Below are 62,979 nucleotides of genomic sequence, written 5' to 3' on the forward strand. Positions count from 1 at the left end.
GGGATAGGCCACCCACTCCAGTATTCTGGCTTGGAGAACTCCACGGACTATATAGTCCATGGGGTCACAGAGAGTCGCACACGACTGAGTGACTTTCACTCACTTACTTGCTGTCCTGCCTTTCTCCCATTTATCAAGACAAGTCTAGTCTCCACATACTTGGAGCTCTGATGCCCTAGAAGTACTGCTCAGAATGAAGTAGCCTCATCAAGATGTTGAAATGTGGTGCAGTAAACTGTTAGTATTGGCAGTTACATCTACTCAGGGGACAGACACACACACACATTTGATTTGGAGAACTTGCTTGTAGGCTAGGGTCCAGTCTCTTTCCTATGGCCGGGAAACCAGATGGGGCTAAAAATATTCATAGATGTATTCCATCAGTTGTCTTCATTCTTCCTTTGAGGGAATGAATTTCTAAGCCCAGAAATTTAACTTTGAAAACCACAGTCATCATTTATTGAAAATCCACTCTATAGGTCACTCCCTATTCTCTACTCTATGAAAATACAAAGAAATATAACCCCTACTTCAGAGCTAGCTAAACGATTTATACTTCTTTTATTGTATTTTTTTTGAAGTCTTAATTGAATCTTTTATAATGTTGCTCCTGTTTTGCGTTTTGGTTGTTTGGCTGTGAGGCATATGGGATCTTAACTCTCCAACCAGGGATCGAACCTGCTCCTCCTGCATTGGAAGGCGAAGTCTTAACCACTGGATCACCAGGGAAGTCCCTATACTCTTTTTAAAGATCTAAGCATTCTTTTTTCCATGAGGACAGGAACCTTGTCTGGCTTACTTGCCCAGTATGTTGCATCCATTCATCCAGTAAATATTTACTGAAGATCTACTATGTGCCAGAGCCCAATTCAGGCACCAGAAATACAATAGCGAATAAAAACAAGGTATGCCTTCTGGTCTGAGATTCTAGAAAGACAATAAGTGAATGAAGAAAGAAACCCATAGCGTGTAAAACAATGGTAGATGCTTAGGAAAGATAAAGAAGGGTAAGGAGACAAACATGGTGGAGGATGTTATTTTGCAGAGGTTTGTCGAGGGAGAGTTCTCTGATAAGCAGAAGTTCAAGTTGAGACTTGAATTAGGTGAGGGAATAGGCTGTGTGGAAGTCTGGAAGCAGAGGGACTTGGAAGTACAAAACCCTCAAACAAGGAGCAACCAACAGTGTTTGTTGGAGAACAATATATGAGTGGAGTGAGCAAAGTTGGGGTGCAGTCAGAAATGAGGGCAGGGGAGAGGGAGTGGCACTGTCACTGTCTCTGATGGGCCAGTGGTTAACACTCCAAACTTCCACTGCAGGAGGTGTGGGTTCAATCCCTGGTCAGTGCACTAAGATTCTGCGCGCTGCAGGGTGCAGCCAAAAAAAAAATTTTTTTTTCAAGAAATATGGCCTGGGGAGAGGGAGTGGCATTGTCATGTAGGGCCTTTTAGATAAGAACTTTGCGTAAGCTTTTCATGGAAATATGGGAAGAGAAAAGTACACAAATCATAAATGTACAACTCAATGAATTTTCACCAGCTGGACACACCCATTTAAACCACCTTCCCAAATGAGTTTCAGAACATTGCCAGCAACCCTGAAACCTCTCCTGCCTCCTTTGTCATTATCCCAAGAATAATCATGACTTCAACTTCCATTACCATAGATTAATTTTGCCCATTTTTGAGCTTCGTGCAAATGGAATTGTACAGTATTACCCTTTGGTATCTGACTTTGTTCACTCCGTGTTATGTTCATGAGACTTGTCCCCTCTTGTTATGTACAGTCAGGCTTCATTTTTTTCATTAGTGTATGGTATTGCACTGTATGAATATCCTACAATTTCTTTCTCTATTCTATTCTACTACTGATCAATATTTGGACTGTTTCCAATTTGAGGGATATTTCAAATAATACAGCTATGAGCATTCCCGCTCATGTCTTTTGGAACACATGAGCATGCCTTTCAGTTGAGTAACTATTAGGATGGGATTCGGGGGTGTGGGTTTTTCTTTGGTAGAAATTACCAAACGGTCTTCAGATTTTGCTCTTCAATGTGAGTGAAAAGGGAAATCATTTGAAGTTTCAGCGTAGAGAAATCACACAATCTGAACTACATCTTTAAAGGATCACATACCAGAAGTTCTTAAAGATTACATCTTTCAAATGTTCAGCATATGAAATAAAACCCAAGCTAACCAGAGCCAGCACTAAAAGCATGACTCCAGAGTTGTATCTCCAGCCAGGACCTCTGCTCTGAACTATGCACCCATGTCTGCATAGTCTGCTTGACAACTCAACGTGGATATCTAACAGGCATCTCAAACTTTCTATGGCCAAAACCAACTTCTTGATATTCTGCCCTGGCCTAGCTTCTCCGGCAGGAGACCCCATCTTAATTCATAACAGCTCCATTCTTCAATTTTCCTGGGCTATACACATTGGTGTTATCTTCATCTCCTTGTATTTTGTCACACCCCATCTCCTAACAGCAGATCCTGTGAGCTCTATCTTCAGAATATTCTGGAACCATTGCCCACCCCTTCCTCTTCCCTTACCTCTCTAGGCCACCATTATCTCTCCCCTAGACTTTATTTTTTGGCCACACTTACAAGCATGAGGGATCATAGTTCCTCAACCAGGGATTGAACCCCACACCCCCTGCAATGAAAGCAAGGAGTCTTAACCACTGGAACGCCAGGGAAGTTCCTCCCCTAAGCTAAGGCAATCCCCATCTAAGTGGTTTTGTCACCCCTCTATTAAAGCTCTCCCATGGGGATTTCCCTAGTGGCTCAGTGGTAAAGAATCCACCTGCCAATCCAAGGGACACAGGTTTGACTCCTGTTCTGGGAAGACCCACATACCTTGGAGCAACTAAGTTCGTGCACCACAACTATTGAGCCTGTGCTCTAGAACCCGGGAGCCGCAACTACCGAAGCCCGTGCACCCCAGAGCCTGTGCTCCGAAACAAGAGAAGCTACAGCAGCTAGACAGCAGCCCCTGCTCACCACAATGAGAGAAAAGCCTGAGCAGCAATGAAGACCCAGCACAGCCAAAAATACATAAATAAAATTATTAAACAACTCTCCTGTGGTTTCCCATATCAGTCGTTATGCTAAGTTGCTTCAGTTGTGTCCGACTCTGCAACCCTATCGACTGTAGCCCACCAGGCTCCTCTGTCCATGGGATTCTCCAAGGCAAGAAAACTGGAGTGGGTTGCCATTTCCTTCTCCAGGGGATCTTCCCGACCTAGGGATCGAACCTGCATCTCTTATGTCTCCTGCATTGGCAGGCAGTTACTTTACCCCTAGTGCCACCTGGGAAGCCCTCCCATATAAAAGTGACAACCAAAGTCCATACCACCACTCACAGGTTGGCTCCTTCTACCTCTCTGACTTCAGCTCCTGTGCTTCTCCGCTTCTCACTCCACTGCAGTCACCCTGGCCTTTCCCCCATTTGCCAAATAGTCCAGGCCCACTTCCACTTTCCAGCCCTCACACCTGCTGCTCCCTCTGCCTGGAACGCTCTCGCCCCAAACTGATGACTCCGTTGCCTCCGTCCATTCTTTACTTAAAACTTCCTTTTGCAGCAAAGACTTCGCCAGACCCCTTGATGACCATTTCACGCTTCCCATCACACTCAACATTTCGTATTTGCTTTCCCAGCTTTGTTTTCTCCGCTTAGCATTTATCGCTATCTTACATGCCATAAGTTTTTATACGTTTTATCTTGTTTATCAGCTGTCCCTGCCAGCGGATCATACGTAATTGCCATGAGGACATCGATTATTTAAAAAAAAAAAAACATTTATTTTGTATTGGAGTATACTCAATTAAGGGGTTCCTCAGGGTCTCAGACAGTAAAGGATCTGCCTGCAGTGCAGGAGACCCGGTTCAAACCCTCGGTCGAGAAGATCCCCTGGAGAAGGGAATGGCAACCCACTGCAGTATTCTTACCTGGAGAATTCTGCGGACAGAGGAATCTGGCGGGCTACAGTCCATGGGGTCGTAAAGAGTCAGAAATGACTGTGTGACTAACACACAAAAACATAGTCAACTAACAAGCAACATTGTGATAGTTTCAGGTAAACAGTGAAGGGCCTCAGCCATACATATACATGTATCCATTCTCCCCAGACCCCCTGGCATCCAGGCTGCCATGTAATATTGATCAGAGTTCCACATGCTATACAGTAGGTCCTTGTTGGTTATTTTAAATACAGCAGTGTATACAAAGACAGTGCTTTTTATGTTTTGTTTACCTCCATAGTCTGGCATCTAGAATAAGTCTTGGGTCACAGTAGGTAGGGGCTTCCCTGGTGGCTCAGTGGTTCAGAATCCACCTGCCAATGCAGGAGACGTGGGTTCAATCCCTGTGTTGGGAAAATCCCCTGGAGAAGGAAATGACACTCCACTCCAGTATTCTTGCCTGGGAAATCCTATGGACAGAGAAGCCTGGCAGGCTACAGTCCATGGAGCCTCAAAAGAATCAGACCAGACTTGGTGACTAAACAACAAGCAACCAACAGCATAGTAGGTGCTCAATAAAGATTTTTTGTTGGAGGGAATGAAAGTGAAAGTTGATTAGTCGTGTGTAATTCTTTGCCACCCCATGAACTATATAGTTCATGGAATTCTCCAGGCCCGAATACTGGAGTGGGTAGCCATTCCCTTCTCCACAGGATCTTCCCAACCCAGGAATCGAACCCAGCTCTCCTGCATTGTGGGTGGATTCTTTACCAGCTGAGCCACCAGGGAAGCCCAAGAATACTGGAGTGGATAGCCTATCCCTTCTCCAGGCGATCTTCCCAACCCAGGAATTGAACCAGGGTCCCTGCTATTGCAGGCAGATTCTTGACCAGCTGAGTTACCACGGAAACCCCAGTCGGAGGGAATGGATGGATGGAAATTATTCTTGCCACAGGTCCTTTCTTGACTACCATGTGCCTGTGAGGCTGATAACAAACCAGAGGTGGTTCTAAGCATCTCCATTGAGTTGGAGTCACCAATAGAAACACGTTCCTTCTCTATCTACTATCCCTTCCTGGCGTGCAGGGACCTGGGAAAAGCGGAGATGCTGATCGATATCTCTGACTGGGAAGGAAGATGGGATTAGGTACTAGAAATCAGAGGAAGGATGTCTCCGCCCGTCTGCTCCCAGCAGCAGAGGCTGCGATCTGCCTGGCAAGTCGCCTGCTCTCAGAAACAGGATGTGTCCAGAAAGGAAGTGACTGCAGACGTGGTTGGGGTGGGGGGAGGGAAATGCCCTGTGCCTGAGACAGAACACTTGAGGCTAGTCATTCTGGAGCCTTCCAAGGGTCCATTCCTGGGGGGTGAGTAAATTCCGCTCCATGGTCCTGCGGTGACTCACTCTGTGTCTTGGGGAATGCGCAGCCCATCCCTAAGAAGGGAGAACAGGTGTTTCCTTCTTCAGGGTTCTCAGCTTGAGTGACTGGTGGCTGAAGGTCGATCAGGACGCTGATGCCAAGCCCCCAGCCAGCTCCAGTGGGCTGTGCGATTAACCCGCTTCTGTGCCAGTGTCTTCCTGGGGATGATATGAGTGAGGAAGTGAACACTTGACGAGGCAGCAAGTCTTGGTACTGTGTTTGCCGCCTGGAGGGAGGTATAACTCAGTGGCAGAGAGAGGAGAGGATGTCTGGGTTAAGGCTCTGTAGGAACTGTCAAAAGGAGTAGCTTTTTATTTTATTTTTTTTAACACACCACATGGCATGCAGGATCTTAGTTCCCTGACCAGGGATCGAACCCATGCCCCCTGCAGTGGAAGTATGGAGTCTTAACTACTGGACTGCCAGGGAAGTCCCAAGAGTAGCTTTCTAGCAAGTGGTTTTACTAATCTTGGTTTGAGGTAGGAGATTAGACCATCTAGAAGCCCACTGCCCAAGGCTCTCTAGGAAACCTGCTTTCTGTATCTCCCCCCGGAGTGGTCGAGGAAGCTGACTTGGCCTGAATGAGTCCTGGGCCCCCATGCTCAGGCGCCCCAGCAGAGGAGTCTTCCAGCTTTACGGAGGTGTTCCAGCCTCAAGACCATGGAAGCTGTGGCCTGATGTCTTGTTTGGCAGCCAGAAGAGAGAGAAACAGTTCCTGCAGACTCCTCACCTCAGTTCTGCCCTGGTGGGCTCCAAAATTTGGACTCTGCATTTTGGCCAAAGGGCATTAATGTCATAAAACCCGTACCAGGAAACTTCTGATGAAAACCAGCTTGGCTGTTTAAGAATCACAAACAAAGTGCTCAGCATAGGAAAGGGCAAATGCATTAATTTCAGTTTCCAGAAGAACAGAAAAAGCAAGAAAACTTGGCATGACCACAGATATCTCCAGACAAGCTCTGGGACTTGTGTTTATGGTGAAATGCAGCGAGCAGCTCAAAGCTTGGAATGTTATTATGAGCATTATGATTATTATAATAAAAGCTGCGATATTTTTTTTTCTTCTACTCTGAATATCAAAGCAAGCATCTTTAAGCTTGTCTTTGATATGAGGTTAAAGACAGCAGGAGGTATCATCCTGGCAGGCTGCTTCTAATGCATTTATTTACAGGAAAGAGCTCATATGGTGCAAAGCATTCTGCAACCTGCTTTTTTACTTAAGCAGTTTGTCATGAGCATCTTTTCACGTCAATATATATACATCCACATTTTTCTAGGTGCTTCCTGTAAACTGAGAAAGAAAGAGGTCCTCCTTGATGGAAGACATGGAGTCATCTTGGGAGTAGCCTGGAGGTGGGCCCCAAAGTGGGGCCTTCCAAGGTGGTGTCATGTTAAAGAAACTGCCTGCCAGTACAGAAGCAAGAGACGCGGATTTGATCCCTGAGTCAGGAAGATCCCCTGGAGGAAGGCATGGCAACCCACTCCAGTATTCTTGCCTGGAGAATCCCGTGGGCAGAGGAGCCTGGCATGCTATAGTCTATAGGGTCACAAAGAGTTGGACAAGACTGAATCGACTTAGCACGCACGCATGGGCCCCAAAGCAGGCATCCATTCTGCTAAATTCTCTGCTAAACGTTCACATAGGAGGAGCACACCATCCCAGCTTTCGGTCACATGTAGTAGAAACTGGTCCATCTTCTGTCTGAGCTCTGTGTGACAGCCAGAAAGGTGGGAAAACACCTCGAGTCTGTCTTGAGTTTTCCCTTCCTGTAATTTCCCCTCACCTTATTCCAACCTCACTTTTTCCTTTCTAGAAGCTGGAGAGGGAAAGCAAAGTAACGATCTTCCTGGTAGAGTGAACAGCCCCACTGGTTTGCCTGAGAATGAGGGTTTTTCCCAGGACATGAGACTTTGAATTTTAAAGCCAGAAGAGTCCCAAGAAAACCAGGGAGGGTTAGTCACCCTATTCCCAGAATCAGGAGGGGTGCGGGGAGACATGGTCCAGTTTGACCGAGTTGCTAGAGATCCCCTTTTCACAGTTCCACAAAGGTCAGTTTGGAAGTTTCTGGAAGGCACATTCTCTGAGTTTTGACCAGGCCTCCTTAGGTCCCATGTCCACCCTGCAAACAATCTCCAGGACAGGAGATCGATGCCTTGGAGGCAGAGGAGAACTAGCCACCCAGAAGGCGACCCTCTGAGGACACTGACTGTTCCCTGCTCTGCAGAGGCGTCATGCATCTGAAGCCAGCCGCGACCTCTCCCCAGACTCTCCGATTTGTCCTCTCATGAAATGGCTTCATCTCGCTGAGCCTCAGTTTCCTCATCTGAAAGTGGGAAGAGGATTAGAACGCAGTGACCTATGTCAGGTCCTTAGCAATTAGCTAGGCTGGAGAAATCCCTGGTGACATCTGGAGGGAGCTCCAAGGTGCAGGGCAGAGGGCAGGGGACAGCGTCGCAGACAGTCATACTGTCACCCTGCCACCCCCCCAACCCCTTGCCAGTCAGTTGCCCTCATCCCCCCAGAGCCAGCTTACCATTCGCTCATCCACCCATGAAAGGCAACAAGGTCAAGGGCCTTTCAGACCCTCTGGGTCAGTTTGGTTAGGGGGTGGCTTGCACAAAGCTTTGCTTGTTAACTTGAGGGCCCAGAAGTCACACTTTGTAGAAACACAATGTTCATGCCAGTGTCTCTGACCACAAACCCCAAGAGTCTAAATGTTGAGACACTCAGGAAGTCGAAAGGGTCCTCTCGTCTTCAGAGGCCCAGCCCAGCTCACAGGAATGGCATGCATCAAAAGGCAGGAAGTCCCTGCAAGTCTGTCCCGTCAAGCCACCAGACACTGGTCACCTTTATGTGGCTGCGCAAAAGTCAAGTTCTCAGGGAGAGGAGAGGTGATCTGGGACCTTCAGGGCTGGGGTGGAACCCGTGCCTGAGAATTGAGGCCACCACAGGAAGCCGGGCTCCCCTCTGTCGATAGAGGGACTCAGAGCCGAGCCTTGGCTCCCTCATGGGATAAGTGACATTTTGGTGCCTGTTCCCTTTTCTCTCTGTTCTTTCTTTTTCTCTTTCTTTTTTTAAAAAAGAAATTTATTTATTTATTTGGTTGCACTGGGTCTTAGCTGTGGCGTGTGGGATCTGGTTCCCTGACCAGGGATCGAACCCGAGACCCCTGCATTAGGAGCAAGGAATTCTAGCCACTGGACCACAGGGGATCTGTCCTCCCTTATTTATTTCCTTTTTGGCATACATTCTCCGAGGAAGTATCAAACATGTACTACAACTCCCAGGAACAAGCCCCCCAGAGAAACACAGAGAAGACTGGGTGGCCTTCCTTCAAGATCTGATGTATTGAAGGTCTAAGACAGCCCTGGCCCATCAGGCTCCCCTTCCACGTTGTGCTCTACTGACTGACAGGGACAGAGGGAAGAGAAAGTAAGAGAAAGGGGCTGGTTACACCAAAGTGATGGCCTGGCAGGTCACAGAGTCAGGCTTGGTCACAGTCGCCCACAGGGATTTCTCTGCAGTGCATGATCCCATGAAGAGAGAAAGAAAGAGAGAGAATCTCTTAGTGAGCTGAAGCAGTATCATTGCAGAAGAAGGGAGAATAAATAACAGGTTGGCCAGGAAGAATTCCTGGCTTTCTGAAGGCAACAGTAGATAAAACACACCAGCTGGTCATAGGAGTCTTGCTTCAGGCAGAAGCAACCCAGAAAGGGAAAGTAAGCAATGCACAGGAGGGATCTCTTCCTGGTGGTCCTGGTGGCTAAGACTCCACGCTCCACGCAAGGGGCCTGGGTTCGATCCCTGCTCTGGGAACTAGATGCCATGTGCCACAACTAAGGGTTCAAATGCCACGACTGAAGATCCCACCTGCCACAACTAAGACCCGGCACAGCCAAATAAATAAGTAAAAGCAAGTACAGGAGAGTGAGAACAGCATGGGAGGAAGGAAAAGCAGAGAGCGAGGCGAATTCCTAGCGACAGAGGGCAGAGGCAGGCAGCTCCTGTTTGCTAAAGCCCTGTTCTAGGCCACCGAATACTGCCAGAAGACTTAGTTATCACAGCATTTTACAGATAAGAAGACTGAGGGAATTCCCTGGTGGCCCAGTGGTTAGGACTTCATGCTTTTATTGCCAGGCTCCAGGTTCAATCCCTGGTCAGGGAACTGAGACCCTGCAAGCCATGCAGTATGGCCAAGAACAAAACCCAGAAAACAAAACATACAAATGTAGAAACAGCACCGAGACCCATGAAGTTAAATTCTTCACCCCAGGACCACAGGCAGGGATTAGCTAAATCTGAATTTGAACCCAGGGCTGTCTTGACTCCAGTGTCCAGGCTTTTAATACAGCTCTACACTTCATCAGTCACTGCCTGGGAGCGGTCTGCTTTGAGTCCACACTTGACCCATGGCTGCTTCTCGTTGCTTATAACTGTTCAAAATAATCACATGTAAAAGAAAACTTTAAATCATAAGATTAAGTCAATATATACTGAATGGTATATTAAATAGGAAATGAATGTGGCTGCTGTGACAGAGAACCAAAAGAACAGTGATTTTAAGAAGCTAGCAGAGAAATTTCTGTTAGCAGCCCTTAGCTGTCAGAAATTCACACTCTTTCTGTCTTTGTTGCTCCACCCAGTGCGCCACCAGGATGCCAAATCAAAGCCATCAAAAACCTGAAAGATGCAAGGACAGCCCCTGTAACATACTTGTTTGAATAGTGGAAAACCCCAAGTGGTCATGGAGAATGTCAGGAGATTGACCCAGATATAATCAGGTACCAGCTATGGCACAATTCTAGGCACTTTAATACATAGGCTTCCCAGGCGGTGCTAGTGGTAAAGAATCTGCCTGACAATGCAGGAGATGCAGGAGACGTGGGTTTGATCTCTGGGCAGGAAGATCCCCTTTAGGAGGAAATGGCAACCCACTCCAGTATTCTTGCCTGGAGAATCCCATGGACAGAAGAGCCTGCTGGGCTGCAGTCCATGGGGCTGCAAAGAGGCGGATACAACTTAGGCAACTCAGCACGCACACACACAATACAGAGCTGCTCAACAGAAAGCACTTTCCCCCCATCCCCAGAAGGAAAGAAAACTGGAGGCAGGGGCCAGTAGAGATGGTCTTGACTGTTCCCCTATCCCCAGAAGGAAAGAAAACTGGAGGCAGGGGCCAGTAGAGATGGTCTTGACTGTTCTGCCTTAGGGTTCCCTTAGCTCTCCTTTCTCTCATCATAATCTAGTCCAGAAAGCTGTGATAATCTTGATAACCTAAAAAACATCACATTGGTTCATGACGTGGATGAGTTACAAGTACTAATCATCTTAGATATCTAAGTAAACCAATGCATTGCAGAGGGTGGACGATAAACACCATGGCCTTTCAAAACCTACCATATTGTGAAATTCTCACAGTCTAGGGTATGTGAGAAGATCCCTTCTAAAGTAAGAGATGCACTTTGCGTTGCCCAAGAAAAAGATGCAACCCTGGTGGACCTCTGAATTTCAGAGATGGCATGTATCACATGTGGGCATGCTGCTCTGGGTGACCTGAAGTCTGCCTGCCTTGGTGGGGCTTAGAATAAGAAAGCTCTCCCACAGTCCAGGCCACACTGTAGACTGCTCTGCCTTTGGGTCTTATGACTCAGCACACCTAATGGGATCAGAAATGCCTCTGGCCCACAGAGATATTCTCTGGGGCACCAACAAGCCCCAGTAGGAGAAAAGTCTTGCCTTCTTCTGCCAGTCACTATTCTCCATCTGAAAAGCAGCCTCTGGTTTGCTTCTGGGCCAGGTTGAGAGTCAACACCTGAACAAGGCCACCGAGTCGCACTCGAGGCAGCGCTCCAATATTCCATCGGCAGTCACGCTGGTGCACCTGGATCCGGGTCCGAGGATCCGGAAAGCACAAGTGACGGTCCGAGCAGGTGACAAGGAGCTCCTGCTGTTTCACCATCTTTCCCTCAACCCTACACCTATGGGCTTGCAGCAATTTCCTTACGACAAGTTAGCAGAGGAGGAGGAAGAACCAGTAGATCAACTGGTTTCTGGCTGAGTTCATACTGCAGGCAGGCATTATGTGAGGTCAATGACAACCGCATCCCACTCAGGCATGGCCCTGAATGACAGTGGTGAAGGAAAACCTTCCCAACGGGCCGAACTTCAGACCAAACAACTGGTTTGTCCACTTTGTGTGGAATGAAAGGTGACCTGTGATATGGATCCACACTGACTCATGGGCAGTGGCTAATGGATTGGCTGACTGGTCAGGGGCTTAGTAAGTACAAGACTGGAAAACTGGTGACCAGAAGTTTGTGGGGAATAAACCCACATACCTATGGTCAATTAACCTATGACAAAGAAGGCAAGAATATACAGTGGAGAAAAGACAGTTTCTTCAGCAAGTGGTGTTGAGCAAGTTGGACAGCTGCATGTAAACCAATGAAGTTAGAACACTCCCTCACACTGTACACAAGTATAGACTCAAAACATACAGACTTATGACATGACACCATAAAACTCCTAGAAGAGAACATAAGCAAAACATTCTCTGACACAAGTCGTACCAATGTTTTTCTAAGTCAGTCTCCCAAGGCAATAGAAATAATAGGAAAAATAAACAAATGGGACCTAATCAAACTTATAAGCTTTTGCACAACAGAAAAAACCGTAAATGAAATAAAAAGACAACCTACAGAATTGGAGAAAATATTTATAAGCGATGCAACTGACCAGGGCTTAATTTCCAAAATATACGAATAGCTCATACAACTCAGTAACAAAACAACAAAAAACTATATCCAATCTCCTGGGATAAGCCATAATGGAAAAGAATATAAAAGAAAGAATATATATACACACACACACACACACACACACACATACAGTAGAGATGGGTACAAGATTATAAATCAACTACACTTCAATAAAAAAAGTTTAAAAGACCAAAAAAAAGTGCAACCCAATCAAAAAATGGGCAGAAGACCTATTAGACGTTTCTACAAACAAGACATACAGATGACCAATAGACATGTGAAAAGTTGCTGAACGTTACTAATTATTAGAGAAATGCAAATCAAAACTACAATGAGGTATCACCTCACACTGGTCAGGATGGCCATCATTAAAAAGCCTACAAATATCAAATACTGGAGAGGGTGTGGAGAAAAAGGAACCCTCCTACCCTGTTGATGGGAACGTAAAGTGGTGTGGCCACTATGAAGAACGGTATGTGTGTGCTTAGTCACTCAGGCATATCCAACTCCTTGTGACCCCATGGACTGTAGCCCACCAGGCTCCTCTGTCCATGGGATTCTCCAGGCAATAATACTGGAGTCGGTTGCCATGCCCTCCTCCTGGGGATCTTCCCAACCCAAGAATCAAACCCAGGTCTCCCACAATGCAGGCAGATTCTTTACTGTCTGAGCCACCAGGAAAGCCCTGGAGAACAGTATGGAGGTTCCTTAAAACACTAAAACTTCCTTGGTGATTCAGTGGTTAAGACTCCACACTTCCACCACAGGGGCACAGGTTTGATCAGGGAACTGAGATCCTACATGCCACACAGCCACTACCAAAAAAAAAAAAAACATCAAGAGTTGGAGATAAAGGAATAAATTGGAAGACTGGGATTGACATATACACACTGCTATATATAAACTAGATAACTAATAAGGACACGAATTTGAGCAACCCCTGGGAGATAGTGAAGGACAAGGGAGCCTGGCATGTTGCAGTCCATTGGGTCGCAAAGAGTCAGACACAATTTAGCAACTGAACAACAAATAAGAACCTACTTTATAGCACAGGGAACTCCACTCAATACTCTGTGATGACCTATATGGGAAAAGAATCTAAATATGAGTGGATATATGTATATGTAAAACAGATTCACTATGCTGTACTCCTGAAATTAACAGAACATTATAAACCAACTCAGATCAGTTCAGTTCAGTTCAGTCGCTCAGTCATGTCCGACTCTTTGTGACCCCATGAATTGCAGCATGCCAGGCCTCCCTGTCCATCACTAACTCCCAGAGTTTACCCAAACTCATGTCCATCGAGTTGGTGATGCCATCCAGCCATCTCATCCTCTGTCATCCCCTTCTCCTCCTGCCCCCAATCCCTCCCAGCATCAGGGTCTTTTCCAACGAGTTAACTCTTCACATGAGGTGGCCAAAGTATTGGAGTTTCAGCTTCAGCATCAGTCCTTCCAATGAACACCCAGGACTGGTCTCCTTTAGGATGGACTGGTTGGATCTCTTTGCAGTCCAAGGGACTCTCAAGAGTCTTCTCCAACACCACAGTTCAAAAGCATCAATTCTTCAGTGCTCAGCTTTCTTCACAGTCCAACTCTCACATCCATACATGACCACTGGAAAAACCATAGCCTTGACTAGACGGACCTTTGTTGGCAAAGTAATGTCTCTGCTTTTGAATATGTTATCTAGGTTGGTCATAACTTTCCTTCCAAGGAGTAAGTGTCTTTTAATTTCATGGCTGCAGTCACCATCTGCAGTGATTTTGGAGCCCTGAAAAATAAAGTCTGACACTGTTTCCACTGTTTCCCCATCTATTTCCCATGAAGTGGTGGGACCGGATGCCATGATCTTCATTTTCTGAATGTTGAGCTTTAAGCCAAATTTTTCACTCTCCACTTTCACTTTCATCAAGAGGCTTTTTAGTTCCTCTCCAATTTATGCTATAAGGGTGGTGTCATCTGCATATCTGAGGTTATTGATATTTCTCCCGGCAATCTTGATTCCAGCTTGTGTTTCTTCCAGTCCAGCGTTTCTCATGATGTACTCTGCATATAAGTTAAATAAACAGGGTGACAATATACAGCTTTGATGTACTCCTTTTCCTATTTGGAACCAGTCTGTTGTTCCATGTCCAGTTCTAACTGTTGCTTCCTGACCTGCATACAGATTTTTCAAAAGGCAGATCAGGTGGTCTGGTATTCCCATCTCTTGAAGATTTTTCCACAGTTTATTGTGATCCACACAGTCAAAGGCTTTGGCATAGTCAATAAAGCAGAAATAGATGTTTTTCTGGAATTCTCTTGCTTTTTTCCATGATCCAGCGGATGTTGGCAATTTGATCTCTGGTTCCTCTGCCTTTTCTAAAACCAGCTTGAACATCAAGAAGTTCACGGTTCACATATTGCTGAAGCCTGGCTTGGAGAATCTTGAGCATTACTTTACTAGCGTGTGAGATGAGTGCCAACCTAGATAGCATATTCAAAAGCAGAGACATTACTTTGCCAACAAAGGTTCGTCTAGTCAAGGCTATGGATTTTCCTGTGGTCATGTATGGATGTGAGAGTTGGACTGTGAAGAAGGCTGAGCGCCGAAGAATTGATGCTTTTGAACTATGGTGTTGGAGAAAACTCTTGAGAGTCCCTTGGACTGCAAGGAGATCCAACCAGTCCATTCTGAAGGAGATCAGCCCTGGGATTTCTTTGGAAGGAATGATGCTAAAGCTGAAACTCCAGTACTTTAGCCACCTCATGCGAAGAGTTGACTCATTGGAAAAGACTGTGATGCTGGGAGGGATTGGGGGCAGGAGGAAAAGGGGACAACAGAAGATGAGATGGCTGGATGGCATCACTGACTCAATGGACGTGAGTCTCAGTGAACTCCGGGAGTTGGTGATGGACAGGGAGGCCTGGTGTGCTGCAATTCATGGGGTCGCAAAGAGTCGGACAAGACTGAGCAACTGATCTGATCTGATCTGATCTGATGCCTCATTGCCTTAAAAATAAATAAAAATTTGAAAGCAAATATAGCAAAATGTTAAAAGTCACTTAGATAGCAGGTGCAGAGAACACTATAATAAATTCTGAACTTTGCTTGAAATGTTTAACAATTTTTTTTAAATGGAGCCCTCTTTTGCAGAAATTGACAAGCTGTCTGGAAGATTCATAGAGAAATAGAAGGGACACAGAGTAGCCAAAATAATCCTAAAAAAAGAAAAAAGAACTCCCAATTCCGAAACTTACTACAAAGCTACAGTAATCAAGGCAGTGTCCTACTGGCATAAGGATAGACATACAGATCAACGGAACAGAATTGAGAGTCCAGAAATAAACCTTACACTTATGGTCAATTGACTTTCAACAAGAGTGCCCAGACAGGGACTTCCCAGGTGGTCCAGTCGTTAAGACTCCAGGGTTCCACTGCCGGGGGCACAGGTTCATCATGAGTAGGGGAACTAAGATCCCACATGCTGTGTGCTGTGGCCAAAATAAAAAAAAAAGAGTGTCCATGAAGGAAAGATTAATCTTTTCTATAAATGGATATCCACATGCGAAAAAATAAAACTGAATCTCCTCACTTCAGTTCAGTTTAGTCCCTCGGTGCTGTCTGGCTTTTTTCAACCCCATGGACTGCAGCACACCAGGCCTCCCTGTCCATCACCAACTCCCAGAGCTTGCTCAAACTCATGTCCATCGAGTCGGTGAGGCCATCAACCATCTCATCCTCTGTCGTCCCCTTCTCCTCCTGCCTTCAATCTTTCCCAGCATCAGGGTCTTTTCCAATGAATCTCCTACCACACATCATATATAAAATTTTTTTAAATGGATCAAAGAGTTGACTGTAAGAGCTAAAGCTATAACACTCCTAGACATAGACATAAATCTTTGTGACTTTGGATTAGACAGTGATTTCTGAGATATGACATCAAAAGCATAGCAATAATGTTAAAAATAGATAAACTGGACTTTTTTTAATTTAAAATTTTGTCCTTCTAAGGATACTATCAAGAAAGTGAAAAGAAAACCCACAGAATGAGAGAAAATATTCGCAAATTATGTATCAGATAAGGGCCTGGAATGCAAAATATACAAAGAACTCTTACAACTCAACAATAAAATGACAAAAAAATATCTAACTAGAATGTGTGTGAAGGACCTGAACGGACGTTTCTCCAAAAAAGAGATACCAGTGGCCAATAAGCACACGAAAAAATACACTCAGCATCAATAGTCATTAGGAAGATGCAGATCAAAACCACAATGAGATACCACGTCACACCCGCTAGATGGCTACAGTCAAATAGAGGGATAATAAGAGGTGTTGGTGAGGATATGGAAAGGCTGGAACACTCACACATTGCTAGGGAGGATGTAAAATAGTGCAGCCACTTTGGAAAACATTTCAGAGTTCTTCAAATTTTAATCTGCTTTCAAATTTTTATTATTTTTAAAGTTTTAAATCCAATTTTATTGCAGTATAGTTGCTTTACAATGCTGTATTAGTTTCTGCTGTATGGCAAAGTGGATCTGCTATAGACACACACACACGCACGCACACACACACACATGCACATATCCCCTCTTTTTTGGCTTTTCTTCTCATTTAGGTTAACACAAAGCGCTGAGTAGAGCTCCCTGTCCTGAGATAATAAAAGGAAGTTATGGAAATGGATAAGTGGTAATGGTTGTACATGTTGTGAATGCAGTTAATGCCAATGAATTGAACACTTAAAAGTGGTGAAGATGGTAAATGTCATGTTATGCACATTCTACTGCAATTTAAAAAACCTGGGGCTCCCTGATGGCTCAGTGGTAAAGAATCCGCCTGCCAATGCAGGAGACATGGGTTTAATCCCTAATCCGGGAAGATCCCACAGGCCACAGAGTAATTGAGCCCATGAACAGCTATTAAGCCCTGTGCTCTCAGAGCCCGGGAGCCACAACTACTGAGCCCAGGGGTGCAAGTATGGAAGCTTGCACTCCCTAGAGCGCGTGCTCCTCAACGGAAGAGGCCGGTGTACTACAGCTAGGGAGCAGCCCTCGCTCTCCTCCAAGAGAGAAAAGCCCACACAGCACCAAAGATCCTGCACAGCCAAAAATAAATACCTTTTAAAAATACAAAATCTGAACCCAAAGAAAGAGGATAACCATTCAGGAGCGGTTTGGAGACAAACCCCCTTCCCCCCACATTTATCAAAGCCGAGTGACCTTCAAGACGATGAGGAAAAATCTTCATAAATGCTGTCCAGAGAGCAGACACTGGGGATGAATACTCTTTTACAAGATAATGACATCATATGTCTAAAACTCTCCTCTATTAAGAAAAAATGCCTGTGATGTGGTCTAGAGCAGCGCTGTCCAGTAGAAGTACAATGTGAGACATGTGTAATCTTACATTTCTAACAATCATGTTAAAAAAAAGACTGGGGGGAGGACTTATTTTTTACAAAGTATCTGTGTAACCCAGCATATACAAAATACCGTCTCAGCTTGTAAATAATATAAAAAATCAGTAATGACATATTGTACTTTCATTCCTTTTTCACACTAAGTCAAGAGCTGATGTGTATTTTGCTCTTGCCACGCATCTCAGTGAGAACAAGCCACATTTCAAGGTTCAAGGGCCATGTGTAGAGCTCCAGGCTTCAGTGTGAGGGGCACAATTCTGAACCAGCCCTGAGTCCCTGGTTTCTTGCTCCACCACTAACAATGGGACCTATGGAAAGAGCCTTGTGTGCTAAGTTGCTTCAGTCAGGTATGACTCTTTTCGACCCCATGGACTGTAGCCCGCCAGGCTCCTCTGTCCACAGAATTCTCCAGGCAAGAATACTGGAGTGGGTTGCCATGCCCTGCTCCAGGGGATCTTCCTGACCCAGGGATCGAACTTGCATCTCTTATGTCTCCTGCATTGGCAGGTAGGTTCTTTACCACTCGCGTTACCTAGAAACCCCAAGTGCCTGAATAGCTGTGAATCTCAGTCCTGAAAAGTGGAAAGTGTCAGTTGCTCAGTTGTGTCCATCTCTTTTCAACCCCATGAACTTGTAGCCCTCCTGGTTCCTCTGTCCATGGAATTTTCCTGGCTAGAATACTGGAATGGGTTGCCATGCCTTCCTCTAGGGGATCTTCCTGACCCAGGGATGGAACCCCAGGTCTCCTGCACTGGGAACAGATTCTTTACCATCTGAACCACCAGGGAAGCCAGAATCGCAGTCCTAGTCTTGAGAAATTCCTAATAAAATGGAGTTGAGTTGACCTGTCTAGGCCATATGGTTATTGGAAGCCTCCATCAAGACAATACATGACTATAAAGGTTCATACAGCTGTGATGTCTGATTGAATCTATCAATACCAAAATACAATATGTTAAAATTATAGCCTAAGACCATCATAACCACAGGCAAGAGAAATACTTCTGGACAAAAATTCCCAGATGGTCCAGTGGTTGGGACTCTGCTTCCACTGCATGGGGCACAGGTTCAATTCCTGGTCAGGGAACTAGGATCCCACATGCTGCAGGGTGCAGCCAAAAATAAATAAATAAAATAAAATACTTCTGGACAAATGAACTCAGGGGGAGGCATGCAGGGAGGGTAGCAGGGAGAAGTTCATGGTACCAAGCATCCGTATACAACTCCAGACTAGTCTTCTCCAGGAAAAGAAGCCCCAAAGCCACAGTCACTGATTTGTGAATGTATGGAGCCTGAGAGACACATGGTCATAGCTGTTCTGCAAGTGGATTTTCTTCCCGGCTATAAGATGCTATTTCTCAAAGGAAGGAGCTCAGCGCTTCCTTGTTTATGAATTTATTTTTCAGGGGTGGAGTGATTTAAAGAGCTGGGGCTGTTTCCTGACAGTGTACACTGAGCCGGCCTGGAAGCCTCAGGCCCCAGCCAGGCTGACCACGAGCCAGACCCAGAGTAAGCTTCATCCCACGCTTCCTGTCGGGTCCGGCAGCCTGAGTTTCCTGGTGACCCTTTCCTGCACCCAGCTGATTCAAAGGCCTGGCAAGACCTGGTGCCAGCCAAGAAAATCTGAGGCAGCCAGGTTTGTTATTTCAAATCTCTAACCCAGCAGACCTCTGTGCTTGGCTAGTAAATAGAAAGTTTAAAACAAGGATGCATGTGATAGCTGCGATTTATAAGACAAGTGGGCAAAAATCCTTGCATGGCCAGCCTTCAAAATGTCAGCCCATTTCAAACTGAACGAATTTAACTAGTGTCATAAAATAATAAAAATGATGAACAGGGGGAAGGTAAAAATGGCAAGGCCATTCTAGGAAATGCTTTGGCAGTTTCTTATAAAGTTAAATATACACTTACCATGAGATTCGGCAATAGCACTCCTGGGAATTTATCCCCGAGAAAGGAAAATGTGTGCTCATACAAAGTCCTCTATACCAATGTTTACAGCAGTTTTATTTGTAATAGTCCTGTATTAGTCAGAATTCTTCAGAGAACCAGAACCAGTAGAGAGAGAGGTTGAGAGAGAGGTTAAGGGAGAGGGAGATTTCTCATAAGGAATTGGCTCACATGATCATGGAGGCTGACAAGGTCAAAGTTTCGGAGTCGGCGACCTGGAGATGGAAGAAAACCAATGATGTAGTTCCTCTGAGTCCAAAGGCCTGAAACCCAGAAAGAGCCAATGTTTCAATTTGAGTGTAAAGGGAAGAAAAACCGATATCTCAGTTCAAGGCAGTCAGGCAGGAGGATTCCCTTTATTTGGGGGAAAATCAGTCTTTTTGTTCTGTTCAGGCCTTCAGCTGATTGAATGAGGACCACCCACACTAAGAAGAGCAATCTGCTTCATTGAGTCTACCAATTTAATTGTTAAATTCATCTAAAACACCCTCCCAAAACAATCAGAATCAAATTTGACCAAATAGCTGAGCACCATGTGATCCAGTCAAGTTGATACATAAAATTAACCATCACACACACAAAATTAACCATCACAAATCAAAAACTGGATACAAGCAAATGTCCTTCAACAGGTGAATGGATAAACAAGTTGTGGGCCAGTCATACGATGGAATACTGCTCAGCAATCAAAAGGAATGAGCTACTGATACATGAAACCACTTGAGGGCATCTTAGGGCTTTGTGCTGACTGAAAAAAAGCCAATCTCCAAAGTGTACATACTGGAGATGTACAATGCTGGAGATGGCTGTTATGGTTGTCTTGATTGCAGTACTCATCTCATAGCTCCTACATATATCAAATCATCACAGGCACACCTTAAATACACACAATTATAATTTGTCAATAATACTTGAATAAAGTTGGAAAAAGAGAAAAAAGATTAAGCCCTGCCCTTAAGGAAGGCTTTGCTACTTTTTGCCTATTATAGAATTATATTTTAAAATAGCTCTTTTCAGGAATTCCCTGGCGGTCCAGTGGTCAGGACTCCACACTTCTACTCCAGGAAGGCACAGGTTTGATCCCTGGTTGGGGAACTAAGAGCCTGCAAGCCGTGCAGCATGGCCCCCCACCCCACCCCCCAAAAAAAAGTAAGATTGCTCTTTTTAAAGTGTTGATTTCAAAAAAGTTACATATTCTTTGATTCCTGAAGTGGCAAAATTATCATGACAGGGAATAAATAGATCAGTGCCAGGGGTTGCCAGGGGTTAGGGCTGGGGGGAGGTGTGACCACTAAGGAATAACATGAAAAAGTTTCTTATTGGTGATGGAATAGCTCTGTATTCAGATCTTGATGATAGTTACTTGAATCTGCACAGAAAATGTCATAGAATAATACACTCTCCAAAAACGGAACGTATGTTTTTTTTCCAAAGATGATGAGTACCCATTCAGCATCATGTTCACAGCACCGCTCTTGCAACTTTACATACACTCTGTGCATATATGCCTGCGTGTGCGTGCTCAGTCATGCACAGCTCTTTGAGACCCTATAGACTGTAGCCCACCAGGATCCATTGTCCATGAGATTTCCCAGGCAAGAATACTGGAGTGGGTTGCCATTTCCTTCTCCAGAGGATCTTCCCAACCCAGAGTTCGAGCCCACGTCTCCTGTATTGGCAGGAGGATTCTTTACCACTGAGCAACTTGGGAATCCCTTCCATACATTAAAATGATATTGACAGTAACTTTATGAATAAACACTATTGGTCCATTTTAGACAGGAAGAAACAGATGCTCAGAGAGTGTCAGTAACCACACACAATCACACAGTAGGGAAGTGGCAAAACCAGGGCTTAAACCAAATCTGTCTGACTCCAAGACTTTTGCCCTTTTCCCTGCCTGCCTCAAGTAACCTCCTAATCCATAAAAAACTCCAAAGAACAGAGCCTCCGTCATTCACACAATAGATCATTCCAGCTCTGATGTCATCTCGCACCACAGCTGAGCATTCTACACATCCTTCTCACGTGCTCAGAACCCCGCTGAGCTGCAGCCGGGTTCCTAAGGTAAATGCAGAAAATCCTACTCTATAAAGAGGTGATGAGAATTGGGAATTCCCCGGTGGTCCAGTGATTAGGATGCGGTACTCTCACTGCTGGGGCCCAGGTTCAATCCCTGGTTGGGGTACTAAGAGCTCACAAGCCATGGAGTGTGGCCAAAAAAGAGAGAAAGAACTAGCAGAGAGATGAAGCCATTGAAGAGTAAGCTACATGACAAGTCCAGATAGGCAGGTGGCTCAGACTAGCTTCAGGGCTTCCAGAGTAAAGGGGGCAGCTTTCCTCCATAAACTTCACTTAGAAAGTGACTGGCTCTTTAAAGGTATATGTGTCTCCTGTAGTATGCCTCATCAGCTCCCTCCGGACTGAGCTAGGAGCCCCCGCTTCAAAGCTCTCATCAGCAGGGTTTATTGGGGGGGACTAACCATACGGTTCCAGAATCATTAGTGTGTGTGCTGACGATCGGGGGGCCTCCAACAGAACTTGGCCTGAGTAGGAGTAGGAGCTCAGGGAGTATTTGTTGAGTGAATAAATGAACTGTAAGGGGTTGTGGACTCAGATGTCTTCAGAAGTCAGGCAGGATGGACCTAGAGGATGGACCTTACTTACTGAGTGAAGTAAGTCAGACAGAGAAAGACAAATAGCGTATGACGTCGCTTATATGTGGAATTTTAAAAAATGATACATGGGTTTCCCTAGTGCTCCAGTGGTCCGCTTCCATGGCAGGGGGCACAGGTTTGATCCCCTGTTGGGGATGTCCACATGTCATGAGGTACAACCAAAATAAAAGTATAAAAACAGTACAAATGAACCTATTTACAAATCAGAAATAGTCACAGATGTAGAAGACAAACTTATGGTTGCCAAGGGGAAACCAGGGTAGGAGAATAAACTGGCAGACTGGTATTGACATATACGTGAAAGTGAAAGTCGATCCTTCGTGTCCGATTCTTTGTGATACCATCGACGATACAGCCCATGGAATTCTCCAGACCAGAATACTGGAGTGGGTAGCCTTTCCCTTCTCCAGAGGATCTTCCCAACCCAGGGATCGAACCAGGGTCTCCTGCATTGCAGGTGGATTCTTTACCAACTGAGCTATTATATATGTAACAGGTAATTAATAAGGACCTACTGTATTTCACAAGGAATTCTATTCAACACTCTGCCATGACCTATATGGGAACAGAAGCTAAAACACATATATGTATGTGTATAAGTGATTCACGTTGCGGTAGAGCAGAAACTAGAGCAACAGGGTAAACCAACTATAAAATCCAGACAAATACAAGTGACTGAGGTTGAGGGTTGTGAGCAGCAGAGAGTGGTAAGGAGCAGAGTGAAATGGAGTGTGTGCACCACGCTCAGCTCCAGCCACTTGCTGCCAGGGAAGAATGTAGACCGTTTATTGCCTCATCTGATTTTTCAGGAGAAGCCAAAATCCAGACTTTTATGATGAACTCCTGATTTTTTTCATGTTGTAAACTAATTTTAAACTTCTTAAATTAAGTGAGGACCAAACGAAACACATATGCTGGTTGACCACTGCCCAGCAGACATGTTTAGAGCTTCTACTCTGAAACTTCAGATGTTCTGGAGTTTCTGATGCAGTGATAGTGACTTTGGTGATAACTGATAGGCAAAGAGGTCAAGAGTGGGCAAAGGAAAGCCTCCTCTGTAGGCATCCCACAGGGAAAGGCCCAGAGTGCAGGCAGGAAATTTGAAGGGGAGCAGAGAGCCTTGTGACTATTAGCTGGTTCGGTTATAGGATTCTTGCATCACTTGAACCCTCGTGGAAAATGCATCTTTCTTGAATTATCAGATTATCTGTGCTTCTAGTGCCAGGATGAAAAGCCAGACAGCCTCATTTAATGGGCATGCGACGATCTTGCCATATCTATTTAAAGAGGAGCCCTCATTGCCTCTTGCACCGGACACAGGAAATTTAAGACAAGACTGGACAGGGCTGTGAGGCAGAGACCATGGGTGGTGAATCACCCTGGCTGACGGACCTAATATGGACATGAGGTCTCCCCACATCCCACCCTTCACTTCAACACTAGAGGCCTCTTTTTATCTCTCTCACTGGCCAGTTCTTCCTCCCCAACAAAGGAAGTGGCACAAAGTTCAGAATGGCTCAGTTTCAAATCCTCCCTCCACCATTTGTTGGCTGTGTGACTTTAGGCAAGAGACAGCTTTGGAATCTCCATCTTTAAAATGGTAACTAAAAGGGACTTCCCTGGAAGTCCAGTGGTTAAGACTGCCTTCCAATGCAGGGGGTGTGGGTTCAATCTCTGATTGGCAAGCTAAAATCCTATGTCTTGTGGCCAAAGAGCCAAAACATAAAACTGAAGCAATATCGTAACAAATTCAATAAAAACTTAAAAAATGGTCCACATAAAAAAAAAAAATCCTCAAAAAAATGTAACTAGTACAGGTGGATATCACACATCCCAGGATAAGCTATAATCAGAAGGGCACACCACCTCGTAGGTGTTCTTTCCCAAAATCTACATTGCCAATCTTAATCATGAGAAAACATCTAATGAGCCCAAATTGAAGGCAGGAGGAGATGGGGATGACAGAGGATGAGATGGCATCACCGACTTGATGGACATGAGTTTGAGCAAGCTCCAGGAGTTGGTGATGGACAGGGAAGCCTGGCATGATGCAGTCCATGGAGTTGCAAAGAGTCAGACAAGACTGAGTGACTGAACTGAACTGATACAAAATGTCTGAGTGGACTCTTTGAAAGTGTCGAAGACAAAGGAAAAGGATAAACTGAGAAACCATCACAAATTGGAGGAGACCAAAATCACTGCAGATGGTGACTGCAGCCATGAAATTAAAAGACGCTTACTCCTTGGAAGGAAAGTTATGACCAACCTAGATAGCATATTCAAAAGCAGAGACATTGCTTTGCCAACAAAGGTCCGCCTAGTCAAGGCTATGGTTTTTCCAATGGTCATGTATGGATGTGAGAGTTGGACTGTGAAGAAAGCTGAGTGCCGAAGAATTGATGCTTTTGAACTGTGGTGTTGGAGAAGACTCTTGAGAGTCCCTTGGACTGCAAGGAGACCCAACCAGTCCATTCTAAAGAAGATCAGTCCTGGGTGTTCTTTGGAAGGAATGATGCTAAAGCTGAAACTCCAGTACTTTGGCCACCTCATGCGAAGAGTTGACTCATTGGAAAAGACTCTGATGCTGGGAGGGATTGGGGGCAGGAGGAGAAGGGGACGACAGAGGATGAGATGGCTGGATGGCATCACTGACTTGATGGACGTGAGTCTGAGTGAACTCCTGGAGTTGGTGATGGACAGGGAGGCCTGGCGTGCTGTGATTCATGGGGTCACAAAGAGTCACACATGACTGAGTGACTGAACTGAACTGAACGAAAGGAGACTTGACAACTCAGGGCAACGTGGTACCTGGTTAGATGCTGGGATGAAAAAAGGCTGTGAGTAGAACTGGCGAGATCTGAATAAAGTCTGTAGGTTTGTTTTTAAATCATGGGACTAATAATTCTTCCTCTTCAAATCCCTTTTTCCTTCCTCTTCCTTTCCAAAACAATTCAGTCCTAAACTTAGTTGGGACAGAGCAAGTTGGGCATCCACCCTGGAAAGAGGTAGGGAGTCATGGTGACTCAGAGTGCATGCCCACATAGGAGGGAATGTGACATATGGAATCAGAGCCCAAGCAGGGTGGGAAGAGTGTCCACCCCAAGTGGCCTGGAATGAGGGGTCAGAGGTCAACAGTGAGAGGAAAGTATGGCTGTTGAAGACAGCGACAGCCTGGAAGGAAGAAGGCTAGGATGAACCCTGTGATGGTGAATGAGAATCAGACACATCAGGGTGAGCTCATGGCTTTTAGTATATACAGACAGATACACAAATCATTATAGAGATGAGTATTTAATAGGTCGAGTTTCAGTTTTGCAAGATGTGGATGTACGATGGTGATGGTTGGACAACAATGTGAACATACTTTGTTGTTGGTGTTTAGTCACTACGTCATGTCCAGCTCTTTTGCGACCCCATGGGCTGTAGTCTGCCAGGCTCCTCTGTCCATGAGATTTCCTGGGCAAGAATACTAGAGTGGGTTGCCATTTCCTTCTCCAGGGGCTCTTTCCCACCCAGAGGTCAAACCCAACTCTCCTGCTTGGCAGGCAAATTCTTTACCACTGAGCCACCTGGAAATCCCATGAACGTACTTAAGGCCACCAAATGGTACCCTTAAAAATGGCTAAGATGGGGACTTCCCTGATGGTCCAGTGGTTAGGACTTCACCTTCCAATGCAGGATAGGATTCAATCCCTGGTTGGGGAACTAAGATCCCACTGCCTCATGGCCAAAAAACCAACACATAAAACAGAAACTATTCTAACAAACTCAATAAAGACTTTTAAAAAAATAAAATTTATGGAAAAATGGGTAAGATGATAAATGTTATGTTACACGGACTTTACCGGTTTTTAAAATAATAAATAAATAAAGATACAAATGATTCTCTGTGTGTCACGTTGTATGTGTACATACCGACATGCCCTCCCTCTCTCTGCTCAGAGGGACTAGGAGGTCTTGCCCTGGTAGCAATGAGCACACTCGGCATCAAGATCTTGACTTCTAAATACCATTTCCACTAAAATCAACCACGTTCCTTGGAGAAATAGCTGATTCCAGGGTTGAGACAGGAAAATACAAGACGAGCCTGGTACATCTTGTGCTAGAAAGCTCAAAGAATAACAGGTCATGGCCAAAAGGACATGGTGACTAGCTTGAAAGGGCTCCCACCAGTCAAATCAGGAATGACTTAATTATCAAAATAATTACTGAGAGTCACAAACTGTAACACACTGAATCCACAAGTCCACGTAGACATAAATAAATTACTTGCCCAAGACCATGAACGGGTAAGGAAGCTCTCAGGCTAGAAGGACGCTCAGTCTCTTTTCCTGTTTCATTTTTTCTATTAAAAAAAAAAATAGCTTTGAGTGGAAAGGATATGACACATAGAGCAAACTAGAGGCCCAGAAAATTCCTAGAGAGACGGTCCAGGACATATGGACTTCTGAGATCTGTCCAATGTCATTTCCTGTTGGTGGGGAGGGAAGATGCAGGGGGTGCCAGGGTGAGGCCTGGGATGTGCGAGTGAGGGGAGCTGGGGAGAGGGGCCGGGGCTGGGTGGCCAGCTGCTCCTTCTGATATGCCCCCTCCCCAGGTGCTGAGGGGTCCCCGGAGTGGCTTCTGCCCTTCAGTGTGAGGAACTCCACATCTGGTTCACATTGAAGGGGAAAAGCAAATGGGTTTCTGAGCTGGAGGAAGCCCAGCGGACTTGGCCGAACCTGGAGCTTGGACACGAGGGCACAGCATCACCTCTTCCGCGGGGCACCGGGCCTGGCCAGCTCCCCAGGGCCTGCCGAGGGGCCGTGGTTGGAATGAGGCTGTCTTCTTCACTTAGAAGCCCATCATCCAGGTCCAGCTTTGCCTAATGCACAAAACAGCCTCGCTGTGTGTCCAGAGGGGCTGGTTCTATGACTTGCCGATGACTCATTTCGGGCCGGGAGTGAGGCTGGAGCTGCGCACACACCAAATGTAATCACCTCCACCCACAGGGCTTGTCTCTGCTTCTCAAGGTGCCTCCCTTGGCTGGGAAGGCACAACTGCTTGCCCTGGAATCTTGAGCCCCAGTTAACCTCTCTGAGCCCCAGTTTCCCCATCTGGAAAACGGGAACAACAATTTTCCTCCTCACCAGGCCACAGTAAGCCTACTAGAGTCGCTGGTTATAAGGCACAGTCAGCCCCAGGAAGCTCTCCATCAGTGTCTACCATTCCCATTGGTCATCTGGTTACCAGTCTTTTCTATTGGATAATAAAATTCTTAGTGGTGGGTGGGGGAGTGGGGAAAGGACTTTCTCTCTCTGGCTTCGTACCCCAGCAATCAGTACCATTCCTGAGAGTATGAGGAGTAGGAAATGGCAACCCGCTCCAGTATTCTTGCCTGGAAAACTCTATGGACAGAGGAGCCTGGCGGGCTACAGTCCATGGGGGTTGTAAAGAGCTGGACACGACTGAGCACATGTACACACACACACCGTATGGGACAGAGGACAAAGGACACTTCACTTTCCAGTTTTACTATTGGTTAGCTGCGTGACTCTATGAAGATTCCTTAACCTTTCTGAGCTTCAGTTTCTTCCTCTGTAAAGGGGGAATCCTTGTCCCTGTGACCCACACGGTTGCGAGAATTGAGAGAGACCATGCCTGTCAGGGTATAGGTGCTATTTTCCCTCCTAGACTTCTGTTAAAGACTCAAAGAATAGCTGTTGAGCTGAAGAAACGCACATCAGGAGAACATCTCTTAAAACATCCAGTTTTGGCTCTTTCTCTGCCCAGCATTAGTTCTTTCCTCTTCAAAAATTGGCGGCTGCCAGAAGAGAGCTGATTCATTCTGAGGCCCGCATCCCGGCCAGTGCTCCACGGAGGTCTCAGCTTCCGAGCCTGGTCTCGCCTCCCACGCTGTTGACCTCAGACATATAGAAAGGATATCACCTCTTTTCTGGCTGCAATCAGCTTCTCTGGTTGCCCTCCTGGGTGTTCCCTGGGAGCCACTCAGCCTCGATGGGACCCTCATCCATGGCTAAGAGCTCCGGCCAGGAACCAGGTCTGCAGAGCAAAAGGGCTTCAGTTCTGGACACCACCTTCCTTGGTCCTCTGGAGAAGAAGGTGAAACCAGAGAAGCTGCTTACACCTTCGCAAACCGTTTGCCCACCTTGTGCCTCAGTTCTCATACTTGTTGAAAGGGCTCATAGACACTCCCCACCTTACAGAGTGCAGTGAGGCTCCCTGAGAGGTTCCAGCATGTAAAGGGTGTACTTAGTATAGTACCTGGCCCATGGTTGAAGTGCTCACTCAGTGCTTTGATGAGTGTTAGCGCTCATGGAAACCTCTCCAGCCCTAAATAATTCCTCCTGCAGCTCAGAAATTGCCAGGGTTCAAGCTCAGCTCTGCTTTACCAAGGAGACTAGGGGAGAGAGAGGCAGTCACTCACTTGGTTTCTCTCTCTCCCTTTCACAGGTGAGGAATACAGGGGATTCCCTGGTGCTCCAGTGGTTAGGACTCTATGTTTCCACTTTAGGGGGCACAGGTTCAGTCCTTGGTTGGGGAACTAAGATCCCATATACTGAGAGGCATGGCCAACCCCTCTGCCCCGTCCCCCACATACACAGGCACAGAAACGAAACAAACAAGTGAGGAATCTGATATTCCATCAGCAACTAATCCACTCCTATATATAATCCACTCCAGCCGGACAATCTACAGATGAAACCACAATTCAATCAGGTGATTAAATCTAAATTCAATATACCCACTTAACCCCTCTCCTCCTTCCAAAATTGTACAAGTCTCTCAAACCATCACCCACTTAACTACCAGCCACGATTTAATCACTCCCCTGAAACTTGGACACAGCTCAGTGTCATTAACACGCAACATTGAAATCTTTTCCTTTGAGCACTTTCTTCGAAACCTTGAAACAAGAAAAAGAGCAGAAGAAAGCAGCCTTCCCCCTCTCTGTGAAACCCTAAATTTAAAAAAAAAATTAATAATAAAAACCAAAGATACATTTTACACATAATTTCTAAATATAATAATATACTCCATTCCACAATACGATTGTTATATACTAAGAAAGTAATTCTAGAATATATGTCATTTCGGTGTGTGTATGTATACACTCAACCAAAGGCTAAGGGAAAGCCTGTCACACTCAAAAGTGAAATGGAACAAATTACACAGCGTCTGCATGACAAGGAAGAGCTAGAAGAATAACACTTGGAGGGCCAAGGGTTCTTTGAAGCAGCTGTTGAAATTTGCTTCATGATTACAATGGGATGTGATTGTAGGTGAGGATGGGACCAGGCCTTTGAGAAATTGTTTAGATGATTCTGGGGGGGGCTTCCTTGGTGGCTCAGATGATAAGGAATTCACCTGCAGTGCAGGAGACCTGGGTTCAATCCCTAGGTTGGAAAGATCCCCTGGAGAAGGGAATGGCTACCCATTCCAATATTCTTGCCTGGAGAATTCCATGGACAGAGGAGCCTGGTGGGCTACAGTCCATGGGGTCACAAAGAGTCAGACAGACTGAGTGACTAACACTTTCATTTTAGACCATTTTGCACAGCCTTAAATATATTGTGCTCTCAAAAAAAAAACAAAAAAAAAAACTACCTATTCATTTATCTATTTGAAGCTTGCCTCCCTCAACTCCTGCATTTTAAAACAGTAATCAAGAGCTTACTTATTGAGCTGTTTGTCTATTCACTCTTAAAACATCCCTAGGAGTTTGATACTAGCTTCATCCCCATTTGGCTGAGTTGGACAGTGAGGCACAGAGCAGTTGAGGAACTTTCTGGAGGTCACACAGCTACGGTGTCTGCCTGGTTTCCAGAGCCCACGCTCTTAACCACTAGGCTCTACTGCCTCCCTGTGGCGGTTTCTCCAGTTGGGAGGAAACGACCAGCTTCCATCCCTACCGGATAACACACAGAACTCAGTGTCTCCCGTGTTGCTTTTCATAACAAACCCCACACCTTGTGTTTACATTTTCAACATGCATAAAATATTAATCCACCAGGAGAAAAAAATACATTGGTTTGAGGGATTTTTTTTAACCAATAACTTCCACTCTCTCTGACTCTAGACCATCATAAGGAAAGCATTTTTTTCTCACTTTCTTACATCAAACCAAAAGAATCTGTCAGCTCTAGATCTGGGGTAGGTTCCACCTCCAGAGTTTTAGGAACGTTTTGTTCTTCACATCGGTGATTCAGATACCTTTGCCTGGTGGGGAGGCAGGTTTATTTTCTTCCTGTTAAAACTTTAAAAATTTACAGTAAAAGTTGTCAGCCACAGAGGCTGGTTTTCTGCTGCTGTGGGTGAGGCATGGGGTGACTGGGGAGGAGGGTCCTGGTGGGTGGGGCAGTGTTGATGTATCTGGTGGGATAAGCAGCCCCTTTAATTAGAAGATTAGAACAGAGCTGATGGAGTCTGGGTGGGATGGATTGAATTAAAGCTTGACTAGGCATCTGGTTCCTCGTTGTTGTTCAGTTGCCAAGTCGTGTCTGACTCTGCGACTCCATGGACCGCAGCCCACTAGGCCTCCTGTCCCTCACCATCTCCCAGAGTTTGCCCAAGTTCGTGTCCATTGAATTGGCAATGCTGTTTGGTTCCTTACTATTTACCAGGTATGTGGAGGGTGACAAAAAAGGAACCCAAGGGCAAATATTAGCCCTGGCAGTCCAGTGGCTAAGACTCCATGCTCCCAATGCAGGGGGCTCAGATTCAATCCCTGGTTGGGTAGCTATATATGTGGGGAGATTACCGCAGAAAGAGGGAACAGCACCAGCAAAGGTCCTATGGCAGCTACAGGGTTAGAGTCTGAGGACTAGAGGGAAGGCCAGGCTAGCTGGCACACAGTGAGCTCAGGAAAGTATAAGAGGCAGACACTGGGGGAGCCAGTTCACAGGCCTTACAGGCTATAGTGAGTTTCATTCTAAGTGTGACGTGAAGCCACTGGAGACATGAAGCAGAGGAGGGATAGACTGTGATTTGTGTTTTCAAAAGACCCCTCTGTGGTTGAAGTCACACTAGTGGTTGCCTCTGGCAGCTGGGGAGTGGGGATGGCGGCTAAGGTTGCAGAGCAGGTGGAGGCGGGGGGGGGTGGGATTAGTAGGTGATTGACTAGAGAGGGACCTTAAGGAAACTTCTGGGGTCCTGGAAATGTCCCATACCCTTATCCAGATGCTGGTGACCTGGGTGTGTCCATAGGTAAAAATGCATTGAGTAATATGCTTAAGATTAGAGCATTTTACACACATTACTGTGGGTATACTTACCTCAATAAAATCAAATAGGGACAAATGAAGCAACATAAGTGTCCATCGACAGATGAATGGATAAAGAAGATATAGTATGTATATATATACATACTGTATACTAGTGTATACGTGTGTATATATATATATATATATATACACAATGGAATGCTACATGGCCATAAAAAAAGAATGAAATAATGCTATTTGCAGAAACATCAACACAGAATATTCATTGAAAGGACTGATGAAGCTGAAGCTCCAATACTTTGAGCACCTGATGCAAAGAGCCGACTCACTGGAAAAGACCCTGATGCTGGGAAAGATTGAAGGCAGGAAGAGAAGGGACGAGATGGTTGGATGGCGTCACCGACTCAGTGGACATGAGTCTGAGCCAGCTCCAGGAGATGGTGAAGGACAGGGAAGCCTGGTGTGCTGCAGTCCACGGGGTCACAAAGAGTTGGACATGACTGAGTGACTGAACAACAAGCAGCAACACGGATGAACCCAGAGATTGTTGGACTAAGTGAACGAGGTCAGACAAAGACAAATATGATATCACTTATATGTGGAATCTAAAAAAATGATACAAGGACTTCCCTGGCAGTCCCCAGTGGTTAAGACTCCACACTTCAACTGCAAAGGGCACAAAATTTAATCTCTGGTCAGGGAGCTAAAATCCCACATGCCACATGTACAGCCAAAAAAAAAAAAATCTTTTAAAATGATACAAATGAACTTATTTATAAAACAGAATCACAGACTCAAAGACAAACTTGCAGTTACCAAAGGGAAAAGTCAGTGAGGGGAGGGATAAATTAAGATGTTGGGATTAACATACACACTACCACATATAAAACAGATAATCAACAAGGACCTACTGTACAGGGAACTCTACTCAATATCCTATAATCACCTACATGAAAGGAGAATCTGAGAAAGAATGGATGTGCGTGGAACTGGTGCCTGAAACTAACGCACCATTTCAAATCAACTATACTCCAATACAAAATAGAAGTCAAAGTTAAAAAAGACAAACGAAAAGGAGCAATCTTGGGGAAACCGTTGTAAGAGCAAGCAAGGTTCGCCAAAAAATAAACCCTTCTGGCTTCGGCATAGACTGGAGGGGGACTTGCTGCCCTAGTGTTACTCTCTGTTAGGGGGACGGCGGAGAAGGCGATGGCACCCCACTCCAGTACTCTTGCCTGGAGAATCCCATGGACGGGGGAGCCTGGTGGGCTGCAGTCCATGGGGTCGCGAAGAGTCAGACATGACTAAAGTGACTTAGCAGCAGCAGCAGCAGCAGCAGGGGAACGGGGAGAAGAAAGGGAGGCATGTTCTTTTCATTGGCACCGGCTTGAGTTTTATCCTTTAAAGACAAATTGCTTTCATGTTTTTCTGTTTCCCAGATTCATCCTCTACTTTCTGCATCCTGGTCCATTGCCTCCCGGCACTACCACCGCCCGCCTCTGTCTAGCAACACAGCATCATCCAACCAGGAGGCCAGATTCAAATGTTTCCAATGGCCTCAATAATCCCTTTAATGTAAATTTCCCCCGGCTAAGGATCCAATCCCAGATGAGGGACAGCATTTAGTTTTGTTATGGGTTGACTTATTTCACACCCCCAAAAAATGGTGTGTTGAAGTTCTAACCCCCAGGACCTCAAAATGTGATTTTATTTGGAAATATGGTCTTTATACATAACGCTTCATGGACCATGGCTTTGTCGTGGCAAAGGGGCTCACATAACTCAATGAAGCTATGAGCCAAGTCATGCAGGGCCACCCAAGACGGATGGGTCATAGTCAAGAGTTCTAACAAAGCATGGTTCACTGGAGGAGGGAATGGCAAGCCATTCAAGTATGCTTGCCACGAGAACCACATGAAGAGTATAAAAAGGCAAAAAGATATGACACCGGAAGATGAGCCCCGCAGGACAGAAGGTGTCCAGTATGCTACTGGGAAAGAGTGGAGGGCAATTACTAATAGCTCCAGAAAGAATGAAGAGGCAGGGACATAGTGGAAATGATGTTCAGTTGTGGATGTGTCTGATGGTGAAAGTAAAGTCCAATACTGTAAAGAACAATATTGCACAGGAACCTGGAATGTTAGGTCCATGAATCAAGGTAACCTGGACATGGTCAAACAGGAGATGGCAAGAGTAAACATCAACACCTCAGAATCAGTGAACTAAAATGGGCAGGAATGGGTGAATTTAATTCAGATGACCATTACATCTACTACTGTGGGCAAGAATCCCTTAGAAGAAATGGAGTAGCCCTTTTAGTCAATAAAAGAATCCGAAATGCAGTACTTGCGTGCAATCTCAAACACAACAATGATCTCAGTTCGTTTCCAAGGCAAACCATTCAATATCACCGTAATCCAAGTCTATGCCTCAACCACTAATGCTGAAAGAAGCTGAAGTTGACCAGTTTTAATGAAGACCTACAAGATCTTCTAGAACAAACACCAAAAAAGGATATTCTTTTGATCATAGGGAATTGAAATGCAAAAGTAGGAAGTCAAGAGATACCTGGAGAGACAGGCAAGTTTGGCCTTGGAGTACAAAATGAAGCAGGGCAAAGGCTAACAGAGTTTTGTCAAGAGAACACACTGGTCATAGCAAACAGCCTCTTCCAACAACACAAGAGAAGACTCTACATGTGAATATCAACAGATGGTCAATATACAAAATCAGATTGATTGTATTCTTTGCAGTCAAAGATGAAGAAACACAATACAGTCAGCAAAAACAAGACCTGGAGCTGACTGTGGCTCAGATTATGAGCTCCTTATTGCAAAATTCAGGCATAAATGAAAGAAAACAGGAAAACCTCTAGGCCATTCAGGTATAACCTAAATCAAATCCTTTATACTTACACAGTAGAGATGATGAATAGATTCAAGAGATTAGATATGGTAGACAGGGTGCCTGAAGAACTATGGATGGATGTTCACAGCATTATACAGGACGCAGTTACCAAAATCATCCCAAACAAAAAGAAATGGAAGAAGGCAAAGTGGTTGTCTGAGGAGGCTTTACAAATAGCTGAGAAAAGAAGAGAAGCAAAAGGCAAGGTAGAAATGGAAAGATATACCAACTGACCGCAAAGTTCCAGAGGATAACAAGGAGAGATAATAAAACCTTCTTAAGTGAACAATGCAGAGAAATAGAGGAAAGCAATAGAACAGGAAAGACTAGAAATCTCTTCAAGAAAATTGGAGATATCAAGGGAATATTTCATGCAAGGATGGGCACGATAAAGGACAGAAATGGCCAGAGACCTAACAGAAGCAGAAGAGATTAAAAAGAGATGGCAAGAATACACAGAAAAACTATACAAGAAAGGTCTCAATGACTTGGATAACCACAATAGTGTGGTCGCTCACCTGGAGCCAGACATCCTGGAGGGTGAAGCCAAGTATGCGTTAGGAAGCATTACTACAAACAAAGCTAATGGTGATGATGGAATTCCAGCTGAACTATTTCAAATCCCAAAAGATGATGCTGTGAAAGTGCTGTACTCAATATGCCAGCAAATTTGGAAAACTCAGCAGTAGTCACAGGACTGGAAAAGGTGTTTTCATTCCAATCCCAAAGAAGGGCAATGCCAAAGGATGTTCAAACCACCGCACAGTTGCACTAAATTCACATGGTAGCAAGTTTATACTCAAAATCTTTCAAGCTAGGCTTCAGCAGTACATGAACTGAGAACTTCCAGATGTAAAAGCTGGATTTAGAAAAGGCAGAGGAACCAAAGATTAAATTTTCAACATTCATTGGATCATAGAGAAAGCAAAGGAATTCCAGAGAAGCATCTACTTCTGCTTCATTGGCTATGTTAATGCCTTTGACTGTGTGGATAACAACAAATTGGAAAATTCTTAAAGAGATGGGAATACTAGAGCATCTTATCTGTCTCCTGAGAATCCTGTATGTAAGCCAAGAAGTAAAAATTAGAACCAGACATGGAACAATGAACTGGTTCAAAATTGGGAAAGGAGTATGACAAGGCTGTATACTGTTACCCTACTTATTTAACTTATATGCAAAGTACATCAAGGGAAATGTTGGGCTGGATAAATCACAAGCTGGAATGAAGATTGCTGGGAGAAATATCAACAACCTCAGATATGCAGATGATACTACTCTAATGGCAGGATGTGAAGAGGAAAGAAAAAGCCTCTTGATGAGGGTGAAGGAGGAGAGTGAAAAATCTGACTTAAAACTCAACATTCAAAAAACTAAGATCGTGGCACCCAGTCCCATCATAACATGGTGAATAGAAGGGGAACAAGTGGAAACAGTGACAGATTTTTATTTCTTTGGGCTCCAAAATCACTGTGGATGGTGACTGCAGCCATGAAATTAAAAGACACCTTGGAAAGAAAGCAATGACAAAACTAGACAGCGTATTGAAAAGCCGAGATATCGCTTTGCGAACAAAGATCTGTATGTGCTGTGTGCTAAGTCACCTCAGTCGTGTCCAACTCTTGCGACCCTATGGACTATAGCCCTCAAGGCTCCTCTGTCCATCGGATTCCTCATGCAAGAATACTGGAGGGGTTGCCAGGCCCTCCTCTAGGGAATCTTCCCAACCCAGAGATTGAACCCATGTCTCATTATGTCTCCTGCATTGGCAGGTGGGTTCTTTACCACTAGCGCCACCTGGGAAGCCTGATGATTTTTCCAGTAGTCATGTTTGGATATGAGAGTTGGACCATAAAGAAGGCTGAGCACAGAAAATTGATGCTTTTGAATTGTGGTGCTGGAGAAGATTCTTGAGAGTTCCTTGGACTACAGGGAGATCAAACTAGTCAGTTCTAAAGGAAATCTATCTAAAATATTCATTGGAAGGACTGATGCTGAAACTGAAGCTCCAATACTTTGGCCACCTGATGCAAAGAGCCTACTCATTGGAAAAGACCCTGATACTGGGAAAGATTGAAGGCAAAAGGAGAAAAGGACGGCAGAGGATGAGAGGTTGGATGGCATCACAACTCAATGGACATGAATCTGAGCAAACTCTGGGAGACGGTGAAGGACAGGGAAGCCTGGCATTCTGCAGTCCATGGGGTCACAAAGATTCAGACACAACTTAGCGACTGGAACAACAACGATGGTCTTTACAGAGATAATCAGGTTAAACTGAGGTCATTAAAGTGGGAACTAATCCAATATGAATAGAGTCCTTTTGTTTTTATTGTTGTTGTTTATTTATTTTGACCGTACCACGCAGCTTGTGGGATCTTAGTTCCCTAGCCAGGAATTGAACCCAGGCCCTTAGCAGTGAAAGCACAGAAACCTAACCACAGGACTACGGGGGGTTCCTGAATGGAGTCCTTTAAAATGGGAAAGTTTGGACCCAGAGACAGACATGCATGGAGGGATGATGACGTGAAGTGATGCAGGCAGAAGGTGACCATCCATCTATGCTCGAAGGACAGAGGTTTGGTACAGCTCCTTTCCTCACAGTCCTCAGAAGTAACCAACCCACTGACACCTTGACCTCAAACTTGTGGCCACCAGAACTTAAGACAATAAATCTCTGTTCTATAAGTCCCCCAGTTTGTGGTATTTCTTAACCACAGCCCTAGGAAACAGGAAATTAAGACAATCATCAGGTCAGTTCAGTCAGTCAGTTCAGTTGCTCAGTCGTGTCTGACTATTTGCGACCCCATGGACTGCAGCACGCCAGGCCTTCCTGTCCATCACCAACTCTTGGACTTTACTCAAACTCATGTCCATTGAGTCACTGATGCCATCCAAACATCTCATCCTCTGTCATCCCCTTCTCTTCCCCTGTCTTTCCCAGCATGAGGGTCTTTGCCAATAAGTCAGTTCTTCCAATCAGGTGGCCAAAGTATTGGAGTTTCAGCTTCAGCATCAGTCCTTCCAATGAATATTCAAGACTGCTTTCCTTTAGGATGGACTGGTTGGATCTCCTTGCAGTCCAAGGGACTCTCAAGAGTCTTCAACACCACAGTTCAAAAGCATCAATTCTTCGGTGCTCAGCTTTCTATATAGTCCAACCCTCACATCCGTACAGGACTACTGGAAAAACCATAGCTTTGACTAGATGGACCTTTGTCGGCAAAGTAATGTCTCTGCTTTTTAATATGCTGTCTAGGTTGGCCATAACTTTTCTGCCAAGGAGCAAGCATCTTTTAATTTCACAGCTGCAGTCACCATCTGCAGTGATTTTGGAGCCCCCCAAAATTAAGTCTGTCACTGTTTCCTTTGTTTCCCCATCTATTTTCTATGAAGTGAATGGCAATGGGTGAATTTACCTCAGATGACCATCATATCTACTGCTGTGGGCAAGAATCCCTTAGAAGAAATCGAGTAGCCATCACAGTCATCAAGAGAGTCCAAAATGCAGTACTTGGATGCAATCTCAAAAATGACAGAATGGTAAGCCAGAAAGAAAAACACCAATACAGTATACTAACACATATATATGGAATTTAGAAAGATGGTAACAATAACCCTGTGTATGAGACAGCAAAAGAGACACTGATGTATAGATCAGTCTTATGGACTCTGTGGGAGAGGGAGAGGGTGGGGAGATTTGGGAGAATAGCATTGAAACATGTATAATATCATGTATGAAATGAGTCGCCAGTCCAGGTTCGATGCACGGTACTGGATGCTTGGGGTTGGTGCACTGGGACGACCCAGAGGGAGGGTAGGGGAGGGAGGAGGGTTCAGGATGGGGAACGCGGGTATACCTGTGGTGGATTCATTTCGATATTTGGCAAAACTAATACAATATTGTAAAGTTTAAAAATAAAATAAAATTAAAAAAAATAAAAATAAAAATTTAAAAAAAAATTAAAAAATGACAGAATGATCTCTGTTTGTTTCCAAGGCAAACCATTCAATATCACGGAAATCCAAGTCTATGCCCCGACCAGTAATGCTGAAGAAGCTGAACGGTTCTATGAAGACCTACAAGACCTTCTAGGATTAACACCCCAAAAAGATGTCCTTTTCATTACAGGGGACTGGAAGGCAAAAGTAAGAAGTCAAGAAATACTGGAGTAACAGGCAAATTTGGCCTTGGAGTGTAGAATGAAGCAGGGCAAAGGCTAATAGAGTTTTGCCAAGGTAACACACTGGTCATAGCAAACACCCTCCTCCAACAACACAAGAGAAGACTCTACATGGACATCACCAGATGGTCAATATCAAAATCAAATTGATTATATCCTTGGCAGCCAAAGATGGAGAAGCTCTATACAGTCAGCAAAAACAAGACTGGGAGCTGACTGTGGCTCAGATCATGAACTCCTTATTGCCAAATTCAGACTTAAATTGAAGAAAGTAGAGAAAACCACTAGACCATTCAGGTTATCAGGTCAGGTCACTTTTAAAAGCCCTTCTGACCCACCTGACAAAGAGCAGGGCTCACCATGGCCCCTGAAGCCATAGGCTGCCTGGCTTTTGGAGCAAGTGTTCGGACATCCATAGCACCTGATGCTGGGAAAGATCCACGGCAGGAGGAGAAGGTGGCGACAGAGGATGAAAAGGCTCTATGGCATCACCCACTCAATGGATGTGAGTTTGGGCAAACTTTGGGAGACAGTGGAGGACAGGGAACCCTGCAGCCCATGGGGTCAAAAAGACTCGGACGTGACTTAGCCTCTGAACAACAACATAGCCCCTATTGTGAGATCTGAGCTGAATCATTAAATGTCTACCTAGAGCTTGGGTGGGCCAGTGTCCAGGACTGGGCCCTAGGGGAACCCAGGGGGCGCCACAACCTGGATGCTGCCCTTGGGCTGCCCATGGTAGCAGGATGGAGGGACATCTATTCCCCAAGCAATGAGGGAGACACAGCTTGGTGAAGGTGTCATCAGGAGGAGGCCAAAGGGGGTGGCAGAGAGGAGGGAGGGATCCCGTGGGGATGTCTAGGGGGGCTCCCTGGGTGAGAGGAACATTTCCAAGGTTTTCTCCATGAAGGAGAGTTTTTAAGTTCTTATTATTGTTTTTAGTTGCCTGACCAGGAATCGAACCCATGCCCTCAGCAGTGAAAATGCAGAGTCCTTACCACTGGACTGCCAGGGAATTCCCAGTTCTTAAGTTTGCAAAAAGAAAGACTGAGGTAAAATTCCCCTTGTCTCCGGCTATTGGCCGAACTTCCCTGTGGTTGTCTCTTGCTGATGGCCAAACAGCGACAGCCTGGGGCTCCCTGGCAGCTGGGCCTTGAGGAAAGAGAAAAGAAATAGCTGCTTGCTGAATAGGCCCTGTCGGAGAAACAGAATGGCTTATTCACTGCAAGAAAAACAGGACCTCGAAGCCCTGGGGCCCAATCAGAAGTGCAAAAAAAAAAAAAATGGGGTCCCTTTTCCACAAGGATCGCTTACAAGATTCACAAGGTACCTGATTCCCAGGGTGTGTCTTCAACACCCTATGTTTGGGAGACTGTCATCACCGGCAGGACCAGCCCAGGAATCCAGGATGCTCCCAGAAGGTTAGATCCTAGATCTGAATGGGCTGAAAGGTCCCCACCGTTAAGATATGGGACTTAACAGAGGACACAAGCCAACACTGAGTCACTTTGAACCTTTAGGCCAGGCTTTTAAAACCTCAGCACTACTGACATTTTGGGCAAGATCATTCTTTATTGTGGGGGTCTATTCTGTGAGTTACATACAGTATGTTCAGTCGGATCCTAGACCTCTACCTACTTAGTTGCCCATAGCATCCCTCTCCCTAAGAAGTGACACTCCAAATGTTCCCTTGGGGGTTGCAAAATCACCTTCCATCCAGCACCCATTGCTTTAGATAAAAATTCAACTGGTTAAAATTTTTTTTTCAGTTACCTGAAATCACATTCAAAAGTCTAAATGACACAATTTCAACACCAATACCTGAACCCCACTGAATGCAGCAGAAAGCAAATCAAAGCGGCAATTCATTATGTGCTGCCTCACTCGATGCTTCCTTGCAGTTTCAGTTGCGTTAGGCGGTTGGCTTTCCGCCCTCTCCACTGTTTGAATTGTTGCTGTGCAGGGCAAACACAGCGGCGGCTCCACCTCAGACAGAGCTGGCCGCATTTCAACAACGGCTGGGAGGACTCTCGTGGGGGCTTTCCAAGCTTAATTAGTTCATATTTGTCAAGTTCCTTAGGAAGCACAGGCCAGGATGCTATGGGAAGTCCAAGTTACTAGGATTCTCGCCACACTCTTTTAAAAAAGAACATTCCCGCATAAAAAGACCAGGGAAGCCAGAAAAGAGCTCCTAGGAGCATGTGTGTGTGAATAGTGAAGGAGTCCCTGGGAAGTGCCTTTGTGACCGTAAAGAAAGAGAGTAATACTTTCCAACTTTCTGGCTCTCCTCCTAGTCTCTAGAGCAGGAAATTATTTAAAGTATTTCCTGAACAGCTGAAGTATGTTAGAAACCTGCTAGCATTCTCTGCGTTATCTCCAGGAAATAGACGCCGAAGAAATTCTTCGCCACCAGAAACTATTTGGGCTCTGTTGCTCATTTCCACCTGAATGGGATGAATACTCTCATTCTGGGAATTGGAGATGACAATCTTGTTAGATCATTTTGATGTCATACGAAGTGTCCAAAAGAACGTGCCCTCGAAGAGAACTCTCATAGTGTGTGTGTGTGTATGTGGAGAGAGAGACAGAGAGAACAACTTTCTTTGCCAGGTAATTTAGCATTGTCAGTAATAACTTGCTAGTTATCTAGTTATCCCCACTTAATCTCCGGGTGGGATAAGAATGAGGTCAGCCTCTTCTGTGTTGGGCAGAATTCTAGAACGTGCAACAAAAGGCAACTGAGTGGCCCCAGCCCACCTCTAGAGATTTGCTCCCTCCAAGGCCTGAGCCCATAAATCTCTCAGGGTGGGGGTCCACAGGCATCCTGCCCCGCTAGCTGAGTTTAAGCCTCCTGAGCAAATCAATGTTGGGATGTTCGTGGGGTCATGGGATGGAGAGCCATCTGGGAGCCAGCTGTCTGACTTTGGCTAGCAAATTCCCCCAACCTCCTAGGAGAAGGGCAGGCATGATGACCACAGCAGAAATACCAGGGGGAAATGGCAGTTGTTAGCTCCAAAGCAAAGCACAAGGCTTAGAAACAACGCCAATTTCTAAAGAGAATGACAGCTCTGATGAAGCTGGTGAAGGCCAGGCAAGTTCCCTGCTTCCTTGAGAACAGTTAGGAGCCATCCCTGGCGGTCGAGCCGGGGGATCCAACACTGGGAAGTGTCTGATTCGCCTCTCAGAGACCTGGCTGTCAGCAAGAGGATGGGGAGCCAAACAGTACTTTGTTACCGCCCACCCTCTGGGGCCTGCAGAGAAGCCGAACTTGAGGCCAAAGAGAGAAATGCAAAGCCCTGCCATCTTCTCTTTCAGGGGACAAAGGCACCACATTCTTCCTGTGCTTCATCACACTTTTGGAATGAATGTCCGCCAAATGCCATCTTTCAGGGACAGCAGTTAAAACTCCCATTCAACTTGAGTTCTTTAGTCAAATTACAGCTGAATTCTTGGCCTGAGGTCTTAAACAACTGCGTGAAGCTGGCTCCAATGACATTAAAAAAATAAAGTGCACCTCAGCTGTGTAGAAAATAAACTGGAGAGAACTACACCTGAAGTGTGTAATGTTTTGTGGGTGGCTACGCCTTTTAGAACCCAGTTTTCATCAACATATGAGCCCCTTTCTCAGAAAAGCTTATATTCCTGTATTTAACAGTAAATTTTGCATATAATTTCAGGGGTTCATGGGCCTCTAAAGACCTATCCTGGATCTCAGGTTATTCCGATTAAAATTTTCTATCTCTACAAAGTATTAATACTATGTATAAAATAAAGAAGTAACAAGATTATGTTGTACAGTACAGGGAATATAGCCAATATTTTATAATAACTATAAATGGAGTATCATCTATAAAAATCTTCAATCACTACTGTACTATTAGTTGTAGAGCTGAAACTAATATCGTAAATCAAAAAAAAAATCCAAACTGTTCCTGTGTTTAATTATGCACATGTTACTACTAAGTAAACATCTTGTGGTCATATTTTTCCTTGTATTCTTTTCTAATAAAATTAAAACTAACTGGAAAAAGAATTCCTATCTATGAAAAAATATACAATCTAATGGTGAGATTTTAGGCTATTTTAATCTTTGTGGTGGTGGGTTTTTAAAATTTTCCAAAATTAGGATTACCTCTGTAACATAAGAAAAGGTTATTTTACAAAGTTACCAAGAAGAAACAAGTTTCACATTCACTAAGTTAATGTTTCCTTGATGTGACAGAGAAATTGTTTGGAAAAAAAAAAAAGAAATTGTTTGAAAAGATGTACAAAAATTAAGAGTGGGGATAGTCACTGGTCATCTAAAAATGTGGTTTAAGCCAGTTTTTAAAGGTCTTCTCATTTCTATGTATTTTTCCACATTTCTCTTGTAATCCAACAGTTTTGCTAAAAAATCATGTCTTTCATAACTACAGTTGGAACAGCCTACTAATATTTATGTATTTATATTATCCTTTTTCATTCATTTTGAATGAATTCAAAGTTTTCTGAGTCATCCAATTCTTTCTCAAATTCCTTTGTTTTTATGACTAAGCTTCCAATATCTCTCCCTGAGGGCTTCCCTGGTGACTCAGATGGTAAAGAATCTGCCTGCAAGGCAAGAGACCTGGGTTCAATTCCTGGGTTGGGAAGATCCCCTGCAGAAGGGAATGGCAACCTACTCCAGTACTCTTGCCTGGAGAATTCCATGGACAGAGGAGCCCGATGGGCTACAGTCCACCGGGTTGCAAAAGTCAGACATGACTGGGAAACTAACAAACACACATCCCTACCTGAATCTGTTCAAGTTCTAAACATTCAACCTCATTCAGAGTAGAAAACACAGCTTTGTTTGATTGTTTCTTGGTAAAATGTTTGCTCACCTAAGCAGCTTCGTATCACAAGTAAAGGCCTATACGTTGTCAGATTTTATTTTCTTGGGCTCCAAAATCACTGCAGATGGTGACTGAAGCCATGAAATTAAAAGACACTTGCTATGACAAACCTACACAGCATATTAAAAAGCTGAGATATCACTTTGTCAGCAAAGGTCCATATAGTTAAAGTCATGGATTTTCCAGTAGTCATGTACAGATGTGAGAGTTGGACCACAAAGCCTGAGCGCCGAAGAACTGATGCTTTCCATCTATTGTGCTGATGAAGACTCTGGACGGCAAGATCAAACCAGTAAATCCTAAAGGAAATCAACCCTTAAAATTCATTAGAAGGATTGATGCTGAAGCTGAAGCTCCACTGGTTGGCCACTTGATATGAAGAGCCAACTCACTAGTAAAGACCCCTGATGCTTGGAAAGACTGAAGGCAGGAGAAGGGGATGACACAGGATGAGATGGCTGGATGGCATCACCAACTCGATGGACAGGAGTCTGAGTGAACTCCGGTAGTTGGTGAAGGACAGGGAGGCCTGGCGTGCTGCGATTCATGGGGTCGCAAAGAGTCGGACACGAATGAGAGACTGAACTGAACTGAACTGAACTGAGGAGGTAAATATCAAAATAGAGGTCTGTGGAAGAACAGCAAAGAAACCTTTGTTGTTAAAGGTTGGGAATAGGGACTTCGCTGGTAATCCAGTGGTTAAGACTCCATGCTTCTCATGCAGGCGGTGTGGGTTCCATCCCTGGTGAAGGAACCAAGAACCCACACGCTGTGTGGTGCAGCCCAAACAGAAAATAATTACATAAAAAAAAAAAAGTGGGGAATAGCTGTTCTATGACTACAATATTTACCTAGCATACTGCTATTATATGGTAATCAGACATTATATGGTAACCTATTGCAGGGTACAGCCCACGAGGGATTGTGGGCTACACAGATAACCCAAAGGACGCTCACTAAAATACAGTAGAGACAGATTTTAACTTAGGCTGATCTGGCTCCTAATTAATAGTCCATTCCATTGCACCACTCTAGGAACTAGGATAGGGAGACATTTTTTATTGTGAAAAGCCTGAGAGGAATGCACAAACTGATCAATTTAAGAGGGTTTGCTGTGTACAACTCCTACACAGTGTTATGAAACTGTCCCAAATATTTAGGAGGAACTGGGCGTTTATAGACACCAGAATTCTGCTTTCAAACGATGCCAACAACATGCCATTTAACATACAAATGCTCAAAATTAAATTGCTCTTCTGTCCTCAAAAAATCCTACTTGATAGCTGGAGTGTTTTCTATCATCTTTATTAGCTGAGGTTATTTAAATCGGTGATGTTGCTAAACACTTTTCACGAACACTTTCCCTGCAGGGAGGGGAGCACGGCATGATTTGGCCAGGTTTTGTTCATCACAAATTAGGTCAACAGCCCAATCTCAAAAGCAAGCACCATTAATGACATATTTCAAGGGCTTTGCAAAATCAGCCAGCTGGGTCTTGGCAAGCTTCAGCTAGGGTGGAGGGAGGGAAGGAGCAGCCAGCTACACTTCCCTTAATGGCCTTCTGAACTTGGGGTCCTGTGGCTCACAAGGTTCCCAACTGCCCATACAAACAAAAACTGCTATTTATAATGGAAAGGAACATGCCACTTTGATGAGCACAATTTTGGTTTTAATTGACTTGGTTCTGGAAAGTGCAAAATAAATAAGAGCAATTTAAGACGCCTAATGCCGAAGCAAAAATCCTATTTAACAAGGATGTACTGTAACAAGAATTATCCAGAATTTCTTTTCAGGGATAAGGCAGTCACAGAAAGGTAGAGGATGAGGAGAAGAAAACAAACACTCTTGAGAAAACAAATGTTTATTTCCTCAGTTCAGTTCAGTTGCTCAGTTGTGTCCAACTGTTTGCAACTCCATGGACTGTGGCATGCCAGGCCTCCCTGTCAATCATGAACCCCCAGAGTTTACTCAAACTCATGTGCCTTGAGTCGGTGATGCCATCCAACCATCTCATCCTCTGTCATCCCCTTCTCCTCCTGCCTTCAATCTTTCCCAGCATCAGGGTTTTTACAAATGAGTCAGCTCTTTGCATCAGGTGGCGAAAGTTTATTGTTTCAGCTTCAACATCAGTCCTTCCAGTGAATACTCAGGACTGATTTCCTTTAGGATGGACTGGCTGGATCTCCCTGCAGTCCAAGGGACTCTCAAGTCTTCTCCAACACCACAGTTCAAAAGCATCAATTCTTTGCACTCAGCTTTCTTTATAGTTCAACTCTCACATCCATACATGACTACTGAAAAAACCATAGCTTAGACTAGACGGACCTTTGTCTGCAAAGTCATGTCTCTGCTTTTTAATATGCTGTCTAGGTTGGTTGTAGCTTTTCTTCCAAGGAGCAAGCGTCTTTTAATTTCATGGCCGCAGTCAGCACCTGCGGTGATTCTGGAGCCCCTAAAGTCTGTCAGTTTCCACTGTTTCCCCATCTATTTGCCATGAAGTGGTAGGACCAGATGCCATGATCTTAGTTTTCTGAATGTTGAATTTTAAGCCAACTTTTTCACTCTCCTCTTTCACTTTCATTAAGAGGCTCTTTAGTTCTTCGCTTTCCACCATAAGGATGGTGTCACTGCACATCTGAGGTTACTGATATTCCTCCCTGCAATCTTGATTCCAGTTTGTGCTTCATCCAGCCCAGTGTTTCTCATTATGTACTCTGAATATAAGATAAATAAGCACAGTGACAATATACAGCCTTGATGTACTCCTTTCCCGATTTGGAACCAGTCTGTTGTTCCATGTCCAGTTCTAACTGTTGCTTCCTGACAGATTTCTTAGGAGGCAGGTCAGGTGGTCTAGTATTTTCCAGTTTGTGGTGATCCACACAATCAAAGGCTTTGGCATAGCCAATAAAGCAGAAATCAGATGTTTTTCTGGAACTCTTGCTTCTTCGATGATCCAGAGGATGTTGGCAATTTGATCTCTGGTTCCTCTGCCTTTTCTAAAACCAGCTTGAACATCTGGAAGTTCACGGTTCACGTACTGTTGAAGCCTGGCTTGGAGAATTCTGAGCATTATTTTACTCGCGTGTGAGATGAGAGCAATTTTGTGGTAGTTGAGCATTCTTTGGCATTGCCTTTCTTTGGGATTGGAATGAAAACTGACCTTTTCCAGTCCTGTGGGCACTGCTGAGTTTTCCAAATTCGCTGGCATATTGAGTGCAGCACTTTCACAGCATCATCTTAGGATTTGAAATAGCTCCACTGGAGTTCCACCACCTCCACTAGCTTTGCTCGTAGTTTATTTCCTAACTTATTCTAAAAATAGTCAAGTTGCTTGATAGGATTTTAAAGCCAAGATACATTGGCAATTTAAAGAATCAATACTCCAGGAAGTATAGCAGAAACAAATACAACATTGTAAAGCAACTATACTACAATAAAAAACTAATTTAAAAAACACTCAGGAAATACTTAGCACTGATATTCAATCTTTTCCTGTTAACTTTTTAAAGATTTTTCAACAAGCAAAATAAGTATCAGCAGTTTTTACTTTGATATTTGAAACTTTGCTTTCCCATCTTCCTTACAATACAAAAATGAAGTCATCATAGGCAGTGATGGTTTATTAAAATCTTAGATGAGATTTAAAACTGCTAGCAGCTTAAAAATGCAGTATGTTAATGCAATTTACACATGCATGCTCACTCAGGTGTGTCTAACCCTGCGACCCCATGGACTGTAGCCCATCAGACACATCTGCCCATAGTTTCCCAGGCAAGAATACTGGAGTTGGTTGCCATTTCCCACACCAGGGTATCTTCCTGACCCAGGGATTGAATGGAGTCTCCTTCATTGGCAGGTGGATTCTTTACCACGGAGCCACCTGGGAAGCCCATAATTTAGAAATTATCATTTAATGCAGGAGGGAAAATTTGGGGGCTGTTTTGTCACTTCTTAAAATCAAGCTGAATATAAAAACTCAAAAGGCATTAGATTTTATCTAGTTAAGTTCAATAAAAACATACAAATGCCTCTCTGGATTTTCAAGGAAACTAGCATGTTAGGAATTTTATCTAAAACATGAAAATGTATTTTTGGAAAGCAGCTGTCTCCTGTCCATGACTTCACCAAGTCATGCCTTCACGCTAACAAATCCGGGCCTCATACTCCTATCAAAGTGTGTTACACTAGTGCCTTTAAAACCGTAAAGCTCCACCTACCTTACAGTGAAAGCCTCGGATGTGCAGGCTCATCTCCACATTTTCTCAGGCTAAAGACTTTCGGATGCAGCAACTAAGAAGGGATTCACGTTGTGGGAAGGGGAGGGAAAAGGGGAGTGGAGCAAGACTTAGGCAGGGAAGGGAGGACAGAGCTCCAGTCTGGTTACTTCTGTCCTCCTGCCTGAAGACTGCACAGAGAAAGCTGAGAAAACACTAGGGCTCCAAATAAGGTGCCCTGCACTTAAGAGGAACACCTGTAACAGGTTTCATGTTCCATGTTAAGAATTCGGCTGTTGGAGGTGTTTTAAATACATATCAGCTGAAGCGTTTCTGCTCCCCAACAAGATGACCACCTTTGAGAAGAGAACTTTAAAAAACCCTGTTACCTACAAAAGGCAAAACGTATATGTCGGTGAACAGGGGAAGGGCTTGGACCCACTGAGAGGTAAATGGCAATTCCTTGCATTATACAACCGACTCGAAGAACTATCTTGTCTTACTGAATACAGTAGGTCATAAATTGTGTTCAACTTGAGTCTTCCACCCCATGCCCGCCATCATAGCTTTTATCTCCATGAAGCATTTGCTCATTGTTCCAATAATCCACAAAGTGGAAACTGACAGTAGTAGATTAGAGATGCCTTTTGCTTTCCTAAGACTTCTGGGATACTGTAGTTAAGACTCTACCCGACCCCTTCCTTTTCTGCTAACGTGGTGGCTTTCACAACCCAGACGGCACCTGGGAATTACAAGGACCAGACTCAATACGTGGACCCCACCCCTTACCAGTCAAATTTTCCCAGGTGCAGCCTTGAACTCACTTTCAGCCTTGAACGTTGGGAGGAATGAATTCCACTTGTGACTCCAGGAGAAATTTAAGATTAAATTTAAGATTTTTATCCCAGTGGCCAGTATGACTTAAAAAGACACTGGCTGAGGGGTTCTGGGAAATTTTATTTGTTCTTTGGTGAAAAACCTGTCCAGTGAAAAATGTCCCGTGACATTCCAAGGGCCATTTCTCACCAACCAAACAGGGAAGCAGCCTAGAGCAAAGCCAGAATTCAGAAGCAGACAGGAAGCTATCAATTCTGTATCCTTGATGACATGACAGACCTTACATCAAGCGCTGCCTGCCACCAGATACACCCCAGTGCAGTCACATGGGTTCAGTTCAACTCCCTTTCGTTCGCAACCTGTGAGAGGTCTACATTAGAAAGTAACACATTGGCATGGTGACGTAAAGAAAAGGGTGGAATTTAATCTTTATTTACAGGACACTGCAAGATATGAAATTCCACATAGAAACAAGAAACCCATTGAGAGGAGAAGCTTCATACAGTATGTACAGTTTGGAACTGTTCAAGTATAGTTTTGTTGTAAAAAGTGCTACAATAACAAACCACATTTAAAAAGAGTTCTTAGTAGAGAAACAGTGAGACAAACTTATACCAAACATAGTGCACAACGAACAGCGTTAACCTCGGGTACGCATCTAAAAGCTGAAGGTCCCAGCGGAGCCGTCCTGCACTCGGAATGTGTAGCCTTCAGAGGTAGTTTCTGGCACAACGTTTTGATCTTCCTCTTCCTGCAAATATTTAAAAACAAAACAATATAATCCCATAAATTTGGCACATTTCTAAGAGGTAGCTGCCTAACAATCTATATTTACACTTTACTCTTTTATCTCAATTTATTTAAGCTGAAAACAAAAACAAAAAAAGTTTACTCATTTCTCCCACCCTCAACCTCTGGCAACCACCCATCTGTTCTATGAGCTGACGTGTTGTTTTTCCCCCGCCTCAAACATCCCACATACAAGAGAAATCTTATGGTATGTGTCTTACTCTGTCTGACTCATTTCACTTAGCACAACACCTGTAAGTATTCACTCTTAAGGTCTTCATTTGCATATTTCACTTTTAATCTTGAACCATATTTTAATAACTCAAATAGTGGAGGGAGGGCTACTGAAGTTTGCCTGAGGTTAAGAAATGCTACTGTAACAGGGATGCAACTAGAGGTTATCATACTAAGTGAAGTAAGTCATCAGAGCGACATATCACTTATATGTGGAATCTAAAATATAACACAATTGAACCTATCTACCAAACAGAAACATAGTCATGGACATAGAAAACAGACAGGTGGTTGCCAAGTGGGAGGAGATTGGGGGAAGAGATGGCGTAGCAGGTCGAGGTTAGCAAATGTAAATTTTTATATACAGAATGGATTAACAACAAGGTCCTACTGTATAACAGAGAATTATATTCAATATCCTATGATAAACCATAATGGAAAAGAATATATGTATGTGTAACTGAATCACTTCACTGTATAGTAGTAATTAAACACACTATAAATCAACTATACTTCAATAAAAAATTATGGGACTTCCCATAATTATGGTGGTCCAGTGGTTAAGAATCTGCCTGCTAACGCAAGGGACATGGGTTCAATCCCTGGTCGGAGAAGACCCCACGTGCTGTGCGGCAACGAAGCCCATGAGCCACAACTACTGAAGCCCTTACGGCCTGGAGCCTGTGCTCCGCAACAGGAGGCCACCGTGATGAGAAGCCTGCACACCGCAACTAGAGGGTAGCTTCCTCTCGCTATAACTAGAGAAAGCCCTTGCATAGCAACAAAGACCCATCACAGACAAAAATAAGTTACTTTTTAAAATGCTACTACAATAACAGAAAAAGAGATTTCCTTAACCTGTCACTCTTCAGTAGTCAAGAAGAAAACAGCCTATTAGGCCAGAGGATGGCTGTGGGGTTGGCCCACTTCTCCAACTCCTACACAAACTGACTCTCATTCTAAGATTCGTGAGGTTATTCATTCCAAAGTAAACTGGTGACTTTTTAATATTTCAAGTTAAAAGATGGTATTATTATCAAGCAAAACATTAGAGGAACAAACATGTATGTTATATGCAATAGCATACTTATGCTGATATTTTACTATGTTTATCAAGACTCATTAAGAAAGTATGAGGAAAAAATATCTTAGGGGCTTAACCTTCCCAGCTATCAATACCACCAGTTTACTCACCTCTACAGAGAAATACTTCTCAATCAAGTTTAATGACGCTTTGTACACAGACTCGTTTTCATGGTTTTGCAGAGCTTCGATTTTGTCCAAACCTCCACATTCCTCAATCATTATACCAAGTTTCTCAGTCTCACCTAGTTTCTCAGCAGCCTGAAAAAAAGTCCACGTTTAGAAGACTAAACTTTAAATGAACTCTTTTAATGAAGAAAACAATGTCTATGTTTGACTATCAATATATATCAGACAGAAACACACACTTAGCAGTTCCTTCACAACCCTATGAGATAAAATGCAACTGCACATTTTTAACAATTCAAAGGAATCAGATCTGTACTCGCTCTTCGCAGCTACTTTTGTAGCTTTCAGCCATGAAGATGTTACTGTAGTTCTCAACCTTTCCTGTGTATCAAAATCACTTGGGTAACTTAAAAAACAACACTATATCCAGGCCCACTGGTCTGTGATGGGAATAGAAAATTACTGGTATAAAAGCACCCCAGACAATCCCAAGGTGTATGGAAATCAAGCAAGAGAACCACTGTTCAAGGGTAATAACCTAAGATATGTAAAAAGAAATTCCCCTAACTGGACTATTTGTTGATATCAAGAATCTATTAGGTATATACACAAATGATTATCATGGCTAGCTATGTTTTTAAAGTCCTCAACTTTCAGGAGAGACTAAATATTTAAAAATGAAATAACTGACTTGCTTCAAAATAAAAGGGTGAGGAGAAAGAGAGGCCAAATGTTGACAAATTATTTAAGCTAGGTGATATATACATTAGGGATCATTACTACAAACTCAACTTTGAATATGTAAAAATTTCCATACTCAGAGGTTTAAAGTTGTTCGGTGGGACCAAGCGACCATTAAACCCATTAAACATTACGATCAAGTGCCATGTGCTATCACACTTTGATCAATTGGGAATGGAACCAAAAGAAAAATATAATTAACCAGGTCATTCAAATTTAATTTCACCAAAGTTTAGTATGAAATTAGGGGAACTAATGCTTGACAAAATAAATGTGTATGAACAGCGTTCATCTACGTACCTGGCCTCAATTCAGGTCACATCATGCATCTGTCATCTCCTTTCTCTCTCTCATAATCCTTTGCCACATCTTTTATCAAGAGTGTGGCCCACATAAACAGGTTTTCTGATTCTGTGGTTAACTGAGTAAACTCAGCTGCCCCTCACTCCATCATCTAAATGGTACACCAATTATCGAGTCCAAATTCAAACAAATGCCGTCTTGTTAAGCCTTACCCGAAAGATATTTGAAACGGCATCCAGAATAACCAGAACAATTTTGGTATCCTTTGCAGTGAGGAGGTTCATCAACGGCTCTATTATGCCGCAATGAACAAGGTACACGATCTGCTCAACAGTTCCGCCACTTGTATAGTTGTTCACAGCCCATGCGGCTTCCTTTTGTGTCTTAAAGTCTGCCTAATTAACATAAAGAAACAGGTTTATTTCAGAATGGCCATAAGATTCCAAAACTACTGTTTTAGAAGAAAGTGATTAAGACTTCCAATTGGTTCTATCCAAGCTAAAGTAAAAAGGTCACTATTATCTAGCAAAGGACTGCTAAATAGAACCTAGCATTAGTACATTAAGAATCTTAAGAAGTACAACTCTACCAAGTGCCTGCCCATTAAGTCCTAAGGCTATAGTACCTTTGAGAGAAGGCCAACAAGGAATGGGACTAATCCATGATTCACAACTTGTTGTATCTGGTCCTGGCGGCCAGCTGTGATGTTTGACATTGTCCACGTAGCTTCCTTCTGAATATTAGTTTTGGAGTTTGTCAGCAGACTGGGAAACACGGCAAGTGCTCCTGCATCTATTACAACCTGTGTTTGTTCATCTGTCCCAGTGACAATATTTCCTATGGCTCTGAGCGCAGGAGTCTGAAAGGAAAAAAAGTTGACGCTGGCAGTTATCTTTTATCTATTCCAGCAGTACTCAAAATCTCTACACCCTAAAAGTTTTGACAGGTAAGAGGCTCATTATGGCCTAAAATATACAATGTCAATATTGATACCAACTGATTATGCTCCTTATACTTTATATTCTCATTTGAAAATCAACTTACCACAATTGGCAATTCAGTAGCTCCTAAAAGCTTCACAAGTTGGGGTACAACACCAGTTTTCACAACCATTTCAATCCGTTCATTTGGACCATCAGTAAGGTAGGAAATAGCCCAGCAGGTATCAGCTAATACTTCTGGATCATCGTGATGCAGGAGACGAACTAAAGTAGGAAGAATCTGCTCAATAGCCTCTAAGGGGGGTGCAGGATTCTTGTTTCGACAAAGATTTGATAGCGTCCAGGTAAGATTACGTAAGTAACCACACTGGGGGGAAAGAAAAACGCAATGAAGTGCTGTTTTCTAAGGGGGGTAGAAAAATGAGAATCAGTGAGAAACGTTGACTTATGGTAAGTAACTTACTGCTAGAGATGACATATCAGGGACAGCCAGAAGTGCCAGTAGCGGATCAACTGCACCATACTTGATAACCAAGTCTCGGAAAACTGAACCATCACCTTAAAAAAAAAAGACAGCAGCTAAGTTAACCATGACTACCTGTCTAGCGCCATTAATTTCAGTTACTGAGTACACCAGTGTCTTGATGCAACAAATACACTAAGACACTTCTGCCAACCTCAGTATGACTGGAGACATTCAGTCAATTTCAAATCCAAGTACCTGCAATGTTTCCTAGAGCCCATACAGCTTGTTCACTGATGTGAGCATGGGGAGATGCCAACAGAGAAATGAATGCTGGGATAGCGCCTCCGTCTACCACAGCCTTGGTCTGTTCTGATGTCCCAGAAGCAATGTTAGTGAGGGCCCAAGCAGATTCGAACTGAATGGGACTACAATCAGTTCTTCCCAAGAAGGACACAAATTTTGGAATCAAACCAGCCCGGATTATGTTGTCAATAGGGGGCTGCTTTTCCCTAGAAAGCAGTTTCCTATGGGTAAGCAAAAAGAGAAACAAAAGTTGAAGGTGATTAACCAAACAAGTTCATACGGGGGAAAAAAAAAAACACACAACAATTTAAAATGCCAACTCGAGACCAAACAAGTTCATATAAAAAACACAATTTAAAATGCATCTTAATCCAAGAGTTTAGAACTTTAAGTAACCTTTTACAGTGAAGACTAAATGCTGAGATATCCTGGAATTTAAGAGAAACTGAGCAGACTGTTTGCATGGTGCTACCACAGGTAGTGTCTTAAACTACTTTTTCCAAAACTGAAATATTACCAATGACGCAGAACCCTTCTCTCTGCAGAAATCTATTTTAGATCTTGCCACTTCTTAAACACTTGGCCAGTACGACAGCATCACAGTCCATTAGCCCGAATTACTCTGGCCAGCAGTGGGGACACACGTTTCCCTGATCTTCTGCCAATGGGACCTGCTTCTCCCCGCTGTGAGGCTGCAGAGATCATCAACCCTTATAATATGGATGTCACAGATAGTTATGTATGGCGGGTGGGAAGAGTCTAATAAATAGAATATATTTATTTCCTAAATGGATGAACCATTCTAAATGAGTGTGCTAATCCCACTTTCCTGACACTGACTTGAAATGCCAGTGACAAAAAAACATTTCTTAAGTATGTCAAAAAATTATCACTGGAGGTAGATGTAATTTTAGGCAACTACAGAAAATTTTAGATTAGCAAAGATTATAATGAAAACTGGCCTGATGCTGCTAAGTTGCTTCAGTCGTGTCTGACTCTGTGCGACCCCATAGACGGCAGCCCACCAGGCTCCCCCATCCCTGGGATTCTCCAGGCAAGAACACTGGAGTGGGTTGCTATTTCCTTCTCCAATGCATGAAAGTGAAAAGTGAAAGTGAAGTTGCTCCGTCCTGTCCGACTCTTCTCGACCCCATGGACTGCAGCCTACAAGGCTCCTCCATCCATGGGATTTTCCAGGCAGGAGTACTGGAGTGGGGTGTCATTGCCTTCTCCGGAAAATTCGCCTAGGCCTGGCTTAACCTTTACTCTATGCACCACCTGCCATCGCAAAATGTAAAAAGGCTGATTTCTTAGTTTACTCATGCTACAGAAGACAAGACTTACCTAGCAGCTTGAGTAGCTTGGAGCTGGCTTTCCAAATTGTTGCTATTTATGCCTTTGACAATATCATCAACAGACCAATTTACAGTGCCCTACAAGAACAGGGAAATTAATTTTCAAATTATCATTTTTAAGATTAAATACAATGCAATCCAAACATGAAGACATTTCTATGTTTATAATCAGTTACTAAAAGTTTGTCCCACATTTAAATTCACCTGTTAAATATTATTTAATATATAAAACAATCCTCAAATTTGGTGTCATGACTAAATGATGTCTTAAGTGATGAAGTATCCCAGCATCTAGTCACTAAAAAAAGTAGCTGTGAATAGGTTAAAAAAATGGACTAGAGCACTGTGAAGGTTATTCCTACATTAGTCTCAATCACTTGTATTCAGATATGCTTTTAGGGGAAAAGGGATCGAGTCAGAGGCCATGTTCGGGGAATCTGCAGAGCTAAGGCTGTTATCCATGCATTTCGCCAGTGGTGTAGCACACATAAACATTACAGGTAGTGACTACATTTCCAGTGAGTTGGCTCTTCACATGAAGTAAAAAAACAAAACAAACAAACAAACAAAAAAAACATTACAGGTAGTGACTACAGATTGGAGGTAACTGTAGTATTTGTCTGAGAACCAAGCTACAGTTAACTCAAAAAGACAGTATCACATTCTCCCTAAAACCTTACAACAAGGAAAATGTAAAATCTGAACAACCATAGAACAAATGATTATATATATAAAACACTGTATATAGCACTATACAGAATTTACTCTCCATTTGTGGTGCAGAATGGGGTGCTACAGGAATTCTGGGAAGGGAGCATTTTTCCTGTTAGGATGACCTAGAAGTGTTATAAAGAGAAGATGGGATTTGACTATAAAACTTGAAAAACAGAACACAGGTGGAATTCAGTGTGGGTAGGGGGGAAAGAACACTGATAAAATGAGGAGAACTGAAGGAAAGCATAATGTGGGGGAAAAAAGCAGGAAATTGCCCAATATTTTTAAAAGATGAAAGATAAATTTAAAAATCCAGGATGGGGTTTCCCTGGTGGCTCAGCTGGTAAAGAATCCACCTGCAATATGGGAGACCTGGGTTCAATCCCTGGCTTGGGAAGATTCCCAGAGAAGAGCATGACTACCCACTTGAGTATTCTGGCTTCCATGGACTGTATAGTCCATGTGGTTGCAAAGAGCTGAACAGGACTGAGTGACTTTCACTCAATCATTCACTCTGATAAAATCATGAAGTCTCCATGAGTAGAACTCTAAGATGGGTCTAATTTCAAAAAAACCTTTAAAAAAGGATTTAAAATCATAAAGTTTCTAAGATGTTTTAAGCAGTATTTTAAGAAAACTTTTAGGTAAACAGTATGTGGCACAGAAAGAAAATCAAGAGACAGCTGAGGAAAAAGACCTGAAAAAAGCTGGTGACAAGTACCAAAAAAGAGAGGGAGGAAGGGAAAGGGAGAGAAAGAGAAAGAAAAAGACGGAAAAAAAAAGTTGGTTCTGGACATACTAACTTTCACTGAACACTTGAATGGCCAACTCAAAGTAAAAGCTGGCAACTGGAAAAGCAGGGAAACTTGAAGGGTAGATCAGAGCTAAAGACAACCTTGGAATCAGCCTCCACAGATTATAGAGGATGGCGGGGAAAAGATAACCCGTCAGAATTACCGACCAGGAGCACACAAAAACACATCTTCACATTTGACACTTAAAACCCACAAAGCTAAGACATGTTATTTAAATATCTCAGAAAGGCCTCATTTTGATTTTCTGGGTTTACCATAATTCATAAGCTAAAATATCCTCACCTGGTTGTTGCGGTTTTCCTGCAGTGGAGAAGTAGCATCATCAGGAAAAGAGCTGACATTTCTCCTTTTCAGCATCTGGTCATCCTTCTTAGCTTTCCTTAGCTCCACATTAACTTCTATTCGGCGACGCCTCATTTCCTTGAGAAAAGATAACATATCATCTCACCTATTACATCAGTGTTAGTTGCCAAGTGAGGACAATTTTTCAAATTCACTCAAAGTTTTGACGCCCTTCCCAAATACCTTCCCATTTAAAATACTAGGAAAACAACAGAAGGTACTCACTGTACTGTCTTTCCCCTTGTTTTTGAATCTGTTAAGGCGGGGAGCTGGTGAATTAGCATTCTCATTGGTGGACATGATTATGAGACAAAGGGAGAAAGCTGCAAGATGAGGGAGAGAAAAAAATTTCCTTTTTATTACTTTGTTTGGCAATAACATAAGCATTAAGGGAATTACCAAATACACGTTCAATTCGTATTTCCATACTAGAGGAGGAACTTCCTTTTTCAGCACTATGGAAAAGGAGTTTTGGCCAAACTATATTTGGCCCCTCCCCTCTGAAGGGCTGAGGCTTCCAGGAGCAGTACTGTCCACCAGAAATATAATGCAAGCTGTATAAATTTAAGCTTCCTAGTAGCCACGATTGTTAAAAGCAAAAAGGAACAAATGAAATTAACTTCAATAATATATTTTATTTACTTCAATATCTATTTTCTCATTTCAACACATCAAAAAATTACTGAACTATTTTGCATTCTTTTTTCATACTAATTCTTTGAGATCTTGCAGGTACTTTACGCTTACGGCATTAACTCAGTTTAGACCAGCCACATGCGTTTGGTGACAACCACACTGCACAGCGTGGCTCTAGACTCTATATAGGATCCATGAATAGTTAACTGAAGACAACGTAGGGGAAATAAGGTTACAGTTAAAATCTATGTCGTACGGGCCACAAATTCAGATCTTCTGGAGGCTCTGCTACTGCTGCTGCTAAGTCGCTTCAGTGGTGTCCTACTCTGTGCGACCCCACAGACAGCAGCCCACCAGGCTCCCCCGTCCCTAGGATTCTCCAAGCAAGAACACTGGAGTGGGTTGCCATTTCCTTTTCCAATGCATAAAAGTGAAAGTGAAGTCGCCCAGTCATGTCCGACTCTTAGCGACCCCATGGACTGCAGCCCACCAGGCTCCTCGGTCCATGGGATTTTCCAGGCAGGAGTACTGGAGTGGGGTGCCATTGCCTTCTCCGAGGCTCCGAGGCTTTAAATGGCCAAAACAGATACATTCTGCACGTTTGAAAATTTTTAAAAATCTGATTCGTAGTTAACATTTGTATAAACTTTCATAAAATTTCCTGCCCACCCTGAACACCTGCGACGCAGTTCAGCATCTCGCACATTTTCATTTCCAGAAATTCTGAGTGAATGCATTAAATGAGGCTGTATCAGCTGCGTTCCACTCAAACTCACCTACTTAAGAGCAATCTCCCAAAATATCACAAAAGTCCTCCTTCAAAGTGGCTATCTTTAATTCCATTCTGTTCTTTTACGAAATTGTGACACAGCCAACCCAAGGCTTACAAATTAAGAGATTGCACTTCCAACTGCCACCTCCATCTCCAGTCCCCTCCCCTACCCCCTTCCCCACCCCCATTTCAGGGAAGCAGCAGCGGGAACCCGCGGAGGAGGAGCCAGAGGCGCCGGGCCCCCTACCGAGGCTTTCGTCCTCGGGCCTGACTCTTAATTCTTACTCAAAAGCGACTGCAGCGGTTCGCAAGGCCACGGGCACTGAAGCCCATGCACTCGCATCCACAGTGAAACACCCGTTTCGTCAACGAACTACGCCCCCGAGGCCTCATCGACCAGAGAGGCCAAAGCCTGGCCGGGCGTCTACCCCGAGACTCGTCTCCCGCCTCCAGCAATCCGAGAGCGGCCTACGGACCAGCCTTTGCCGCTCCAGCTGCACTGCGACCTCAGTTCGTACCTACACAGCAGGCTCAAGCGTCCACCGGAGGCGGTGCGCGGCGCACAAGCTGCGGGATCTGCTGCCTCTAAACGTCCACCACGGTCAGCCCGAGGACGGTGTGGCTCGTGCAGCCGGCCGGCGCGATTTAAATTTCCCGGTGGCTCCGCATTCCGATTGGCTGGTTCGAGCTTACGCTATACGCCCATTGGTGGATTTGAAAAACACGTTAGCTGGGGAGGGGGTCAGAGGGCCCAGAAGAAGATAGGATAGCATCGCGAGATAAGGGAGCGGCCGCGCGATCCCCGAGAGCCTTGCAGTGCGGAGAAGAAAAACTCCAGATCCCGGCATGCAGTGCGCAGGGCCGGTTCCCTGTCCATCTTGGTCGGAGGGTTAGCTCTTTGCATGCGTTTACCGCTGTGTGGTGGCTGGTCGTTTTCCTGAATGTTTGCCTTAACTAAGTACCACAAATGATTCCCAAAATAATTCTCTTTAAAAATCTTAATAAAGAAATATATTGCTATGCATTTTTCCCGATAGGACTCAGAACTTGGCCGGGGTCTCTGGCCATCATGGAGGGGAGGGGTAAGGCAGATATGTGCTGCATTTTTTAGTTGTTCCTGTTATTAACTTGTGTCATAAAAGACTGCATAGAAGGCAGAACTATGTTAACAAAAGATTAATGCCTGCTTCTCCAGTCTTATTTTTAATCATTTCAAATACAAAAGAACTGCAAATCTTTATCCATATTTATTAAATGTTAATTTACTATTTTGATGTGTATACACATATATGTATATGTATACACAAGCGCGCGTGTACCTCTATTTATATATACATGGCTTTTACATATTACTTTTTGAGCCATTTGAGAGTAAGTTTGAGAAATCATGTCCGTTTACCCCTAAATATTTCAGCTTGTGTTTTAAGAATAAGGACATTCTATTACCACACCATAATCATCAAATTCAAGACAATTGAGCTTATATGCGGTTATTTATTTATAGTCTGTGTTCAACTCATCCATTGTTATAGTTATGATGTATGCTATATTTTATATATTTCAAATAAAATGTTTGCATTTTCTTGTAATTTAAAAAAAGCATCAGTGATAGTTATCAGCAGCTTTTCTGTATTCTGAGAAGGGTATTTTTAAGAAAAGCTGTATTGGCTTTTTCTTTTTTACTATGAATTCAAACAATGAACTTTGTCCCTCCTGCAGGCATTTTTGCCAGCCTCACTCATTGTGTAGCAGTAATGGCAGTCATGGAGGTTCATTCTACTCCCACATAACCAATCAGCATAATCTTACCCGCCTAAATGCACAAGGTGGTAGGATTTCACCTCTAAACCAGTCTCTACAGGGCATTCTCTGGGCTACTGTGAATGGCTCAGGGGCAGTCATGTGACCTAAATTCATTCAGTTGGGAAGCCTATGCCTTTTGTTTAATGATGAGAGGTAGGAAAGCAGGCTCTGTTCTCAACTGAGAGATGCGAATCCTAGAAATCCAGTAAGACAATTGGAGAGAAAGCATGAAAACTTTGATCAATACCCTGCCTTACCTCAAAAGGCTGCAATTATATGACTTTGCAAATACATCATCCAGTACACTTCCTTTGTTGTTTAAGCTAGCTATAGTGGGTCTTCTTTTGCTTACAAATAAATATTGGGTACTATGTGCCCAGAAGTGTTCTAAGTTTTTTATCTTTATGAATACATTTAATCTCCACAACTCTGTGAGGTAGCATTATTATCTGTTCCATTTCACAGAAGAGAAGAGTGGGTGGTTAAGTAACTTGTCCACATTCACACAGGAGTAAATGGCAGAGACAGGACTCAAACCCAGGCCCTGTCCTTCCAGGATCCATGCTCTCTGACCACTATTCTGTACTTGCACTTGAAAACAACCTGAAAGAGAAGTAAAATGTCAACAGCGGAAGTTGCCTTTGACAGATACCTTGCCCTGGGAAAGCACAGACCCCACCCCCTCAAATCTTCCTATTGTAGTTGGGATGGAGATTCAGGAGAGGGCCTAGTGTGGCCTAAACCAATCCCATTCCATCCCCCAGACACAGGAGTTGGTTTGCTGATGAAGATGTAACAGAATACAGTAAAATATTTACTGAGACTTTTGTGAGATATCCCCTCTCTTCCAATGGACTGTGTGCTATAATGATGTGAGCCTGAGAATGATGCTGAACCAGAGAAGCAAACTCAAGTGTGGCCAAGTCTGAATAATCATAGTCCGTCAGTCATTCTTTCAAGTAAGAACTGTGTTCCATCCAAAAGGCAACTAGTTTAGCCCGCAACTCAAACACCGCACAAAATGTTTCCTCAAGAGACATTCACTGAATTTTGTTTATCTGGTAGAAGTGATTTATGCATAATTCCCATTTTGTCACATAAAATATTAAAAACATGTATTCAAGGGTTGGGATTTAAATTAATAATTCTTATAGTATCCCCTCTTCCAACAACACAAGAGAAGACTCTACACATGGACATCACCAGATGGTCAACACTGAAATCAGACTGACTATATTCTTTGCAGACAAAGATGGAGAAGCTCTATACAGTCAGCAAAAACAAGACCAGGAGCTGACTGTGGCTCAGATCATGAACTCCTTATTGCCAACTGCTACTACTAAGTCACTTCAGTCGTGTCCAACTCTGCGCGACCCTATAGACAGAAGCCCACCAGGCTCCCCCATCCCTGGGATTCTCCAGGCAAGAACACTGGAGTGGGTTGCCATTTCCTTCTCCAATGCATGAAAGTGAAAAGTGAAAGGGAAGTCGTTCAGTCCAACTCAGCGACCCCATGGACTACAACCCACCAGGCTCCTCCGTCCATGGGATTTTCCAGGCAAGAGTACTGGAGTGGGGTGCCATTGCCTTCTCCGTGTTATTGCCAAATTCAGACTTAAATTGAAGAAAGTAGGGAAAACCACTAGACCATTCAGGTATGACCTAAATTAAATCCCTTACAATTATACAGTGGAAGTGAGAAATAGATTCAGGGGATTAGATCTGATAGGGGATTAGATTAGATCTTCAGAGATTAGCTTGAAGAACTATGGACGGAGGTTCATGACATTGTACAGAAGGCAGGGATAAAGACCATCCCTAAGAAAAAGAAATGCAAAAAGGCAAAATGGTTGTTTGAGGAGGCCTTACAAATAGCTGTGAAAAGAAGAGAAGCTAAAGGCAAAGGAGAAAAGGAGAGATATACCCATTTGAATACAGAGTTCCAAAGAATAGCAAGGAGAGATAAGAAAGCCTTCCTCAATGATCAGAGGAAGGATCAGAAATAGAGGAAAACAATAGAATGGGAAAGACTAGAGATCTGTTCAAGAAAATTAGAGATACCAAGGGAACATTCCATGCAAAGATGGACACAGTAAAGGACAGAAATGGTATGGACCTAACAGAAGCAGAAGATATTAAGAAGAGGTGGCAAGAATACACAGAAGAACTATACAAAAAAGATCTTCATGAGCCAGATAACCACAATGGTGTGATCACTCACCTAAAGCCAGACAACCTGGAATGTGGTCAAGTGGGCCTTAGGAAGCATCACTACGAACAAAGCTAGTGGAGGTGATGGAACTCCAGTTGAGCTATTTCAAATCCTGAAAGATGATGCTATGAAAGTGCTGCACTCAATATGCCAGCAAATTTGGAAAACTCAGCAGTGGCCACAGGACTGGAAAAGGTCAGTTTTCATTCCAATACCAAAGAATGATCAAATTACCACACAACTGTACTCATCTCACATGCTAGTAAAGTAATGCTCAGAATTCTCCAAGCCAGGCTTCAACAGTACGTGAACCGTGAACTTCCAGATATTCAAGCTGGATTTAGAAAAGGCAGAGGAACCAGAGATGAAATTGCCAACATCCGTTGGATCATCACAAAAGCAAGAGTTCCAGAAAAACATCTACTTCTGTTTTACTGACTATGCCAAAGCCTTTGACTGTGTGGATCACCACAAATTGTGGAAAATTCTTAAAGAGATGGCAATACCAGACCACCTGACCTGCCTCTTGAGAAATCTGTATGCAGGTCAGGAAGCAACAGTTAGAACTGGACATGGAACAACAGACTGGTACAAAATAGGGAAAGGAGTACGTCAAGGCTGTATATTGTCACCCTGCTTATTTAACTTATATGCAGAGTACATCATGAGAAACACTGGGCTGGATGAAGCACAAGCTGGAATCAACAATGGTGGGAGAAATATCAAAAACCTCAGATATCAGATGACACCACTCTTACAGCAGAAAGCGAGGAAGAACTAAAGAGTCTCTTGATGAAAGTGAAAGAGGAGAGTGAAAAAGTTGGCTTAAAACTCAACATTCAGAAAACTAAGATCATGGCATCTGGTCCCATCACTTCATGGCAGATAGATGGGGAAACAGTAGAAACAATGACAAA

At 43.8% G+C, this 62,979-nt stretch overlaps 1 protein-coding gene across 1 annotated transcript; it reads right to left on the minus strand.

Annotated features, from left to right (window-relative positions):
* Positions 1-48,834: 48,834 nt before the first annotated feature.
* Positions 48,835-58,667, minus strand: KPNA2 (karyopherin subunit alpha 2). Its single transcript, NM_001034449.2, is given in 11 exon segments — positions 48,835-49,175; positions 50,642-50,791; positions 51,916-52,098; positions 52,329-52,562; positions 52,748-53,011; positions 53,108-53,202; positions 53,366-53,634; positions 54,758-54,846; positions 56,580-56,717; positions 56,865-56,962; positions 58,566-58,667. Coding segments are annotated over 10 exon segments (1,590 nt in total). The 5' UTR covers positions 56,940-56,962; positions 58,566-58,667; the 3' UTR covers positions 48,835-49,082.
* Between the last annotated feature and the right edge of the window lie 4,312 nt (positions 58,668-62,979).

The sequence above is a fragment of the Bos taurus genome, chromosome 19 (assembly GCF_002263795.3).
Source record: "Bos taurus isolate L1 Dominette 01449 registration number 42190680 breed Hereford chromosome 19, ARS-UCD2.0, whole genome shotgun sequence".
In the NCBI taxonomy this organism is placed as follows: domain Eukaryota; kingdom Metazoa; phylum Chordata; class Mammalia; order Artiodactyla; family Bovidae; genus Bos; species Bos taurus.